The 72,089-nt window shown below is 35.4% G+C and overlaps 1 protein-coding gene and 2 long non-coding RNA genes across 3 annotated transcripts in view; 2 read left to right on the top strand and 1 right to left on the bottom strand.

Moving 5' to 3' along the window:
- Window positions 1-21,351: 21,351 nt before the first annotated feature.
- LOC145661969 (uncharacterized) lies at window positions 21,352-25,843 on the top strand. The gene is made up of 3 exons (XR_014126920.1): window positions 21,352-21,452; window positions 23,781-23,796; window positions 25,697-25,843. It is a non-coding gene; the product is annotated as an uncharacterized LOC145661969 (long non-coding RNA).
- A 10,996-nt stretch (window positions 25,844-36,839) lies between these two features.
- On the bottom strand, window positions 36,840-40,319 carry LOC145661968 (uncharacterized). The gene is made up of 3 exons (XR_014126919.1): window positions 40,182-40,319; window positions 37,784-37,799; window positions 36,840-36,985 (listed from the first exon to the last, which is right to left on the bottom strand). It is a non-coding gene; the product is annotated as an uncharacterized LOC145661968 (long non-coding RNA).
- A 27,378-nt stretch (window positions 40,320-67,697) lies between these two features.
- Window positions 67,698-72,089, top strand: part of LOC145661439 (methyl farnesoate epoxidase-like) — an 85,702-nt gene continuing 81,310 nt past the window's right edge. The window contains exon 1 of the mRNA XM_081726746.1: window positions 67,698-67,820. Coding sequence (XP_081582872.1) covers window positions 67,698-67,820 — 123 coding nt within the window. The remainder of the gene's footprint in view (window positions 67,821-72,089) is intronic.

Genomic DNA, 72,089 nt, shown 5'->3' with positions numbered 1-72,089 from the left:
AACCTGTTCGTTTATCCTACACCTACTCGAGGTTTTTTCAACACAAAAACAATTTTCAAAGGTTTCATTTGCCAATAAACAAATAGCGTGAATGGTTTCTCAACATGTATGACTGCTGCATAGCACAAGAAATTGACTAATTTATCACTTTTTGAGTTGCAATTACTTTTCTTTTGTGATAATTTTCGCTGTGCACCAATTTTACGGTATTCAGAGTGAACACTAAATTGCTTTTTTCTTTTCACTAGGTTTTTCCATCTACCTGTATGTTTGATCTTTGTTATGACGTCACGATCAGCTGATAGCACATCACTGACAACAGTTAGTGACTGATATTTAATTTTACTATTACGTTCACTTTCAAATCGCTTGTGCGTAAAAGATTTATTCACCCAATTACCACATTCTTCCTGAAAAGGTTCGTGATGTTTGTTTGTAGGTGATGAGTGGTCAGCACCTGACCTATTTACTACGCCATGGATCGCTAAGTTAATAGTGTGATTCAATTTTAAACTTCGGTCACTTGTCTGAGCATTGATGCGACTGTTACATTTATTTCTGGAAGAACTTTTACGAACATACTTGGAAAATTTTGAAAAACAATACAGCATACGTTTAACTCTTTTTAGTTTCCGTCTGACTTTATGTACTTTCTTTTTATTTTGCCGGTGCTTTTTGCCACATTGAACCTGTAAACTATATTTTCTTGCCCTTTGACAAACAACATTTCGTAATTTACTAAAATATTCTTGACAGGTTTTCAATTTCTTTTTCCACGTTATTGAGTTATGTTCATTACCATTAGGCCTACCTGGCGTAAAGCCGTTTGTACTATCTTCTAAATACACAACTTGAGTGCAAGTAACGATACAAAAGACGACATAATTCGTTTGTTCTATCTGTATATTTGTAACTTTCAACTCACAGCTTAAAAAAGTACTCTTCACTTGACAAATCTTTACAACCCTAACAGACACAAAAAATAAACAAGTTTTGTGAAACGGAACGCATTCTAATTTACTGGTTAGCAAGGTGCCATAGAGGCGATTTTCCTCTAATAAACATACACTACAAGATTGCGTGGGCAGGCCGCTTTTGCCTTCATCCTCAACACAATTTATTACAACTCTAGTAAACCTTTCTGTAGTGAAGCACGCATCGCATCCATGAATGCATTTTTTTGTTCCTTTACAAAACAAACAAATGACAGCTGGGACAGCTGATCGCTCGCTCACACACGGAGCTACGCTAGACGTGATCGACTTGATTGGTAGGGTTTGCAAGACAGCTGGGTTGTTATTCTTTTTTCTTCCTGTTTCTTTTCTTTCTGAAACGCTATTCGACAGAGACAAAACAAATTCTTTGGCTTGGCCTAACTCAATGTTAACGTGATTGACAACAGGAATGATTTGCTTTTCTACCTTTAATTCACTCTCAGACATTTCTTCAACCTGTTCAAATTCAGTGTCAAGAAATTCAATATTAGCTTGATTTACTACAATAGGTGGTGACTGAGACCTAACACATGGCAAAATAGTACAAGTTTCAACACACTCATTTTTCACTGTTCGTGCGTATGCTTTCTGAGCTACAGGGGCAAAGTCCCACAAAATACCTTCAAACTCACGTTCAACAAATTCTAAATTACTTTCAGCAAGTTCTGTTTTTAATGGTACTATTTTTCTTTGACAATTTTCGTAATTTTGAGTATTTTCTAACTCATTAACCTTTACAAAAGGATGCGCAAAAGTTGCAGTTTCGAGAGGATCAGCAAACCTAACCCGTTTTGGTGGTACAACTTGACAATTTATTTTCTGATTATCGCTGGAATCCCTGTTACAACTGACATTGTATTGCTTTGAATATCTTTTGTATATTCTTTCAGCTAACCTTTCTTTTGCAGTACGTACAATGTCTGAATTTTCATAGTAAACTTTCAATTTACCTTTAATGTCTGACAAGGAAATAAATTCTGATTCAAAAACACATTCATCTTTGACCTTTCAATAGAAATCAGATTTGCGTATTTCATGCATTTTGGCAACAATTTTATCTTCAATTTCAGCCCTATATTCTATGTTCCTTTCCAAAAGAGATTTTGCAATTTCCTGTTTAGCTCTTTTACGAATTTCACAAACTTCCTGTTCTACCTTTAAGGCATTTTCGACTTCTAACAATGTAAAAGGTTCTTTTCTATATCTGAACTGACTTTCTACTATTAAATACTCTGTTTCTTTCCATATTTTTCGCATTTCATGCAAGACAGGAATTATTTCTCTATTTACGGACATGTTGATTAATTTACTAATGCCAGAACAACAAAATTAAATAGCACTAATAAGGCACTACAATTTACCTTAATCGAGAAAATACAATTAACGTCGCTTTTATGCGGTTTTACCGAACGTTCCTGTGCTATCGGGCGCCATTTATGACAGTATTGGGTTCGAACCTTAAACGTCCCTGGTCGGAAGGCCATATTATAACAGTATCAGGGTTCGATCCAGGTACGTCTCACATAAGGATCAACCATATACTAGAGTATTGAATTCAATTCTACTCACTCCCTTTCGGGATAAACCCTTTCGTTACTGTACGGAGTTTGTGTCCTACGGTTCCAAAGTGGGCTTGCACTTTTCATGGTCTGGGTTCGATTCTTTACCGTTCGAATGTCTTCTTTAGCATTCACTATCGGGTTGCATCGACCATTACTACTGACCATATAGCCGTCGGACAACAGGTTCAGAGTTCGGTCAGAACGTTACGGGGAACCGGCACAAAGTTAACTCTAATTGTATTCTTTAGCGCTGATGCAATTTATTAATGTATGAATTATTAAGTTGCATAGGCGCTACTCACTCGCGCTGTAAAGAAAAATGAATTAAGTTGTTCCTTAAAATTAACACATATAAATTTAGATTATGATTATTATTTTCAAAGGATACTCAACTTTTGGATTTTTGCTTTTAATTCACAACACTAAAACTTTACGAACAAATATTACATAACCAGTGGCACTTCGCTTTTAATAACCAATAATTTAGACCCATTTAATACGAAAGACGCGGATGTCGCGGTAGACACGAATTATTCGTTATATTTCGTCACATGGTTGATTATTACTTTCACTAGCACTGTGCACTTGCTTTGACACTAAAAGGTGGATTGCATTGGATATTCTGGGGTGATGTCCTGTAGATAGCGGGTTGCTCTCCTTGCATCTTCCTTTGATGAATAGGTGGTTTTGCTTCTTAGCTACACCATGTCGCTACAATGATTATTATAGTTACTTACAAGCGAATGTTTTGGAATTGTCAATTATCTTTACTATCACGACATTGATTTCAAAATTATGTTTTACACTAACGAAAATTAAACGTTAATTCAAATTGTTTCTTCTTTTAGTTGCGCGCACCATACTCAACGTGGTTGCTTCTTCGTAAGTGTAAGTCAGACTACTGCACCTTTTTTTCTTTCCGTCCCCTCCTGTTGCTAGGCAAAAGAATCGGCTTGCTACGCAGTTTGGTGATGTCAAGAGCTAAAAATAGCCATGACAGCCCATAGACAGGAATGTTTTGAGACGACGTTTGTCCATTGTGCTGAATTTTAGGTCCTTATATGGGAAGGAGAGAGGAACTCTTGCGATCTCCGTCGCAGACAAAATGTACATACATATATGAACATTCGTTTGTTGGCTGAGAGAAAAATTCTTGGAAGCACTATTATGCAAGGTTCATTTAAAAAGTTAAAAATTTCTTCTTAAAAATTGACTGAGCCAAACCGTATAGTTACACTGTTCATTCTACTATAGGAAACAACAAGCAATTTTTTTTGAAACATTTAGTTCCAGTGTTATACGTTAAGCACAAAGACTAGAGCCATTTCTAAAAGATCTGAAACACTCTTCTAGTTTGCTGTTTGGGTGGTTGCCCCACACTATCTTGATGAAGCACAGCTGAAACTGTTGCTTCAACTTGTTGAATTTCATGAATAAGCTTCCAAATAGTTGCGTGGGACATTTCTACTAGATGATGAAACTTCTAGTTCCACAATTCACAAATATTAATTATCCTAGAATTGCTGCTAAAGGTAGCCTGGTGAACGTTCCAATTGTCTGGGGGATATAGACGGGGCACATTACGCAAACAAATATTCCCAGACCGAGCTTTAACAGGGCGATACGTGTTTGACACGTAAGTGCTATCAAAATAGTCCAGAAGTTCCAGCTCTTCCTACGAAGTCACTTGTATTAATCGATGCACATCTGCTATTGGAAGAAATGCAAATCTGTTTATTTTCTCGCAAAATAGACGAAAATTTTCATTGCTTTTGTACCGTTCTAAGAGTCCAAGCTCTTGGACCTTCCTCCATGTTGACTGAGTCAGGTGAAAAAAGTAACGCTATAAACGAGTTGAATCTCCAAAAGTTGCATTTACAGCCAGCATTTACGCTATATCAAAATCCATTACCATAGTTACAGATCCGGATATTCACTAAATTCACTGCACTGATGCACCACCGCACGAAACAGTTCTTCATATGAATTTTGTGTCTTGGTCTACATTAGGGCGTAAACCTAGTAAAGGAAGTCTCACCTCAAATAACATACACTTTTTTTGGCGCCATTGAAAAGTTGGCGTTCACCATCCATGTTTCACTTTTTAATAGCTTCATAAGGCTATATTTGAAGAAAACATCCGGAAATATTTATACGTTTTTCTTCCTTTATAGAAATTTGGTCTCCACATATATCCAATAACAATTTGCCAATGTTTACTCAGAGTTAAAATATATAATTCTTTTAATAGCTTCTAAAAAAAAGCCACTCTTTTCAAATGACTCTGTTAACTTGGAAGGTCCAAGAGTTTGGGCTCAGAGAACGGTACTAGAACGATGAAAATTTTCGTCTATTCTGCGGGAAAATAAACAGATTGGCGTATCTTCCCATATTTGTTTATTATTTTCTGTTCTGAAATTTTGATATTCGCGAAATTTAATATTTCTAAATAGTGAATAATGAACCCATTAGTGCCCCATGGTGCCTCTGCTTTTAACATTTGCTCAAGCAGACATTATTTTCTTCTACTGGTGTTTGTTCTTGCTTCGAGTAACAGAAACTTCAATTTTGCAGAGTTCAACACCAACTGAATTTTTTCTAAGTTTTATTAAAATAACGTAAGCTGTTTGATCGTTTGCTTTGTCTCTATTTAGTTCAACAAAGGTGAAGAAATAACCGTGACAAAATTTCCTATATGACAATATTTCTGTGAAAGAATTACTGGAAACTTTTATCTCTTGTCTCAAATACAATATCTAAAATAGTAACTCTTTATTTAATAATAATAATATATTTTGATTATGCTGCATAGTTTTGGCAGTTGAAGATTAAAGAAAACAATTTCAAAAACTTTTTCGAGTTCATTCATTGTACTTGTATTATGTTCTAAAAGACACTGGTGATGAAATTATCGTGACATTATTTTCGGTGACGAAACTACCTATATGGTAATATTTTGGTGACAAAATTACCGTGACGAATTTTCCGGTGACAAAATTACTGTCGCCCGGTGTTAGCATGTGGGGTCAGGTTAAATTCAGTTCTACTCTGGTTTTCGTTTATTGCCAGTTTATCACTGTTTATTTTCATGTTTTCTTTAAATGTAGTATTTAGTAATTTACTGTATTAAAAAAATGTTTTAAACTTAATGACTTTTTTCTTCGTTCTTGCTGTCGGGTATGTGACATGAGGGTAAAATCCACCCGAACTTGAGGGTTTCCACATATACATACAAATCAATTGAGTAGTAGTAAGGGCGAACTCAACATCGGATAATTTTCTTTAAATTCGAGTGATAAATTTCTAAACCTAATACCTTTATCAGATTTCCAAGAGAAGGTTTTCGAATTTTCTTCCTATCCCCCAAAATAAAGGAAGTTCACTGATAGATGAAAATAAAAAAGACAAACGCGATTTTATCGAAAATGACTAACGATTCTTCTCGTACATCAATATTTCATTACCACTTTTACTATTTGGCATAAGTTATTTCTGCGGTAAAAATACAAAAAGGTTAGTTTACTCTTGCCTATGAGTTTTTTCGAGATATTTTCTCAAACACGAGTCAGTTAATTTTGATCGTAATTGATAAATAAATGGTTTATTAATAACCGGACAATATGACGTAACTAATTTTCCCTGAAAAGATCCACAACGGGTAGTTTACTCTTGAGGGAGAATTCTTTTCGAATATCTGAAAAACGCCTTATGTGATAGTTCATATTTCATAAATAAATGTTTAATTAATAGCCTGCAATATGGAAACATCCACACGAAGCAATCTTGAAGATGAGTTTCTACTATGTTCAATATGTAATGTCTATGAAAAATATACACTATTAAGTAGCAGATTGCGTCAATTATGTCAATTCTCCTAATAATGATGCATATACTACTTACAAACATGGTAAAACGATTGAGTTGTTCGTGAAATAAATTATTTAAATGACAAGTATTGAGTGTTACATAATATTTTATGGCAATATACCTTAAGTTGACATTTATCTAGGAAGGTTTGATAGTACTCCCAACACTGAGATTGAGAAATGCTTTAATAAGTTAATATAAATTTGTGAGTGTATTTCCTGTAAATGGGTGTAATTTTCAATTCTGGTCTTAGTTATGATCTCTTTTGGGCTTACATCTATTGTACTTTTCAGGTAAGTGTTCGTAAACATATCCCCATCATGATGAGATATAATACAATGTTGAAAAATATTCAACATGGCTGGCACCTCGAATTAAACCAGAACTTTTACGGCTGGGAAGCAACCATACAGAAAAAAAAAACTGTACAACGATTTGCTATTATACTTAGTATATAAGCATTAATGATGAAATAGGATTATTATTAGATTTAAATATTTGCACAAACTGAGGTTTGGAACAACATACGAAGAAAGAAACATTATATATCGTGGTTTATTGAATTTTTTTTACGAGTAATATCAAGATCGCGTGAAAAAATAGTTACTTTCTGAACCTATTTCGCTATAAATTCTTGTAAAGTTGAGAAAGTATTTAAAATAACAAGCAGCACATTGTCAAAATAGCAAGAATCGTCATCGAATTTCGATATTCAAACTCAATTATTTGCTCCGTGTTATCAGGGAAATATCGGATAGTATCTTGTTCAAGGTCAGGATTACTACTATTTAAACTTACAGATACAGCACTAGGCCATTTTACTCTGAAACATTTTAACAATTTGAGGTCAAGATGGTACAAGACAACAGCGACATTACAAAAATAGCTTATTTATAGATGATCTGAAATTATACTCACTTGAAAAAACGTCTACAGTTTCTAGTAACTGATTATAGGTACTGATCTAATTTTGTTTAGAAGAGACCTTTGGATAATATTAACTCTCACAGCTCGAGTATAAAAGAGATTACTAGACCGTGTTGTTCTCGCGGGTACGCGAAAATTGATCTGACTTAACAACTGTTCATATGATATGTGGCCATTTATAATTATTTGGAAAAATATTAGGTCAGAAATTTTGTTTCTCACTAGGGGAGGTTTGATATTGAGGGATTTTAAAACATTATTTTTTGGAAGTGTTCGGAGGTGAGGTACTCGGTAGGATACAATGGCTAAAAAGAAATTAATTACGGAATTTAATTTTTTAAATGAGTAGGGCAGGCCATAGACCAGATAGAAGAACAATACCCAATAGTGGGAGCAACATATGATTTATAGATAATTTTCAAGTCGGCAAGAATTGGTCAAATGCTATTGACAGTCATGCTTTTTTTTAAAATATCACAACAGAGGGCCACAGCGGCTCAGTGCTAAAGCACTTATCTCTGGTGCGTGGGGTCCCTGGTTCAATCTCCGTGCAAATGAGTTTGTGTGGGCAACATCATGTCCGTGGGTTTTTTTCAGGATACTCTCGTTTCCTCCCAAATTTCATTCCACCAATTCTCTCATCATCATTCACTTGCCTTAATTATTGTATTCTTTAGTCTAAATGGCATAATTGTGGGAAGTTAAACTCAAAGATTTCATTTCAGTATCACAACATGGGTAACTCTGAAGGTGTGACTTCATTTTTATATGCGCCTTTACCTGTGTGAAAAAAAACTAATGTCAAAATATTAAATTAAATCTTAAATTCCTAGTCGAAAGGCATGAGGTTCGATAAGTTTAGCGAGATAGGCCATTTTACTACTAGGCCATTTTAAATACCAATGAGAAGTAGAACCCGAACTGCATGAGCTCCCGCCTAGAATCGAACAGGGCGTCCCGCACAGAGGACGGGTACGCTGACTATATAGCCACGAAGGAGCTCTCATAATTTGCGAATTCAGATTAGGAAGTATTGGATTTAAATACCTTTTTCTCTGTGCACTCAAAATTAATTATGAATTTTAATCAGGAAATAATGTATCGTTTTGTGCAATAGGAAATATTAGTTTAGCCGAAAGCGTATTTTGTATGGAAAGACTGAAACTAGATTGGAATGATGATTTCTGGTGAGTCTACCAGCAAACCTCAGCAACGATTCGCGAGGACAACACAAGAACAGGTTTTCTCTTCTGAAAACAATAAGACCAGACCAGGGAGAAAGCCGTGGAAAGGGCAAGAGGCCACCTGCTGCTCGAAAACCCTTTCATCGGAGCCGTTTTTACGCGCCGTATTTACGCTCGAAGTTAAAAGCAGCCAGACTTTTCCAGCGTATAAAAATTCGGTACGTAAACGTACGCCAAGCCCCATACACTAACGTATTGACAGCTGCTAACAAGACTAGCGCAAGAAATTTTATGGCTACGGCGGAAAAATACGTCAGTGTATGGCTCGTATAACACCGGCCATACACTGACGTATTTTTCAGTCGTAGCCATAAAATTTCATGCGCTAGTCTTGTTAGCAGCTGTCAATACGTTAGTGTATGGGACCTGGCGTACGTTTACGTACCGAATTTTTATACGCTTGAAAAGTCTGGCTGCTTTTAACTTCGAGCGTAAATACGGCGCGTAAAAACGGCTCAGATGAAAGGGTTTTCGAGCAGCAGGTGGTCTCTTGCCCTTTCCACGGCCTTCTCCCTGGTCTGGTCTTATTGTTTTCAGAAGAGAAAACCTGTTCTTGTGTTGTCCTCGCGAATCGTTGCTGAGGTTTGCTGGTAGACTCACCAGAAATCTTCATTCCAATCTAGTTTCAGTCTTTCTATACAATACATGATTTCGGCTAAATTAATATTTTCTATTGCACAAAACGAGACATTATTTCCTAATTAAAATTCATAATTAATTTTCAGTACATAGAGGAAAAGGTATTTAAATCCAATACTTTCTAATTAGAATTCGCAAATGATGAGAGCTCCTCCGTGGCTATATCGTCAGCGTAAGCTTCTCCGGCGCAGGACATCCTGTTCGATTCTCTACAGAAGCTCACGCAGTTTGGATCTCAGTTCTCATATAGCCTCGCTGTCTGAGAGGTCGCTAAATTCAAACCCAATCCAATCGAACATGATGTCTTTCGACTACGAATTTAACATTAAATTTAATATTTGACAATTAGTCCCCCCCACACACACAGAGAGGTGAAGATGGTTATAAAAATGAACTCACACCTTTAGAGTTGCTCATATTCTGATATTAAAAAAGAAGTATAACGTGACTTTTAATAGCATGTGACCAATTCCCGCCAAACTAAAAATGTCATGCTATTTAGAAAAGAGAGAGAAAGCAAGAGAAGGGAAAGAAGGTTAGGGCAACCAACAGTAGAGTACGCAGGAATTTATTTCGGGAGCGGTCCAAACTCAATTTGAGGGTATTTTATATTAAAATTCCTAAAATTGTCCCTAAAATTAGGCTAAATTTACACAAAAGTCGATTTTTTTTGGGGGGGGCGGACCCCCAGGACCCACCCCCTGCGTACGTTCCTGGCAATCAACATAAAATGTTACTTCCAGACATACTTTCTCGTTCACTTGGTTCTCTCCGGTCGAATATGAGTAAAAATGTCCCCAGTAGCAAAGATAAATTACATTTCACTCTTATGAAGAACACTCCTTCACCAAACAATGTTCAAATTCAGCTTTCTGGTATTTTGTTTTGTCCCACGCTACCCGTACAATATTTTTAAAAGAAATCACTACCAGCATAGAGGCTACAGGTACCTACTAGGTATATTTAAGAATAAAAAGTAATAATCCTGACCTTCAACAAGATATTATCTCGATATCTGCCTGATAAAACAGCAAAAAATTGCGTTTGACTATCGAAATTCGGTGAAAATTTTTTGCTATTTCGACCACCTGCTGCTTGTTATTTTAAGTACTTTCTCAATTTTACAAGAACTTGTAACAAAATAGGTTCAGAAAGTCACTATTTTTTTTTTTCCCGTGATCTTAACATTACTCGTGAAAAAGAAAATGTGAGAAACCGCAATACATGGCCTAATGTTTCTTTCTTTGTGAATTATTTCAAACCTCAGATTGTACATATAGTTAAATTTAATAGACCTAATAATCCTATTTCACCATTAATGCTCACATACTAAGTCTAAATAGCACAATCATTGTACTGCTCGCTTTAGTGTGCTTGCTTTTCAGCCTAAAAGTTCTAGTTCAATCCAGGGTACCAGCTATGTTGAATATTTTTCAACATGTTATTATATCTCGTCATGATGGGGACTGTACCAACACTTATTTGAAAAGCTTAAGTAGACTCAAAACAGAACATACCTAACACCAAAATTGAAATGACACCCATTTGCAGGAAACAGGATTACACTCATAATAGTTCATGTTAACTTGTAGTATGCCATTAAAGCATTTCTCAACCTTTGTGGTGTGGTTACTATCAATTCTTCCCAGATAAACGTTAACTTAAGGTCTATTACCACAAAATATTAAATAACAATGAATATCTGACACTTAAATAATTTTTTTCACGAACAACTCAATCATTTTACTGGGCTCCTCTGTGGCTAAACGGTTAGCTTGCGTGTCTTTGGTGTGGGAGATCCAGGTTCGCTTCCCGGTGGGAGCTCATGTGGTTCGGATTCCATGTTAATCAGTAGGTCTCGTCTCATATAGCCTCGCTGCTGAAAGGGACGTTAAATCCAAAATCAACTCAACTTAATCGTTTTATTATGTTTATAAGTAGCATGTCCATCAATGTCAGGAGAATTTATATAATAATTGACACAACTTCTTACTTAATAGTGTTATTTTAGTGTCATTTTTACTAATAGAGCTTCGAAATTAATTGATATTTAATTGTTTTCAGTTTCGTATAACATACAAGTTTGTTTACGTTTTTCTTTTTACTTTCTGCTTAATTCCTTATAATTACGCTTTCTTACAGTGAAATATGTCTTATTCAATGAATACAAGAACTATGAGTATTAAAAACATACAATTCGACGGATCTTTATACTGAGAAAAGTGAAAATTTAAAATAAAACAAATATGTTTATTTTCTGAACCAGTAAATGGAAACTCTTCCGACATAGATTGCTTCAAATCATTGGTTCATAAGTTGTGAAACAAATGTAATAATAATAATAATAATAATAATAATAATAATAATAATAATAATAATAATAATAATAATAATAATAATAATAATAATAATAATAATAATAATAATAATAATAATAATAATAATAATAAAAATTTAAACGAACGAATGGATTTGGTTCAAAGTGTCTTTAATGAGTTAACAGTTTAAACTTCGTTTGAAAAAGAAATCTGAACTAAGATTGGGTAGCTCAGTTAATTTTAATAAGCAGTTGGATGTTTGTACCAACATGTAGTGAAATTTAAACAATCCAGTCGTTCAGAATAGTTTAACTTTGTTTGAAAATAACCTAATCTGAGTTGAATTGGAGAATAGAATGTTGTGAATAGCTAATGTTTGGACCGAATTTGACTAAGTTCGAAATTAAATAAATTAAGGTCTATATTGTGGTAAAGCTTCGTGATAATATGCCAAATATCATAGCTACGCCAAATTCACGAAACAGCTATAATCATTTGTAACAACTCCACATTTTATTATTTGCAGTTTCTTATGTTCCCATATAACATACACGTGCAAACCTTTTTTTTAAAAAGATAAATTTAATATTTAGTATACTAAATAACTATAATAATTTTAATCAAGCGTTAAATTTATCTTACTTTCCGTAATCAATTGTAGTTGCGCAAAAACACAGATCTATTCGCTTGCAATGGAAAGTACCAGTGACGGCAATTGGGTATGAACACTAAAAAGGGGACAAAACACTACTAATAGTAAGGGGCATGTAATTAGGTTATAGTGTAAAGCCAAAAAAGTGGGGGCAGCAATTACCTTCACACCCCTAATCACCGATGGACAGCACATTTGTTAATAATATTCCTAATTTAAGTGAATTTTAAGACTTTGTTGAGGAATAATTTTAGTAGTATTTAATTAGATCTATACGCTTTTATTTGAATCACTTCACTTCAGATTTACAGTTAGTTTCATTATATTTTCATTAACTGTTAATCATCCAACGATACGTTCAAACGTAGAATATTCACTAATAGTCATTACATTGGCCAACAACTTAAATTAATTTGTTTACAATTAACTAAATTATTTTAAAAAAACACCAAATTTGTTATATTTAATTTGAACACGTGGTTTGGTCCAGTCATTTGAATCAATCATTTTTTAATTTAAAAGTTGATTTACATCGATCAAAAGTGTCTGCTTACTGTGTCAAAAGCTTTTCAGTAGACCTTACATTGAATGCTGTAAATTTCTTATATCTTATACACTAACATGAGAGGCGGACATAGGGCGTATTGTGAAATTATACACTGAGAAAAATGTATGTGGCGTACGTAAAAACGTAGGTTACATGTGTAAATCATGTAGTTAACGTACAGCAAATGTATAACTGAAAAAAGTACATTTTATACATACTTTCCGCATACATGTTTCGAATAAACGCACTTTCTGCACGAACGAAAGAACTGTATATAGGTGGTCAGGATCTCACATACAGATATACGCATGTAACATACAACTGGCGTATGTAACATACGTAGGCCTATACGTATGTGATATATGGAAGACTGTTAGATGTCATACATCCTCCAACGGCATGATGTAACATCTAAGCGGGGAAAGTCTGTAGCATATGGATAGCGTATGCTCCGTGCAGGTTTCTGTAGTAAACATAATGATTCCGTATAAGTGTACAATATACCGCTGTCCGGATAACGGACTTTTTTCAGTATATTAATTAATAAGAATTTGCGTCCGGTGAAGGAGAATATTAGAAGTTCGAAAAATTATATATATATATATATATATATATATATATATATATATATATATATATATATATATATATATATATATATATATATATTACAATAATGAGGAATATCACAGTCGAATCGATAAGTGTCAGTAAACAATACAATTTTTAGAAGGTGGATGAAAAACAGAGCCGTAGCTAGAGATTTCGGCGCCCCTACACTCACCTTATCAAGCTTCCTTTATTTATTTATTTATTTATTTATTTACAAATAAGAGAAACAGCTGTTCTTGTTATGATACGTTGAATTTTTATCATGCTGCTTGCACAGACTACTGCAACAACTGAAAGTGATCATTCTCTATTCTTTTACAATTAAAAGCTGTTTTCAAGAGGCTTATTTTGGACTTTTTGTTAAACTTACAAAACTGCCTTTCCTGTACACAAATCCACTTTGAGAAAAGTTATAAAAATTTACAACTTTTTACGTTTCATACTATATATAAGAAATGAAATTTTAATACGTTAGAAACTATGTGATTTAAAAATGTTCGAAATGGGTAACAGCATCAATTTCCAGTAATAATTGTAAACTTTTGTAATTTTATTCTGTATGTGACCATAAAGATGATTTTAATTTTGATCGTTTTACGGTCAAAAATATTTGTGAAATGTAACGGAAACTCTGAAGAGACAGTATTTGCGAATTTCTTAATATCGATCGATGGAGGTAAAGAATATGTTTAATGTTCGTACTTGAAATCCAAAATGTAGTTTGGCTACTACGTACACTATGTGATCAAAAGTATCTGGACACCCAAAAAACATACGTTTTTTATATTAGGTACATTGTGCTGCCACCTACTGCCAGGTACTCATTATCAGCGACCTCAGTAGTCATTAGACATCGTGAGAAAGGAGAATGGAGCGCTCCGCGGAACTCACGGGCTTCGAACGTGGTCAGGTGATTGGGTGTCACTTGTGTCAAAAGTCGGTACGCGAGATTTCCACACTCCTAAACATCCCTAGGTCCATTGTGTCAGATGTGATAGTGAAGTAGAAACGTGAAGGGACACGTACAGCACAAAAGCGTACAGGCCGACCTCGTCTGTTGACTGACAGAGACCGTCGACTGTTGAAGAGAGTCGTAAAGTGTAATAGACATACATCTATCCAGACCATCACACAGGAATTCCAAACTGCATCAGGATCCACTCCAAGTACTATGACAGTTAGGCGTGAGGTGAGAAAACTTGGATTTCATGGTCGAGTGGCTGCTCATAAGCCACACATCACGCAGGTAAATGCCTCGCTTGGTGTAAGGAGCGTAAACATTGGACGATTGAACAGTGGAAAAACGTTGTGTGGAGTGACGAATCACGGTACACAATGTGGCCATCCGATTGCAGGGTGTAGGTACGGCGAATGCCCGGTAAACGTCATCTGTCAGCACGTGTAGTGCCAACAGTAAAATTCGGAGGTGATGATGTTATTCTGTGGTCGTGTTTTTCTTGGAGGGGGCTTGCACCTCTTGTTGTTTTGCGTGGCACTCTCACAGCGCAGGCCTACATTGATGTTTTAAGCACCTTCTTGCTTCCCACTGTTGAGGAGCAATTCGGGGATGGCGATTGCATCTTTCAACACGATCGAGCACCTGTTCATACTGCATGGCCTGTGGCGGAGTTGTTACACAACCACAACATCCCTGTGATGGACTGGCCTGCACAGAGTCCTGACTTGAATCCTATAGAACACCTTGGGATGTTTTGGAACGCCGACTTCGTTCCAGGCCTCACCAACCTACATCGATACCTCTCCTCAGTTCAGCACTCCGTGAAGAATGGGCTGCCATTCCCCAAGAAACCTTCCAGCACTGATTGAAAATATGCCTGCAAGGGTGGAAGCTGTTATCAAGGCTAAGGGTGGGCCAACACCATATTGAATTCCAGCAGTACCGATGGAGGACGCCACGAACTTCTAAGTCATTTTCAGCCGGGTGTCCGGATACTTTTGATCACATAGTGTATGTTTAAAATTATAGTACTTACTTAATTTCTTAATGACTGAAAATTCTGAATTTAAGGTTACTTTTATTAATAAAAATATTAAAATACACACACACACGTATCTAGTTGTGTGATATATATATAATGTGTGTGTGTGTATTTTGTATGTATGTAGATAAATAAAAAAAATATCACACAACTAGATACGTAAGCACAAAAAAGAATCCTGGCGATACAAGTAGTTAATGGAGAAATGATCCCAATAAATTTCTTTAAATTGGAAGCATTTCATATGTCAATGAAATAATAATAATAATAATAAAAAACACTGGTAGCGATCAGTCTTTGAAAAAGACGAAATTCGTGGAGTAAAGTTCTGACCCATTAAGCCCCTATTCTACAACTGTTTCAAATTCAAAAACATTATTATTCCCCTTGTTTACCTTCATTTTTAATATTCCCGCGCAAACAACAACTTGTGTGTCTCTTCACTCCTTTCATTTTTCATACCTTTATTCTCACCGTCATGATTAAAACGATTCGTTAGAAAAACGTGATTAACTAACCAAACTCATCATCAAAATGCCGAATACGTACGTATTTAAGACTGTGACCGTTTCTGATTTTGAAAACGCTCTTGCCTACACTGTAAGTCATTACTTGGCAGCATGTATGTCACATCGTCATTAAGAAATCATATATAATAGCTTTTTTTTTTTTTTAAGTAATAAGTAAAAACTTGTTCTAACTCTTATTGAAACATTTGGATTGCGGGCGTAGCGAGCAAGAAAATTTTTAACAAATCTATTTTCATTTCCAATACTTCCCTTTCTTCTTGCTTCTTCGGCACCCTCTTGCTATCAGCGCCCGGGGCAACCGCCGCGCTGGCCCCCCAACTTAGCTACGACTCTGATGAGAACTATTCTAAATATAAAGCAATCTATTCTACAGTTGCTAAATGGATAAGGGATAACACAAGCACTTATATATTTAAAAATTAGTTGTATTTAAGGTAAAGTATTTTTTATCTTAAAAAGATATTTTAACTTCCAAAAACTTCTTATTATGAGCAAATGTACTATCCAATGTAATGTAGCATGGTGCATTAATATCGTCACCGTTAGAACAAATGCTATGCTTCAAAGATCGTGAAAGAAAACAGGAGAGTGAATTAGTTGCCACCTTTCATATTAGTAAAGTACAACAATACAATTGATATTGTTTTCATTTGGTTATGTTGTACCTCAGATCAAGTGTTAATTCGTTTTCTAAATATTAAATTTTAATTATTCTAGATATATTCTTTGTAACTTTTAAATAGCTTGTCAAGTCACACTTCGAAATTAAAACTTGGTTTGTTTGTACTTGGAGACGGTTGACTTTCCTTCTTTTTGTTGACCCTTTCATTAAGGACTAGATTCTACAAGAGTAGCAGATGTGCTGAGCATATATTACCCAATAGCAGTGCGCGAATTAGGTTGTGTATATTTGAAGGTGGATAAAATTGTTCCTAACAGGAGATAGTTGATTGCTTTGTGAGGGACCAATGTTTCAATTTGTTGCTTTTGGAAGGGATTAAAACAAAATAGAAGGAAATTCCGCTCCGGGATTCGCACCCTGCCCTAAAGGCATGAGTGGCACAAGCTGGATGGTAGGCCCTGGTTCCATGAGATATGTTACGCCACAGAGGGCAGATTTATTTATTTATTTATTTATTCGAGAAATCTAACAAATTTAGTGAGAAAATTTATTAAATTGAATTACTGCTTTCGCAAAATCATGGATTTAGCTTTTGTTTTTCTTTCGTTCTTTCTTTTTTTTAAAATCTGTCTGATTTAACTTTGTTAAAACATTCTATGGGAATTTTCACATTCCGATACTATGAAAAGAAATAAAAAATACTCCTACATTGAATATCACTTGCTAGTCCAAATGTTTCTATTGTTTTGTTCTTTCTTTTTATTCGTTTCCTTAATAGCATAATGTTTATAGGATCTGCATTTAAAACATAGATCTGTCCTGTTCAAACAACTTAAGCAAACTGGAAAACGACCGCGTGCTGAAACAACAGGCAAAAGGAAGAGCGAAAACTGACCGCTTCTTTTTCTTCTTCTTTTACGCGCCTATTTTTACGCTAAGTGTATGGGCCAACTTACGGACCGAAATTTACGACATCATTTTACGGACCGAAAATGCGCGCTGAAAATACGCTAGTGTATGCTGGCCTTAAGATGCACCGTTCCTGCGTTATCGCGTTCCAAAATGTGGGATGTCACGAGATGGCGCCAGTATAGAGGCGCAGCTGCGAGATTGCCTCTTAACGCCTCAACGGTATTTGTATAAAGTATGAAGCTATCAACAGATATATCTCCGTTTCGTATTAAACTCGTTGTTGCGAATCTGGAGCACGTACAGTAGAATGTTTGTTGTTCACACATGGCCACCATTGTTTGGTACTTCTCTTACGGCCATAACTATGAGTTTGTTGTGCCCGGTCATCTATAGTCCAACGTTTCTCTTCGCTTGAAAAAGCTTCAGATAATGAAGATGTTTCAGATCGAGTTCCATAAACAAAAGTGCCACGTCGGTCTCAACCTCGATGCTGGCGCCATCTCGTGGCACCCCACACTTTTGGAACGCGATATCTCAGGAACGGTGCATCTAACCACTCTGGTTCCTTCACTGTCGTGTTCTACGCATCGGAAGCTATCGATTGCAGTCACGTTCGGGCAAATTCATGGGGAGACGAAATTGAGGCTAAACCTGGATGCACTCTTTACTAAAAGATCAATCATGTTCCTAGCTATATCTATTGTCCCTAAAAGTACTATGACCCAACTGGAATAGATAAAATTAAAACATGTCCTAACAAACATCCTAAAATCAATAATACTAGACATGTCTTAGATAGTCAGGAAGTTCCTTGGACGAGGAGAACATTTAACATAATCTGCACTTGATGGAGACGGTCGTCAGATTATCAAGCTGAAACCGGTTTAAACCGAGATACAATAATAATAATAATAATAATAATAATAATAATAATAATAATAATAATAATAATAATAATAATAATAATAATAAAGAGAAAATGTTAGCAATTTGATTGAAACTGTTAATTATAGCAATATTTGATTGTTTCATATTTTCCTCAGTATTTTCAACTTTATCTAATTCTTTAGACAAGTTTAGTTTAGACAAGTTTTTAAACTAAAATAAAACATAAGAAATATTCAAGGAAACTTCTCATTCACATGTTTTGAACTAACGATCTAAAAATATAAAACAAAAGACTCTTGAATAGTAAATGAATGAAATTGAATACTCCATTTATTAAAGCGAAGAGTAATCAGGTTTGCTTCAAAAAGACTTGGTTCAAACATCTACATATTAAATGATAATTTACGGTTATCAAATTGTATTTGAAACACTTAATTGCTTTACTAGAATATCAAACTGAGTCTTTAAAAAAGGTTATTGTGGAATATGAGTAACATCTACACTCATAAAGTAATAGAAAATATTAATGTTTTATTTTCATAATTCTAATAGGAACATAATTTTGTAATAGCAGACTGGATGAAGCAGAATTTGTGGTTGGAAATATTTACTTCTTGCGGTCTGCAGCAACAGCTCCGCTAACTGCAGCTTGGGCGTCTCAAAGAAATAAATTGATATTTTAAATAAAAGATTACAAGTTTTGAGTATTACTTTTATTGAATTAGATATGATTTTCATTGTCCGCATATTGGTGGAAGTCACCAAAATTGCTCATGCAACACTTCTACAATATTCGATAAATTAAACCCATGCTTAAATGTAATCAAGGAAAGGAGCTAATCATGTAGTACATACTATGAAATGTTTTTCACGCATTGCAATCTTGTTTTATCAAGTAAATGAATCTTTAAAGCTGTGTAACTAGCCAGACAGTTGGTTTAAAATACTTGCTATTTGATTATATTCGAATACTAAGAAACAGAGGAATAAATCGAACGAAATTTCTAGGACTTACTTTTTACATGAATATTTAGAAATCCTTACATTTAATAGAACTTCAAATTGAGTAACCTTAAAATTAGTATGACTTGCAAGTCTGCAAACAGACTTCTAAAGTCATAGCATTGAGTCAAACAGACATTGGACATATATATATGGGAGAGGGGATATTTGTATATAGAAAGGTAAAACTCAAAATTTCCAATAAAAGACACAATTTAGAGTTTAAATAATTGGGCCATAATCTACGTACGTTTTTATAGCACAACCTGTTAAAAGAATAAAGAATAAAGGATAAAGATTAAAGAATAAAGAACCTGTTAAATCATGGAAATTCAGGAAACGAATTTAAAATAAAAATGGCAGAATTGGAAACTAGTAAAAAGCACAGGGTATTTGGGTTTTTCACGGGGCTATTTGAGTATTTCACCGTATCAACATCGTAAGAAAGAATGGCCAAAGCGTGTATTAACTCCTGGACAGAAGAATGTTGTTTATTCCTGACTGGTGAGCCCTAATAAGATAATTCTACCTCCTCTTCACATAAAGTTGGGGCTCTTCAAAAACTTTGATACGCCAATGGACAAAAGTAATGCAGGATTTTGATACCTCAAGGAAAAATGTACTAGGGTTAATGACGCTAAAATCAAGGAACGGATTTTTGTAGGCCCCCAAATAAGATGTTTGATTCGTGACCAAAAATTTGAGGATCTCTTAACTCCGGTTGAGAAAGCAGCTTGGTGTTCATTTAAATGTTTAACAGAGAATTTTTAGGAAACCAGAAAACCCAAATCACTTTGAAATTGTGAGTGTATTTCCTGCAATCATTCAAAGAAATGGGTTGCAACATGTCTCTTAAAGTTAACTTTCTAGACTCCCACCTGGATTTCTTTCCTGAAAACCTTGGTGCTGTTAGTGATAAGCATGGGGAACGTTTTCATCAAGACATTTTGCTCCATGGAGAAGAGGTACCAGGACAGTGGAGTTCACAAATGCTAGCTGATTACTGTTGGACACACAAAAGATATGTTCCAGAAGCCAAACACAGAAGAAAGTCGACAACTAAAACATTTTAGTTAAGGTAAGTAAGTGTGCATTTATTAAGAAGATACCACTCACTTATTTTGTATTATTTATTAAGTAGGCATAAAATTATCTTTTAGTGTAGTTTCTGTTTCTGGAAAACTATATACAAACAGCAAATTATATAAAAAAATCTTATAAACTACTTTTTGGAGGGAATTTCCCCCAAAATCCCTCTAAAAATTCCCTCATAGAAAAAATGGTGACACGGTGTATACATATTTGAAAATGTTTTATTTCAAATCCAATAAGGTATAAACCGTCTTACATTGTAATTTCCGTGGAAGTTATATGTGGTTTTATCTGCACTAATGAATATGGTAAAATGAACAGTATACATAGCATATTTTTATATAAATATGTTTGTTTCTCTAGAAAGAATAATGCGATTCTTATGAAACTTAGAGGGCTTACTAAGTATAACTCAAGCTAACATACAATATAATTTGTGTGTTTATATACCTAAGGGTACCCGAGCTACAGGTATGAAAATGGTAAAAAAAAAAAAAAAGAAAAAAGCAAATTTAAGGGCAAATTTCCCGAAAATCCCTCTGTCACGGGAAAACTGTGAGTGATAAAGAAAAACTGATTCGAATTCTACGTGAAGAGTTCTATTAGAATCAGGTATTTTCTTCCGTGTGCGAGAGAAAAAGATTTTTTTTTTTTTTTTTTTTTTTGTTGACTAGTGTAATCAGTATTGCAAGCCGTACATTGTATCTTATTGACAATATGTGGCCAATAATAAGAATGTAATATGGTGAGACTTTTAATAGTGTTTTGCACTGTGGTGTATTTTTATGAATTAATAGACTCGTGAAAATGTGTTTCAATTGTTCGTCTTTGTGTTGCAGTTAACGTTTATACGGAAATAATTAGAAAAATTGCTAAACTGCATTTTTATTATGTTTTTTCCGATCTACTATTTAAGCGAGGTACTACGACTGAATGTCGCCATTGTACTTCTGTCATCATCGCAGTTATAGCTACCATTAACAACTAAAAAACTTTCCAAGATGAAGTACTTTGTACTCGCTGTTATGATGATTGTTTGCTCCGTGAGTATTTAATTCACTTCCAGTTCTTAAGCTTTTAGTAAAGAACAACTTAAAGCTGCTTTGAGAAAATATGTATAGTTTGAAAATACCTAGATTATGATAGGAAATATGCAAACATATAATACAACAAATTCTCGGGTGGATATGTAAGGAGAGGTATCTTCGAAATAGTGAAAATATTTTAAAATAAAATACTTTTCGGCACCGTTGTATATAGAGCGTTATTTCATATCATGAATGGTTGCGAAGGATCCTGACATTGTATATGGAGGTAATTCGAAAGATCGTGAGTTTAATGTTCAAAAAGTTATGTCCCTTCAAATCGTGTTTTTGCTTTTTCTTTATTTTACACATCCATTCACGTATTAGTTACTGAAGTAGCTGCAGTTGTGTTAAGAAAACGAAGACAAAATTGTGACCCAGTTTTCTTCAAGTAACAGTACTGAAACATTAAGTGAAAAATTTGTATATTTACGACGTCTGTTGGAAAAGTATCCAACCACGATCTTGGGAAACTAATACAATTCCCTGGCGTTATCTTAATCATAATATCGTTCACACTCTTGCTTCCATTCAATGAATTAAAGTCTGTGACAAACATCTTGGCATTTCATCTAAACGAATAAAAGACCAGCTCTGACGCGACGTTGCCGAGTAGTAAAGAAGAGTGTGGCTAAGCAAACGAACTACAGCGCGATCAGGTGGCAGGGGATAAACGTGGACGTGTACAAAGTAAACGTGGTAATATCGTTGGCCTCTCATTTGCTAGCAGCATTTAAAGGGAACTTGGAGCGCTGCCTTCAAATGCCAAGATGTTTGTCACGTCGTTTAGTTAGCATTTGTACTAATGGAAATAGATCTCGAGAGTAGTACGAGAACAGTCGTCAAATTGCACGAGATCTCCTCTCGGCTGTGAACGCGTGCTTCTTCTTGCCATCTTTTGATTTTTGAAAATAGGCTTACAAGGCTCTACCCGGAGAGTAGAAAGCTAGACGAAACATAGAAATCTTGTGCCATGTTGGAACGGATAACCACATGAGTTGGATGAATGGAATCATCATCGGAGATTTGAAGTCCATAGATCTTGACAAACAGAGTCACAGAAACTGTCTTAGGGACTGAAAAAATGTCTAAAGAGAAGTCTTTCGTTATCTATAGGTCCTTCCGATACGTATTCATGTTGCAAATTGTCTCAGCAAATCTAAGAACATTCGGTGCTTCTCTAAGCACCTGGTGATCAACTACGCGAGCTTTGTAAGGCCTTAGAGAAGTCAGATGTATCCACGTAATGTATCGTAACTTCGTTCTCGCGTCTTACCAGTACATCCATGTCATTACCATTTTAACCGCTCCGTGACCACAGACAATATAAACACACAATATAATCACTCTTCTAGAACAGAAGATGAAAATGAAAGAAATGCCACCTGGAGTCTAAATATATCACAGACGCCTCCTTCATGTCACAAAATTTGATAAACCTACGCCATGTAATTTTCTCAAAAACAAAGAAAGTCGAATAGTTTTTCGACAGACGTTGTATCCATTCAATGAAAATTTCTACTTGATCAAAAATAAGACACTAATACCAATTTGTTAAAGTAATTAAGCTTTTGGATACTGTAATTTTCACGAGAGAAGTCAGGATTTCTTGTAAGGGATCTCTTTATGGCACGTTCAATGGACAAAGGAATCAAGTCTACTTTCTAAGTCTATCCGGACATATCCCTCTTTTAAGATCTTTATCTAAAGTTCCTTTGAGACCTTAACAAGGTTCATGTCTAAATTACTCTTTTAATGTAGAAAACTGTATAAACTTTTTCAACACTTAACCATACCACACAAACGTTATGTCTCTCATTCTCGCAACTTTGATAATGTAGCGGAAGTCCCTTGTCCTTCAAATGCCCCATATAGTGTTGAATTTAGTTACGGACAAGATTTCTGAACCAGGTCTGTACACCTAAGGAAAGTATCTGGACTCCACTTACACTTTTTTAATAATGTCTGGGTTTGGATTTTAGCTATAATATTATTATAAGAAAAATTCTAATCAAGGGGGATTCGATTTGTTGCTTTCCGATTTCTTCTTCTTCAGAACAACGAATCATGAACTCCAATGTTAATTATTCTGTCTTCCCAATAGATAAAATTTACAATTGCCAATGATTTGTCTGATCTGTATTACCACAAATGTCCAAAATAAATATTATAATATTATTAATTTACAAAGGCTTTATTGTACATTTGTATTTCAATTCATATATTAACGACGTATATTTTAAGAAAGAATATCGTAATAATTTTTTTTTATTTTTACTTTTTCAGATCAGCGCCCTAGCTGGTAAGTTTAAAAATTATTTCATTTTTCAATAAGAATACTACTTCTGATGTAAGTTCATGGCCATAGTTCATACTGATATGTTTTCAGAAGAAAATGTTCTAGGTAATTTTTGTTAGTCATACAAGTCTCGCTGTTTCTACTGTAACAATACTTGTTTATTAACAACACAATTCAATCTTTCTTAAAGTAAAGTAAACTACAAAATTAATTTTATATATATATATCTTAGAACACAGTGCATTCAACTAATTAAGTTAATGCATACATATGAGATCTTATATGTTTATGTATTCCTTATAAGACTCTAAAATTCTTTCTCTTTTTCTTCGTACAAGATTATTGCTATAGAATTAAGTATACTGATGTTTGTGAAAATTAAAATACTCGGAAGCAATAGAGTAATTCTTTCAAATCCCTAGATGTACTTCAGAAAGCTTCGTAAGCCATATTTTAGCAGAATAATACCAATGCGACTAATATTATTCAAACTTTATTTTGGGAACGAATGGTACCGCTGCCAGCTGGCCTGTACAGCTGTCTATGCTGTAACCTATCAAACACAATGGAATATTATTTGTTAACTCATAGATCGCCAGAGAAAGCTAATTAGATTAATTAAAATATGTTTAAATGAATTCCAAAGTAAAGTCCGGGTAGGAAAATTTTGGTCCACGAGCTTTCACGTCGAAAATGGCCTGAAAAAAGGAGATGCGTTGTCGCCATTATTATTTAACTTTTTTCTGGAATACGCTATAAGGAAAATCAAAGATAGAAACCAGGGACTAGGGTTGAACGGTATTTACCAGGTTATGGCATATGCTGATGATGTAAATTTAATAGGGGATGATAGGAGAACAATAGAAATAAATGCAGAGGTCTTATTAAACGCTTGCAGGGACATGCGTTTAGAAGTAAATGCAGAGAAAACTAAATACATGGAAGTGCGTCGGGACCGTAATACAGCAAATTATAGATACTTTAAAATATTAAATAATACTTTTGATAAGTGAATAGTTTCAAATATCTAGAATCAATATTAACAGAGGAAAATCATATTCACGGAGAAATTAAATGTCGACTAAAAGCAGGGAATTCGAGTTATTATTCTGTTAAAAATCTCTTGTTGTCGCGAATTCTGTCGAGGAATTTGAAGCTTAAAATATACAAAACGATAATCATGCCTGTTGTTCTGTATGGTTGCGAAACACGGTACTTACATTGACTGTAAGGGAAGAACATAGACTGAAAGTATTTGAGAACAAGATCCTGAGACGAATATTTGGACCCGAGAGAAACGGGACTGGGGAATGGCGGAAACTTCATAACGAGAAACTACATAATTTATACGGCTTATCAAACATTGTTAGGGTCATCAAGTTTAGGAAGCTTAGGTGGGCGGGTCATGTAGCTAGAATGGAAGAAAGTAGAAACGCTTTCAAAGTCTTGACTGGAAGACCAATCAGAAAACGACCATTAGGAAGACCTAGCCGCAGATAGAAGGACAATATTAAGATGGATCTCGCAGAGATTTGAGTACAAAGTAGAAACTGGATGCAATTAGCTAAGGATAGAAGTTAGTGGAGAGTTTTCGTGAACGCGGCATATATATAAACAACGTATTTTAAAACAACTGTCCGGATAGCCACACAGCTTTGGAGATAGTCATGTATTCATTTACTTGATAAGAGAAGATTGAAACGTTTGAAAAACCATTCATTGATTACATTAACTTTTACCATGAATTCATGGATTTAATCTATCGCATGTTGAAGTAGTGTTCCATGAGCAATTTTGGTAACTTTCACGAACTTGCGAACATTTATAAACATTTCTAATTCTTAAAAGTAATCCTGAAAACTTCGAAATCTTTTATTTAAAATATCAATTTATTTCTTTACAGATGCCCAAGTCGCAGTTGGCGGAGCTGTTGCAGCTGCAGGCCGCAAGAAGTAAAAATTTTCGACCACCAACGCTGCTTCATCCAGTCAGCTTTTTCAAAATATGTTCCTATTAGAATTATAAAAATAAAGCACTAATATTTTTATTACTTTGAGTGTAGATGTTACTCATATTCCACAATAAGTTTTCTTCAAAGACTCAGTTTAATATTCTAGTAAAGCAATTAAGTATTTCAAATTCGTGATATTTATGAATCGTCACTTAATGCGTGGATATTTTTATAGTCTTATTAAAACAAACATCACCACCCCTTCCTATGATAAATAGAATATTTAATCACTTTCATTCCCCATTCAAAAGCCTATTATTCTATTTGTTTTAGATCGTTAGTTTAAGATATATGAATGAGAAGATGCCCTTGAATATCTCTTACGTTTTGTTTTAGTTCAGAAACTTCTAAATTGAGGATACGGTGAAAAAATATGAAATCTTTGAGTTTTACGTCCCACGATTTTACCGGCAAGGCTAAAGTGGACTGTGGTGATGAGAAATGAATGAAATGGTGTAACGAAGAAAGTAGAAGGAAACGGAAGAAGCCCGAGCAAACCCACGCACACGGTGTTTGTCCACCACAAAGTTCACTTGGTGGGGCTGGGATCGAACCCGGGATCCCAAGCACCATAGGTGAACGCTCTACCACTGAGCTACTGCGGCTCTTGGGGATACGGTGGTGAAGAGCAGTCCTCTATACGCTAGGATTGTCACTTCGATCTTATTCAAACTTTTTACTTAATTTCTTTCTGTGTGAGAACTATTTTGTTGCTTTTCGGAAATTAGATTGCCTGCATTCAATGCTGACCATATTCGAGCTCCAGAGAAATATCTCCTTGAAACTTCATAAGTCGATTCCTTATAATAATTGAAAAATATTAAAAAGTTCCAGAACTATGCATCGAAAGTGCCTTCTTTTAGAGCTATTCGCTAACGAAGACCAAAAGATATTTTTTTTATTAATTATGGTTTTAAAACACTATTATTGGCTCAAGAAATTTTATCCATGTTTCAGAATCCTCTGATATATAGTATATGAGAATAATTATAGCTAGAAAGGAAATTGTGATATTCGAAAAATATAATTCAAACATGTAATCAATATCAAATAATGTTTGCAAGAATAGTCGCAAACAGTAAGTGCAAATTTTCATTTGCACACAGCATCTCTTACGTGAAAACCTTAACAAACTTCAGCACTATTTTGCTGACTCTAAGGAGAGTTTTTGTTAGTGAATGGAATCGAACTTCCATCTTAGCGTAGACACTAACGTGTTTCTGTTCATTGGTGAAAAGCACCAGATATCGAAGTTTGTCTCATATTGATACTGTACAAAATTTTAACAAGGACAGAGGATGATTATATTTGTAGGAATAACTTTGAAAGAAGCTTCTGTGTACTGTCAGATCAGCTTCATTAAGATTGATCAGTTATGTGAGTTTCATAGTGTAATGAGCAGCTCTAGGACACTGAAACGTGATTGTCAATCATAGTCAGTTAAGCATCCTTAAGTGGACCACAGTTTCTGATTGATTGCTCGCGATTGCTGTGCATGTGAAGTGTTATTGGCTTGTATGATATAAGAAACAGTTCAATGCGGTGTTCATTGAAATGATAGTGCAAAGCAAAATCATAAATTTCACGAGACTAAGAAACCACAGGTACAAGGTATAAGTATGTAAGAGAAGAGTGTTGTCTGTAGTTGAAACAAAGTGTTTACAAATAGATGGCATTTGAGGAACGCAAGTACAATTGGAACAGGTGAAAACTTACATTATGAATTTTGCATTTCCATGTCTCTAGTATTTACAAAGATACATTTATCTGCGTTTGGCAAGTTGTCTGGGATATATCTACACAATAAAGTACTTTTAATAGTATAGGTAGTCGAACAACTTATAAATGTAAAAAAGAATTAATTGAAATATGTTGGAAAATACCAGTGGTAAAACTAACAGATTTTAAAAAATATAGATATTTCTGAATTCTTCGTGATACTTTAGGAAATATCATTTTCTTCAACCTTTCCCAATAGTGTAACTTACATTTTTTACTTGGATTCAAAATGGTTGCAAAGTTTTAAAAATGTGGCTTTATTTTACCTTGGGCAATAGATATATATTACCCTCTCAGGTCACTAGCTTTTATGAACCTATCCTTATCTAACAATATGACAAGCCATTTTAAAGCAATTATTAATTACACAAACCTGCCAAGTTGACGTTTTAGAAAAAAATATGAGAAGTTTTCGCTGAGTTGTATGCGATTTGGTGTGCTGATTTCGAAAATGACATCCATTTTTGTTCATCACGTTAGGACGTTCTTTTCGTAAAATCGATATAGATATATTTTGGTAAAATCTAATTTGAAAAGGAATTCTCAGGAATAATGTGCACGTAGTATCTGGCAGCAGTGGGTTTTATCCATTAAAATCTGTGGAAAATAATTGGTTCTTGGTTAGACACATTGATTTGCCAGCAATGATAGGTTAAAGTATTGAAAAGCACTATTGTCAGATCGCACGAGCCGCCTCCGTTTGAGACAAAAACAAAACGCTCCCTTGAGTTTAAACTCTTAACATCAAATTATAGTGCACTTTCTAAAGGAAAATCGTCTACATATAAGGCTCCGTTTTGAGGCAACTACAAATAGCCTACATTCATCTTTACCGTAGGCTCATCAATCAAGAAATATCAGAACAATAGACCAGGTCCTCCACTTCTTCAAAGTACTTAACAAATTTCTTCTCTCGATGCTTATACGAAGTAAACGAGGCTCCTTTGGCCAATAAGTTTTTCTTTTAAACTGGAGTCCAACAACTCAACTGTCTCTTTCCAAAGGCCCATACTCCTAGTCAGATCATTAAGTTCAAACTCAGAGAAGGGTTGAGGTGGATCGCCTCCAGAGGGATTATATTCGGTATCGGAGCCTTGAACTTCTGGATGTTCCAAGTCTGAAGACTCTGAAGAGATGACTAGCAATTCACTTAAAGCCACTGGGACATCAGAATGGGGCGTATTGCCGAATAAATATTCTCACAATAAAAGACTAGCTTTCTATTTTTACACTTATACCCATGGACATGGCAGGAACAAAAGTAACCATCATCAGAGTTGGTTTTGCGGCTCCTTCCATATCATTGAAATCCCAAGTCGTAGAGCAGTCTTCTTTGGTTTGAGCCATAAGCGTAGATCATTGATACACTGCACACAAACTCTATGAGGAGCCCATGATTTGTTCTAGTATCCGAGTTGCATGCCAGAATAAGCAAGATACAGTTCTCTTACATAGGCTGCAATTCTTCTCATGCGATTTTTAAGAACACTATACTTGCCGCATATGTAACAAAAGTCATCTGGCAAATTTTCACACCGTCTCGAACACGAAGCCATGTTTCACGAAATGCACAGAGAAAAGCAACAGTTACTACTGCTTTTCTGATGAAGTTTCCACTTGTCACTGGATCAGCGTACCCACGACATTACACACGAATGAAGCATTGATACAAACATAAATCTTTCCATGTCTTGTATTTTACTACGAACATGGTACGTACAGATCCTCTTGGTTAGAGAGATAAACTAAGTCATTCATGAGGACAACTCTTTTATATCTTTCCTGATGACTCCAGAACAGTCGGGAGAATTCAGTCTTCCGAAGGATAACACGTTCAGGATCTATCCAGATAAAGCTCGAGCAAATAGAAGGTGACTGCTGCTCGCTTCGCGTTCCTGCGAAGTCTGTGAACCAAGGTCAGGATCTGCAATCAGGCTTCGCGTGACGCTATTATTAGATACAGATTGCGATGGGAAGTAAGGGAGGCGAAGAGGAGGTATCACAGAGAGTTTTACCGCGATAGAATGATGATCAGGCAGGGAGAGAAAATATCTAACCTGAAAAATACGTTTTACGGTAAATGTTCATACAAATCCAAGTAAAATTAAATATTTCAAGAAAATGTGACATAATAGACATTTTTCATTATTTTTATTTAAATCAGCAACAAAAAATACATTACGTTCAGCTATACCTTATCTTTTGCTGTTTTCATCGCAGGCCTGTGCTATTCGTATAGAAATCTTGACTTGATTATAGGCAAAGAGTCTCAAAACGATATCCCATTAGTGAAAGTCTACTTTTGTTTTGTGAGATCTCAAATAGAATATGCGACTCTGTCTTGGTCACCAAAAATACGAAGCACGATCATATGATTGAAAGAATAGAATCCAAATTCTTGAAAGTACTTACTTACGAAAAAAAGAGCATGTATTCAAAATACGAGTCATATTCAGAAATAGTACAAAACATAAATAGGCCTATGCATACTTTCAAAACAGCTAAGAATACGTACCGGTCTTTTATTTTTACACAAATTACTAGGGGTAAAATTGACTGTCTCGACCGGTTAAATTGCTTTACCCGTCAGGTAAATCCCGCGTAGGAAATAACAGTACATTTTCCTGCCAAAAGTCAATAACAAATATCCTCACTAAGTCTCCTATATGAAGGTTGAATGCTTCGTACAATATAATTAAAATCTCTGGTGTAGACGTTTTTAGAATATCAAAGCGAGTATATAAGAATTAACTTAAAAATATATGTGATAACGAAGATGTAAAAACGTATAATCTTGATCAAAGATATAACTGTGGGTAAATGTATTTGAAAAGGAGCAACACTGTGATTGGGCCTACGGCATGTTGTGTTGAATAAATAAAAAAAGTTCATTTTGTTCTAATGGTGATTTCTTTTGTTGATTTAATAATATATATATATATATATTGCATAATCCTTACATTTGGTTTTAATTGTTTGTCTTGTGTGTCCAATATTTGTCAGGTACATTCACATGAGATCTGGTAAATACTTAGGATATCTAATTTTTCCTAATCTTTCATGGACCATAATATTTGTTTGATCTTTATAAATAGTCAATACTCCATATCTCTTCAAAAAATGGTTTATTTTGTTAGATGTATTGTGAATAAAGGGTTATAAGTTCTAATTTTTGTTTCTCTTCCAAACTCTGTCCAAATTTTGCCTCTTTTACATTTTAGGTTTTCTGTTATTGCTTTGTTTATAGATTTTTCTTTGTAATCATTTCCTATAAAAGCACATGTTATTGATTATTTTTTCTAGAGGATTATCTTTACCGTACCGAATATTACTGTCACCCTGTGTAACAATGTTCAGAGTATCACATTTTTCTGGGGTGAATGGTGATATGAACCTAGTCTTAAGTAACGATTATTAGTAGATTCTCTGTATACACGGTGACTCAACTATCTCACGATTTTCTTGCTAAGTAAAAAAATTACATTTTCTCTATATTCTTGATTTCCATTGTTAATGTTAGGATGTATACTATTTATGTGATTTTGAAATTTGAAATATATATTCTAACCATGTGACCAAGACGCATACGTATCATTTACATACTGAAACAAACTTTCGGTATTAGTTTAGCTATTTCTTATGCTTTGTCCTCTCAAGACTCCATTTAGAAATTTACAAGGACTGGTGATAATAATAATCCCATAACTACGCCATTTACTATTAGAAATATTATTACACAGGACTGTAGAAAGCATCTGGTAAAGATATCTTCAAGAAGAAATAATTCATCTCAGTTGCGTTTTTATAGACAATTGCTCCAAAGAAAAAGAGTACAAATAATGCAATAACAAAAGAGGCAAAATTCAGACAGACCTTTGGAAGAAACAAATTAGCACTTATACAGTTCATACGTAATATCTCTAATAAAGCAAGTCTTTGACTAGTATCGAATATCGTCAGTTTATAAAGATCAAGTAAGTACTATATTCAGTGTGAGATCAGGAAAAAATTGACACCCCAGGTTTTTGTTCGATCTTATTATAATATATCCTAAAGTACATTGGAAAACAGGGTGGAGAATTATTACCAGATGTATGCGATTAAATCAATCCGAGAATGCAACATTAGCATAACATACATTAGAAGATTAACATAAAAAGTTGTTTGCAAATGCGTCGTTTATACGCAGATGCACTCACAGATATGAGAGATTACTAAAAAAAAGAAAAGAAATAAAATCAAGCGATAGAACATTGAGTAGAGGGTATGGTTCGGAATTGTCTGATATTGGGAAGTTTTTTATAATAATAATAATAATAGCAAAGTTTACTAATGCTAACAAACTTAAAGCCATGGACATATTTGCAGTACTCATTATTATATATTCATTTGGCTTAATTAAATGTACTGCGACAAATTTACTGAATTTAGCATTAATGATCATGACTTTAATGACAGAGTTCAGAATGAAATAAAAACAATGCAATATTGTGATTGACACTTCCTATAGACGAAGGTGGCATTACTATTATGTATATAACAGAACTCCACAAAGGACATATTAAAAACTCCCCGCAATACTTGACCAACAGGCAATAAATTCATCATCTAATACATGTATTATTTGATGGAGACAAAAATGTTGCACTGCTTCATCTAAACGTGGTAGAGATCATCACAAATTATGAATCAGATTAATAAAATCATAACAAATGGAAATCAAAAAAACTCCACGGAATCGTTAAGAATCAATTACAGGACAGAGAAACAAACAAACGACAATGAACAGCCTGGCTCAATAAAGTTGGTCTTTTTTTTTATATATATATAGAAACAATAGGATTTATAATCACCACCCATGATCGAGTGATACCAAACCAAAACTATTGTAAATTTATATTGAAAGAAGAAAAACTGGATGAAAAAAGAGGAAAATGCAGAGGGACCTCACAAACAATTGAACACATCACACGTCCATAAAGTCCATAGACACTATGGACTATATGAAAAAAAATCAACAATGTTACGGAATCGTTCAATAGTTTTCGGCACGGAACATAGAATTAAACACCGTTACCAAGGCATACTATATATAAATACCACCCAAGCCGTCCATAGAAACAATAAATACAAACTCTACTGGAATCGAGAGATCAGAACTGAAGTAATTGTACCTGCAAACAAACCATGGACATCTCTACACTAAAATGGACCAAGATGTACCTCTTATAGACAAAGAAGTGTCATTGACTCATAACATAAGATTTACTATGAAAATAAGTAAATATACAGTTTATTTTAGTTACAGCTACTGTCCATAAAGGTTTTGTGATGCAACTGAAACAAATAAATGCAAAACACCACCTAACAAACCTACAAAAAACAGCAACACTAGTCATCTGTCATGATCAGGATGTTCTTTGGAGGAGAAGAAGTCTTCTAATAACGCTCTCTTGCCAGAGACGGCCATCAGATTATTAAGGTGAAACCGGTTTAAACCGAATTAACGAAAAATAATAATAATAATAATAATAATAATAATAATAATAATAATAATAATAATAATAATAACAATAATAATAATAAGGCTATATTATATTTGAAGGAAATTGTAAATTAAAACAATAATACAATTTATAATATAATATTGTAATATATGGTATTATTTATAAACATAATTGGCAAGTATTATAAAACAAATTTACAAAAATTTTTTGAGCAGAACAAATAATTTGTAATATATTATTTGTTTTAATATTGTAATATATTAAAACAATAATATAATATTGTTTTAATTTACAATAATCGATTGCTTCATGTTGATAAATAAAATTATGAAATGCAACAATTAGAATTTTTCCACAATCATTGTACAAGAAATCTCAAGTTAGATGAACGCTGATAATGAAACGTGCCAGCAACCTGGCTGAAAAAGACTAGATTCTTTTCCGAAACAGTAGGATTTATGATGGTCATTTAGGACCGAGTAACACCAACCAGAAATTATTGTAAATACGAGCGCGTAAAACACGGTAGGAATACTAACTATTGAGCTTCTTTAATTGAAAATAATCATTTTTATAAGGAACATGATCAACTTTTTCTCTCTGCCCACAAAAATATTGAGACGGTTTTGGTTGAGGAATATTAAGTATGATGTAGTTTTTTTTTTTTTTAATATACTGTTTCGCTGAAAAGAAAAACTTAATTGATAAACTCAACTTTTAAGAAGAGGAAAGATATGAGGATTACTTATATATAGTATTCTTACAATCTTCTAAATAAATTATCATGCAGTATGTTACGTCGCTTGCACATTTTCAACTAAAGAGTTAACTTCAACTGAATATACAGTGTTTCAAAACAACACGGACAATGTTTGAGAGGTGATTCCTGACACCAAGATAACACAAAAAGTATAGACCAACCTGGGTGCACAAATGCTTTCTTTCGGAGTTATAGGTTCCCAAAAATATGAAAAAATTGAAATTTAAAGATCCATAGTTCCAATACTATGGGACTGATTATAGTCGGGTCAAGAATTCACTTAGAAACTAGTATGTGCCCTATCCAAATATCCATGTTTCAATATCCTGCAATACTTCCGCAACAATTTTTATAGAGATAGTTGGTGAGTATTTCAAATCATATGCCCGTAGCCAAACTCTCTCTATAAAAATTGTTGCATTAGTACTGCAGGATTCTGAAACATGTATTTTTTGGTTAACACATCTTAGTTTCTAAGCGAAATCCTGATCCGACTACGGTAGGTCCGATAATATTGGAGCTATGGACCTTTAAATTTAATTTTTTTCATGTTTTCGGCAGTCTATAACTTTGAAAGGAAGCATTTGTGCTCCCAGCTTAGTTTATACTTTATGTCTTATCTTGGCGTCAGGAATCACCTCCCAAACGTTGTCGGTGTTCGTTTGAAACACCCTGTATAATCAGTGCTGTCCACAGTTGGGTTTTAGGGCGCAGGTTGCGCCGGTGAGCGTGTCTGAGGTGACATAATTACTAATTTAATATACAAACTGGAAAATTACCATTTTAGGGACGGAATGGGTACATTTGGTGGTAGAATTGTAAATTTTGAGGGAAATAAGTTACTTTAAAATAAGATCAAAGACATATCTATAGGTTAAACGATAATTTATGAGTTTCACGTTTTATTTGAATCACTTAATAGATTACTAATTACTAATTAAACTCTCGAATATCAAACTGATTCTATCAATAAAGATTACTGTTGATTTTGGATAACATCTACACTGAACAATAATAGAAAATTTGAATGTTTTATTTTCATAATTCTAACTGGAACATAATGCTATAATAACTGATTGAATAGTAATATTGAAGCGGTTTGGTCTTCTCTTGCATATAGTTGATTAAAACCGTTAGTTTCCGTTGATTCGTTAGTTGATTCGTTAGTTTTCACATGGATGCTGGGGACAAATACAGTTATTTAGTATTCTAACTCACAAAATAATTGCAAATCATATTGTTAGATAGTAAGGACAGATTTTTAACCTGAGAGAGTAACATATAGTTCAAGGTAAGATAATACCATAGATTCTTAGGCATTTTGAACCGAAGTACAAAATTTAAATTTCACTGTTGAGAAAGGTTGGAAGCAAAATGATATGCTAAATCCTAGTGAATAATTAGGACCCTTCTAATAAACTAGCTGAATATTACTTTTCCCTTTATTCTTATAGCTCTTAACGAAAGTGTTTAACATGGTGCAGGAGAAGTATTAGCAAGGATGGAGAAATATCAATATTTATGAAAACTATTTCTTTCATCACTTTATTTATTAACACATTTCAATAAATTCTCCTTTACATGCACAAATGTTTCGACTACCTATCGTATTCAAAATACTTTATTGTGAAAAAGTATCGCAGAAAACTTGTTAGCTGTTATATAACATAGAAAAATGTATGTTTGGAATTAGTATAGGTATGAAAATACAAAGTTAATATTGTAAATTTAGAGCCGCTCCTATTCTACTTACGTTCTTCTATGTCTTCTATTTGTAAACTTTTTTTAATTATTGACAATACTGATCTCTAAGAAGCTTATCTTCTACTGTGTTTTATTGTTTTCATGAAAATATCGTTTCTCATTGCATTAACATTTTAATAAACACAGCATTGAACTATTTCTTCTATCACACAACTCAGTTACACTCCATCTGTACGTAATCGCGATCAACCAACAGGAAAGCGGTAGCTCACTTAACGATGCTTAACTAAATATGATTGACAATTCTGTTTTAATTTTCTAGAGTTGCTTATTATATTATAAAACGCACATCGCTGATCAATCTTAATGGAACTGGTTTGATTTTGTATAGAGGAGGGCACTTCTAAAGCGACTGCTACAAATTTAATCATGCTATGTGTATGTATAAATTATGTACAGTATCAATATGGAACAAATTTCGGTATCTAGTACTTTCAACAATCAACAGAAACACGTTGATGACGAGACTAAGATGGAAGCTCGATTCCAATCATTAGGAAAAAGTTTTTCTTATAGTCAGAAAAACGTTCTTTACTTGGTTAAGGAATAATTTGATATTTAAAAATTGGCACTTTGTGTTTCCGATTCGATTTGTAAACATTGTTTAGTATTGAGTTTTGCATTGAATTAGAATTTTTTGAATACCACAAATGGCAAATCGAATAAAATAATTTTCTTAGTCATCTTACAGCACTAAAAGAAGACTATTTAGATTTATATTTATCGAAGCTTGTTAATGTTCTTTTAATATAAGAAATTGACTTATGAAGTTTCAAGGAGATAATTCTCAGGAGCTTGAATATGGTCAGTATCGGATATAGGCAATCTAATTTTGGAAAAGTAACAAAATATTTCTCACACAGAAAGAAATTAAGTAAAAAGTTAGAATGAGGGCAAAGTGGCTATCCTAGCGTATAAAGGGTGTTTTTTACAAGTGAATCACCATATCATCAATTTAAAAGTTTATAAACTAAAACAAACCGTAAGAGATATTAAAGGGGACCTTCTCATTCACATGTCTTGAACCAATGATCTTAAAAATAGAACAAAATATTTTTGAATGGCCAATGAATGTGATTGAATACTCGAGTTATCAAAGCGAGCAGTGGCTGGGTTTACTTCAACAATACTATAATTTAGAAACATCCATACACTAAATAATGATTCATGAATGTCTATGAAGAAAGGTTATTATGAATATAAGTAACATCTAACACTCACAAAGTAATAGAAAATATTAGTGCTTTATTTCCATAATTCTGACAGGAACATAATTTTGTAACAGCTGGCTGGATGAAGCGTTTTTTATGGTTGGAAATGTTTACTTCTTGCCGGCTGCAACAGCAGTTCCAGAAGCTACGGCTTGGGCATCTGGAAGAAATAAATTGATATTTGCAATAAAAAAAATTATGAAAGCTTTGGAAATTACTTTTATTGAAACAGAAATGCCTCTATGTATCCATATATTCGCCTAAGTCACCATAATTGATCATGCAATATCAATATACAATAGGTACAATAGATCAATATACAATAGATTAATATACAATAGATAAAATCTGTGAGTTCATTGTAAAAGCAAATGTAATCAATGAAAGAAGCCAATCATATAGCATATACACTATATACTTTGAAACGTTTTTTTCTGAAATTTCAACTCGTTCTTATCAAGTAAATGAATACACTACTGTTTCTAAAGTTGTAAGACTAGCTGCTCTATGTCCCGCATGATACAACATCCGGGAATTTGAAAGCATAGATCTCATTGCTTCTAGATATTTTGATTTTCACTAGCATCAGTATGTTCTTTTCTATTGCAATAATCTTCTACAAAGGAAAGCACAAGCAATTTCAGATTTTTTAAAAAAGAAATACATAAACATATATGAACTCATATGTACGCAGAAGACTTAATTACTTGTATGCATTATATCCTAATACATGTAGAATTAATTTTGTATTTTACTTTAATTTATAAAAAAAAAGATTAAATGTTGCCAGTAGGAACTATAATTACAGAAGAAATAGTGAGAGCATATTGTACTCAGGTATTTTGAAAAAAAATAATAATATTTACTCCCGAAAACATAATAATATCTACTATGGCCAGGAACTTAATTTGAAGTTCGTAGTAATTTTTTAAAAATAAAATAATTTTTAAATACTTACTAGCAACGGCGCTGATCTGCAAAAAATTAAAAATAAAAATTATATTATTAGGATATTCTTCCTTAACATATATCGAGTTAATATATGAATTAAAACAAAATTTACTGTAAAATTTTTTTTGTAAATTAATAACACTACAAGATTTATGTTGGACATTGCGCAGATCTGTCAAACCATTGACAATTTTAAATGTACTCTGCTGGTCTAAGACGGAATAATTAACAAAGGAGTTCATGATTCGTTGTTCTGAAGGAGAAGAAATATTACAGCATCAAATTGAACCCCACTGTATTCTGATTGCTCCTATAATATTATTTTAATTAAAATCTACACTCAGAGACTATAACAACATAAGAATGATATGTAAGTAGAGTTCAGGTACTTTTCTAGGTGTAAGAGTCTGGTTCAGAAAAACTTTTTGGTAACTAGAGTCAACACTATATGGTGCACTGAGAGTAGAAGGGATTATTACAATTGCATAATCAAAGTTGTGAGAAAGCGAGAGATAATATTTGTACGGTATTAAATACACACTAATTATTTGCTGAGCAAAACTATATATTTTCATTAAAAATTAAACGTGTGTTACAGTTTCACCAACTAACTCTTTGGCTTCATCAGACACTATGAGGTATAGGATAACTGTACAATTTTATACACATACTACAGCTGAGAGGAAAATATTACAGTTAATACTGTATGCTTAAGTGTTTAGAAAGTTTACAGAATTTTTACATTACTGAACACGAATCTTTTAAGGTCTGAAAAGAATTTCAGGTAAAGATCTTAAAGGTGAAATATGTGTGGAATCACTTAAAACAGTAGCATTGATTCTCTTGTGCACAGAATGCTCCATATAAAGTATTCTTTCAAGAAATCCTAACTAGTCATTTGTCTTTGAAAATCACAGTATCGATAAATTTAATTAATTTAACAAGTTCGTATCAATATTTTTTCTTCAAGCAATGATTTTTCTTGACGATATATGACGCCTGTCTAAAAATAATCTGACCTTTGTTTCTGAGAAAACTACACGGTGTAGATGGTCGAAATTTTGTTTCATGAAAGAGGGGTCGTCCATGATGCCTTTAGCCTGCAGATGGCATTAACTTCATTTATATTTTCTGTTGTAGAATTGTGATTATATTGAGTTATCTTCAGTACTCACAGAGCGGGGAAAATGCTAAAGACATGGATGTACGGATAGGAAGCGAGAACGAACTTACAATTGACTTCGTGGATACATTCAAGCTCGCTAAGGTCTGGCAAAGGTCGCGAAGACCGTCAGTTGGTTAGAAAAACCGAACCAACGTTGACTGTGTTCTCGATTGCCAATGTAATGTGTAATATGACTACGTACAGATAGAAAGAACTTCTCTCCAGACATTTTCCGTCATCTACGTGACGCTCTTTACTCGAAATGACTAGATCTATGGACTTGAAAGCCTCGAATACTGCACCAGGATAATGAATTCATTCATGCAGCTCGTGTGGTTTCTTTCAACCATACCACAAGAGTTCGATGTTTCGTCAAGCTTCCTACTCTCTGGATCTACATCGTGAGATTTATATATTTTTTTCCCCAAAAAACATAAGGTATCAGAAAGGTACTTGCTTTGAAACCCGAGACGAGATCTAGTGTAACGCGAAGGCGTTTCTCGCAGTACTTTCAGATGTGAGGTCTGTCTCCAGGAGTAGAAAGACTACCAAACTCTGTGTGTGGAAGCAAGAGAGAACTAGTTTGAAGGACGAGCAATACCTCAAGCGAGTGTAATAGTTTTCGGGGACCATAGTCGGATAGCTTTCCGACAGACCTCGTAAATATATATATATATATATATATATATATATATATATATATATATATATATATATATATATATATATATATATATATATATATATATATATAAATCCCATTTGAAGTTTCAGTACAGTTACTTAAAGAAAAATGGGTTACAAGTTTGTTTCCGTTTTCTCAAGACAACTAAAGCTAGTTTACTTCAGTGACTAATACCAAGGTGGACGTGTAAAGTGAGGTAAATCCAAAAATATGATTTGAAGGGACAGAACTCTTTCCACACCAACTCATGAATTACCTCGAGATAGGATAGTCATGTTGTGTTCTCTTGCAACCATTCATGATAACGCTCTACATACTGGTGCTGAAAAATATGGACTTTCTTCACAGCTATACAATTGAGTAAAACAATATTTTCATAACTTCGAAGATACTTGTCTTTACATACCAACCCAGGAATTTCTTCTATTAGATGCTTGCACACAGTCTGTCTTAATCTACGTAACTATCTTACAATTAGTATTGTTTTTTTTTTCAAAGCAGGTATAGGGTCTTCTCTATTAAAATCTTAAAACCGAATGAATAAGAAATACTCACGGAGCAAACAACCATCATGACAGCAAGTAGAAAGTACTTCATCTTGGGAAGGTTTTAGGTGTTAACGTTGGCTGTAACTACGATGACGACAGAAGTGCAATGATGACAAACAGTCGTAGTGTCTTCCTTAAATAGTAGATCGGGATCATAAAAGAACAGCTAACAATTTCCTTAATCATTTGCGCATAATAATTTCAGACTAAAAGAATTGTAACATAACTTCACAATGGCTATTAATTCATAAAAGAATGCACCATAATGCAGAAGGTATCACACTCACTTTATTGGTCACACATTGTCAATAACCTTTCAAGTACGATTTGTAATACTGATTATATTTCTATCCTAAGTTAAGGCAATTGTAATTTATGTAAATCATTTCAATTTATATACCGAATCAATTGTAGTCTTTCAGTTTCCATAATTGTTAAACTCTGGGCGACAAATGACACATTAATACACCCAGTTCTAATGCAAATTATTTGGAACAAGGTAAACGAATAAGAAAATTAACAATACAAAGGCTACTACTCTAGATTGTAGTTACAATTCATGTGTTTATTCTTTTTTGTTCAATTATGAATTAACAATCTGAACAAACAAAGTTGGTCAACTTGTTGTATTGCCCGGCTACGTTAGTTTGTAAACACTTTCAATGAATGAATGTTTAACATTCCGAAGAGAAAAAAGCCGTATCATTTACAGAAAAACAGTTGAGAATGCCCCGAAAACATTGCCAGAACGAACTTAGAAAGAATGGAGAGATGGAGCAGGAAGAATAAATGTGATTGTTAGTACATGTAAAAGTATATCTTTTTATCCGCACCATCTTCTGTTTTTTCGCAAAAATTAGCAAAATATTATCTCTCTGTGACTTATGGTTCCCGATATATGGCTCCTTAAATTTCCTGAAATTCGAACTTTTTGGCCAATATCTGGGGAACGGCGGCCTGTTATCCACTGGCCACCAGTTAATATCGATACCAAAGTGTTTATCATCCTCTTAGATATTGATCAAAACCAATATGATTTCTCTATGACTTACGGTTCCCGAGATATGACTCCTTAAATCTCCCGAACTCGGAACTAATTTTTTTTTACCAATATCTCGGGAATAGTAAGTTATAGAGAGATGATATTGGTGTTAATCAATACCTAAGAAAATGATAAATATTTTGGTAGCGATATTAACTGGTAGCCACTGGCCAAACCAGTGGCCAGTTGGACAGTGGTCATCGGTCAAAATGTTTACCATCCTCTTAGGTATTGATTAACACCAATATTATCTCACTATAACTTATGGTTCCTGAGATATGGCTACTTAAATCTCGGGAAATCGGGCATTTTTGGCCAATATCTCGGGAACGGTAAGCGCTTTCTCAGATCGTTTTTGATATTCTATCGAGTGGAGGGCTCAAAATTGAGAAGAAAAAAAAATTCAAATAGCAGAGAGAAAGATACACACACACAGACATGGAGAATTCAGTAACAAACCTTTTAAGTTCGTTGAAAATTTGTTATTGGCAATGTTGCAACTTGAGGGGGCCAACTGTCCACCCATTTAAGATGTCCGACGTTTAAGGAGGGCCCACTTAATGATAAAACTTTTCTTACTCCATATGATATGATACGGATATAAATGTGTGAATGAAGTATGGAATAGATTACCACATCCCAAAAATATACTTTTAAACAAAGGAAAAAGTGATATGTGTCCCTTCAGAAGATTTTCTACTTTTAGGGCCCCTAGAATTAACATATATATTTGTAAATATTCTAGGTTTGTGTCAAATATAGTACCCTCAATTTAATTTGTGAAGACTGGGAAATGCCTATCATATAACGTTTAAAAAAATGAAAAATCGTTTAAAATGAAGCTGCTGCACCATCATGTGAACAAAGTATGTTTCCGTAAGATGAAGCATAAAAGCCGCCTGAGCCATACTTCAGTAAAACGCCAAGTAGAGCCCATAGAAGATAATAGCAATATTTATTAAGTTTTTAAATTCTAGAGGTGGATGGAAAGGACCCATTTCCAAAAGAACTGAAAGCAATTGAAAGCGCTGCTGCTACCCTATTATCTGTACAAAATACTGTATATTTCTCTCAGATGAAGTATGAAAGTAATCTAGGCCCTACTTCAGTAAAACGCCAAGTGGGGCCCCTAAAAGTAACAAAAATGTTTTTTAACGTTTTATATTCTAATGGTGAACGGAAAGTTATGGAAAATATGAATCGATGGATGCAAAGTGAATGAATAGGTCTCATTTCCAAAGAACTAAAAATAATTGAAAGTGATGATATATTATTAAGAACATAACAAAACTGAATTGAAAGATAAATTAATAACATGACAAAACTTAAGAAAGTCTAATTAGAAAGTTAAATGCCACTCTTACTGTTTTATGGCTTATTATTGGCAGGTCGTGATATTTTCCCCCAAAATGTTACAAACAAGAAATATGTGATTATTTTACAAAAATATAGCAATATATATATATCTGGAGGCTTTTATAATAATTTCGTTTTGGCGCCCCCTGACCGTGGTGCCCCGGGCAGTCGCCCGGATTTTCCGATCTTTGGTCCGCCCATGTAATAGACTGCGCACTTTCATAACAGACAAATTACTTTTATCAAATATGATTCCTTCATGTAAATTCTCATAATATCCCTAAGCATCTATCAAATGGTGAAATTACTAACAAGTTTGCCAGCCATCTCTCCGTCAATAACTTGTAATACGTGTAAATTGGTATATGATTTCTGCTGATAGTTCCATTTATATTACACTTTTGCATTCAGTTAAATGTTAGAGATGGGCACGAGCGAGTTCGAGTGAGTTTTGTTTCCAACCCGACTAGACTCGAAACAGACATCTTTCAGCTCCACTAAAGAACTCGGCTCAAAACGTTTCCTCCAACTCGACTCGAATTCGTGTCGCGTTTCCAGTCGAGTCGAGCGAAAATGAGCCAAATGCTATGTGTAGTTTCAAGTACTCTCTTTAAGTTTCCTACATAGACACTATCATCAATGATACTACTACTACTACATCAATTTATTATTATTATTATTATTATTATTATTATTATTATTATTATTATTATTATTATTATTATTATTATTATTATTATTATTATTATTATTATAAGACCGTTTATAAACAAGAAAGATAGACAGTTTTTATCTGAATACTAATACCATGGTGGAAAGACTACAAGGTGGTTGCATGCGCATGTCGCCTGAAGCGCTGTCGTGGCTGTGACGTCATCTAGTTTGCAAGAGACAACGGGAAACGGCGCGGCTTTAAGTAACAAGTGGAAATTCTTTGTTACTTTGTTCTTTTAAATGATACCCGAGAATGCCTAATTGTGCAGTGTACGGCTGTAGTAATTATTACAGAAAAACTAAGGGAACTAATATAAAATACTTTAGATTTCCTCAAAAAGAGGGCGAATGTCTCCAGAAATGGATTTTAGCTCGCAGGCGACAGGACAAAATAAACCAAAAATATAGTAAGTTTTACATAAAAGTAATAAATAAATGCAATGGCAAATGAAATTATAAAAATCGATTTATTTACGTACTTTCTTTTTAGTATTAATAGTATGTAATAATAGTATATAGGCCTAGGGTTACAGTAGCTTGTGTTGATTCTGCATACAAAAATCCAACAGTATGATTTAAAAAGACGAACTTTGAGGTAAGACCCGGATTCGAAATCATGAGGGAGGGGAACCGACAGAGGTGATCATTTCTATCATCATTTCCTTATACATAAGCTATTGAGACAAAATTTTCCCCACAGAGACAGGCATGTAACTCGAGAAGGGAGGCACGATGATCTAGGAGGCTTACCTCCCTCGAGTTACGCATATGGAGAGCATTGAACACGTTACAGTAGTTTAGGTCCCATTTCATTCTGGAGGTCTGCATTCCCTGTAGCCTCGATGCTAAAACGGGACATTGAACTTCAAATTAACTAACGAATGGAAGGTTCGTAATAACGATCAACGGTTACAAAGATATATAACAATATATTTGATCAAGAGAATAAAATATCCACCTACCATATCAGGGCGACATTGTCGGGACATTTTTACACTCAAATTTTGAAATTTTTGTTCATTTTAATCATAACTTTGGATAATTACATATACATATTTAGGGCCCCCTCCAGAATTATAAAATTAAGAATGACTGCAGTAAATTTAAAAATATGGTAGATTCTCAACCAATCAAGGAAGCACGGTGGCTCAGTGGCAGAAGGCTCACCTCTGGTGCAAGGGATACTGCCCGCTTCTCGGTCAAGTGAGTTTCTGGTGGACAACATCGTGAGTTTCTCGGGGTACTCTCGTATTCTCATTCCACCAAATTCCACATAATCATTCACTTGCATTTATCTTTTGTCTTCTTTAGTCCACGGGACAGAAAAGAGAAAACTTATCAAGGAAATTTAAAAAATTGTGTAATTTTATGGTTTATGTGTTTTCTAGTCTAGCTGTAACACCCCTACATCGTCTTCACTTACGCCTAGTACTTTGTTTCTTGCTTGAAATAGTCAAGTTGCAATTTTTTTGTTTGAGGTGCTTTGTATATACATATTTATTTCTATATATTTTAGAACACAATAGTATATGTAACGTTTTATTTCGTACAAATGTTTAATAACACAGTTTGTTATGGCGTAAATTTTGACACTAATATTCAGAGAACTGTCAGTTTCACCAAACCTTTTGTTCAAATACAAATTCTATAAATAAGCGATCAGCGGTTTCAATAAGATGATTTTTATATAAATCAAAAATAAAAACGATGTTTAAAATATTAAATACGTGCGTTCCTGCTCAATAAAGTTTTTAACCTTCCCTGAGATTCTGACGAAACTTACGTGGGAGCAGTCTTAAAAAAAAAATAAATAAATAAAACTGTCCAAGCATAACGAAAATATACGTACGTGCATTTCTGTTTATGAAAACCATGAATTCTCCCTTGAGATATTCTCAAAATTTATATGGGGTCATCAGTAAAGAATTATCTTTCAAGCAAAATAATAATAATAGTAAATCAAAACCGATCAATGTGTTACGAAAATATACTTGAACATACATAAATATATAATAATAAAATGCATTAACAACACACTGTGTTATAGATTATTCAGGCCTATACATACTCGAGCAGGGATGTTATAAATAGAGGATCTGCCCATATGTATCTTCATTCTATTAAATCGGTGAAGACAGAAAGCAACCGAGCATCGGCACGTCTGATTGGCTACTCTCGTTTCTACCATCGTCTGATTAGCTACTTTCATTTCCGCCATGATTGTTGGCTCAAAACATTGCGATCCTATTGGACGAAGTGGGCAGAGTAGGGGTGGCGAAACTGTGAGGCATGGCTTCAAGATTTTGTTGTAAGGATAGATCCTCTATTTTATAAGATCCTTGTACTCGAATGTATTACTTCAGATATTTAAAAAAGAAAAGAAAAGAAAGAAAGAAAGAAAAGAAAAGAAAGAAAAAGAAAATGTAGTGAGTAATATTGGCTTGTTCAAGCTTCAAAGTTGTTTAATATGAACTGATATTGCTGTTTCTTTTGCTATTGTAAATATCTTCCTCTGAATTCACTTAGCTTAAGCATTGATTACATTACGTTTATATAATTATTCTTTGTACTAAAATATTTACTTTGTTTAAGATCACTATAAATAGAAGAGGAGTTTGCGTGTAAGATACCAGCGAGCAAGCGCTTGTTAAAAGTTCATCTGACTCTCGCTGGCCACGTCTGCGACCGAGATGACGTCATGCGCCAGAGCGACAAGAATGTAGCACTGCATTGCATCCACCTTGTAGTCTTTCCACCATGACTAATACTAGATGACAGCAGATCTCGGTAGCCGTCAAGGATAGAAGGCAAGGACATCGTTCATGAGGTTCCGGGTTTATATCCCGAAGGAACATCAGACCCGTTGGCAGATGGGGGCAGGTGGTGAACTCTCTCTCAAGGTTAATTGACCCCTTGAAACTGTGAATTGTGATAACCAGTGTTTCAGAATTTAATTAAAACATGAATTTGCAGTAGAATGCAATAGAATAAAATATGCTGATTACATTATGTCATATAGCCAAAACAAGTCAAATCCTGTATATAATTTTAAGAATTAAGAGAGGAGAATATGAAGGATTAAGGATCATACGCAAATTCAATATCCACAGCGCTGTTGTCATTATCAAGGGCGAGGGACAGGCATGTAGCCAAGAGGGGCGGAGGTCCGCCCTCCCTTGGATACCAGACATGAAAAATTTAAGGAAGGATGAAACAAAGAGAAACGAGAAAAAGAAGAATCATCGTTAAAAATAAAAAGCTACAGCAAACTTTTGATTAATGTTTCTTATGAGGAGATTTGTATTACTTGCAATACATGGTGGTGAATGAACGGGATATCCTGGAAAAGTCAGGGAATTTGAAATGTCTAGAATTTGCAGGGAATTCTCAGAATTTCTGCTACTAGTTGGGGAAATTTCAAGCTTTCGAAAGCATAGTGCCGTTCTGTAACAATGTGGACATTTTTTATCATAATTTTTCATCGCTTCTCTGCAGTATCAAACATGTTATTTCAGAAACAGTTTTTTACTGCTCCTTTAACCTCTCATTTGGAATAGACAGTAGTTGACGGAGTAATAAAAACAAAAAGATATGTGAAAAGAAAGTTCTGTTAACATTTGATTTAACACAGAAAGAAACGCAGATATTGTAAACTATTTTGCAAGACATTATTGGATATGTACTTTTTAATAATAGTGGATATGTACTTTTCATAGCAGTTGAGGTCATAATGAAAGGAAAATCGTTATAATTGAATAAACAAAAAGGGAACGTAAATATTGTAAAATCTTTTTCAATAGTGTTTTTTGGTATTTTACTCGAGATTTCTTCATAGTTTGTTTTAAAGTACTTACTAATATATCCTGATTTTATTGTCCTAATAAACTAATATATGTTGCAAGTAAAATAGTTTAGAATGATCGAGCCCGCGGTGTGATGACCACAGTATTTCATATCACAGAACCCCCCCCCCCTTCCCTTTACGAAATCCTGGCTACATGCCTGCGAGGGGAAGGTACAAAACGGAATTGAACTAGATTTAACCACAACAAACTGGCACCTTGGCTTATGCCGTTAGGAAGAGATGGGGGAAATTGGAACACTCTCTTACAACCTGCGATGCCCCAACAGAGGGATAAGCATATCTTCATCTTTTTGTTGATTGCCATTCGAAAAAAAAAAAAAACTCATGAAAAGCAAACACTACAATGAAGTATTATGACAGATACGAATAGAACCACTATTTCGGGGTAAAATTTGGGAATCTTAAATGAAAGACACTTCTAGTGGCCTTTAGTGTTATAAACAAGCATTTTTCATATTATTCAAGATATCTCCCGCCTCAGTCCTGAAAAGGACTATAAGTGTATGGCTATTCAATGCGTTCGATAAGCGTTTTTATGGCTCATGCGTATGCTGGGAATACGCTGACCATGTATTTAAATGTGGATGGCTAATCACAATGTGCTGCAAACACGAAACCAATAAAAACGCGCAGAATACGTCGGCTCGAGCGTATTTGGTGCGTTTCGGAACAATAGACAGCCTACTGAATTCAGAATCAGTAAAGGATGTCTAAAGGAAGAAAAAAGGAAAGACGTGTTGCCAGGCAAGGATTTTTAGCAAGAAACAGGTGCTTGGAAGATGCTTTGTGCAAAGTATTGGAACTCTGCTATTATAAAGTATGTGCGTGAATAACAAAAGAAAATTTACAAAAATACAAGGGAATTCCGTAAAATTAGGTAATCACAGAAAAAAAATACATGTCACAATAGGGTTATTTCTTGTGATTTCGCGTGAATGAGAATAAGGGTGTGCCAGTAAGACCTGGAAACCCTGACTGGCTCACAGTATGATTTATCTGTGGCGAAAGTAAAATTACTGAGTAGCCTCCTAGGTCGCGTACGCAGCGGGGATAACGCATCCTCGAATAGTCATAGTCTAAATGTCCGAAGTCGTATTTTTCAAGATGCCGACAGTACCGACTATTCAAAGAAAAAGAAAATGGAGAAAGATTGCTAAATATTGCAAAGATTGCTGACTTGTCATAAATATGTCAGAGTATGTTTAGGGTGGATGTGTTATGCGGAAAAGACGAACAGATGAATTCGATATATCAGCTCTGTGCTCGAACAATCGTTCGTCCTCTTGATTTAGAAACGGAATATTTGTTCCTCTCTCCTTTTCACCCATAGGCTCTGAAATGAATTCTTTTTTTAGTTTGTCTCTACATAATGTCATTGTTGTCAATGATACAAATAATAATAATAATACTAGAACATGTATAAACATATCCGAATACTAAAAAAAAAATTCTTTTTTTGTTTACTAGTTGACTGCCACCCTTGGTCGTCGAGAAGTCTTCAGGAGGCAAGGACATCCTTCACTAGGTTTCGGGTTTGAGTTTCGGAGGAGCAAGTATTCGGGCTAGAGCCAAATATTGTAAAAAAAAATAATAATAATAATAATAATAATAATAAAAATTTAAAAAAAGAAAAAAGAAAAAAAGAAAAAACAAGGTACAAACATGCTATAAACTGCTTGGATAGGGTTTACAGATGTCAACGGCTTGGGTGGCTCGGCTGACAGCCACTTCACTACCGAGGCGAACCGAATGAGCCGAGCCAACAGCTCACTCAATCGAGCCAGCCCGAACTCTCGGCTCCGTTGAGAAGATTGTTCATCTATACCGAGCCGGCTCAAGCTATCGGCTCAATTCAAGATAGTCGAACCGAGCCAGCTCGGGCCGATGGCTCGCTTGCGCCGAGTCAACCATGTCTGTGGTTTCTCCCAATCGAGGCGGCTCAAGTCATCTACTCAATTGAGCCAAGACGATGGCTCATCCCAACCGAACCGGGTCGAGCTGTTCACTCAATTGAACCGAGCCGAGTCAAATGACATCACTACCCGGGTTGGACTTCTGCTTGAGCTCAAAAATTCGACCGTGTAGGTCTCAGTCTTGATGGTAAAACTACAGTATATATAGTTATATTGGTGCTCACGAATTTGAGACTGTCTCGTTATAAAAATATATTTTTTGTCTCGTTATCGAGACGAAACAAGATGCGAGCAGTGTCTCCTAGAGGCCTGCACGGGCCGAATTTTTCGGCCCGAGCCCAATCCAGCAAGAATGTACGTAGACCCGGCCCAGCCCGGCCCGGGCCCGATAAATTTTCGAAGTTTCATTTTGTAACATTTTTCACGGGCACACTTCTTCAACGTTTGCCTTTATTCTAATTATCGTTTAACGAATGTCAATAATTATTAAAGAATTGCAATTAATCGGCCCCAGCCCGGTCCGACCTGAAGATAAATCAGTGTCGGCCCGCCCAAGCCCGGCCCGGCCCAAAGAAATAATAGAGTCGGCCCGCCCAAGCCCGGCCCGCGGGCTGGGCCGGGCTTCGGGCCTCGGGCCAGGCCCGGCCCGTGCAGGTCTCTAGTGTCTCCTCTCCTGAGCATAAAGCGAATAAATCACTTTAGCCCTGGTTCGTTAATTTATCTTTAACTCACCAAGTTATAACATTAAACATATCTACTAATGATTACTGACCATAAACTTATCCCCTTTTGTCCTTTTAAATCATACGAATCGTGTACGGATGTCATCGGTTTATTCTTCTATTTATACGTACATTATACATCAACAACCATTCCTTTTGTATATCGTGTCGATAATAATGTTTACCATGACAACATGTCAATAATAATGTTTTCTCTTTTAACTATATATATATATGTTTGATTATTGCGCCTCTGATCATATATCAATAAAATAGGTACAGATTGTCAATACCATTAACAATATACCGTTGTAAGCAACACTAAAAATTTTCCACATTACTGCTTACATTTCTCATAGCTTTCGCTTTCATGTCTAACCAGACCATGATATCAAATCGAGTTGAAACGAGCTGAACGAGCTAGCCATTTATCAAACTCGAGACTCGAAACTCGACCTCAAAAGCATTGACCGGCTCGGAACACAACTCGAGAAAATAACCTTTGACTCGTACCCATCCCTCTTAAAATTCTTTTGCCTGCCCTTAACAAGTACTCAATAGAGGTACTAAAAGTGGCTTTTATTAAATAACTTGATAGGCAAGTCAGTTTATAATAATAATAATAATAATAATAATAATAATAATAATAATAATAATAATAATAATAATAATAATAATAATAATAATAATAATAATAATAATAATAATAATAATAATAATAAAACATTGGGAATTCTTGCACACTTCTGAAAATAAATCATGTTTGGATCTACATATAAGAATGATTTTTATTAATTAAAGGTTGCGAGAGAAGGCGATGTACTAAGGTAGTCCCAAATATAAGATGATCTATTTTTGTTTTGATATATAAGAAAGGTTTTTAATAATATTTACATGACTTTAAACCTTGTCTAGTCTATTTTTCTACATAATCGTCATTTCGGTCAATGCATTTTTTGTAGGCGCTTTAGCACTGTTGCTATGCCCATGTCATACTAGCTCGCATTCATATGTTTGACAAAACGCGGAATCTCATCTTGTTCTTCGTTGTCGTTGGTGATACACGTTCTTTCAACGTAGGAACCAGATGATAATCCCTGCTTTGCTCAACATTCGCGACTATTCTCCACTCCTTTTTTTTTTTTTTTTTTTTCGTCATGGATTTCAGTACGACCAGCTATAAACTCTCTACATTACTTGCAATTGTTTCTGACATCCATGTACGACTCGCCATATGTTTCTGTCAATTAGTGGTGAATTTCGACCGCATTAATTCCTTCTGCGTTCAAAAATCGAATCACTACGCGATCTTCTCCCTTGGCATCCATGGTAGCGCCAAGATGGAACTCCATTACTAACGGCTGCCAAGCCAAGACCAGTGTTCGTAACTTTCCGTAAGAAAATTTCCCTCGATTGTCACAAGATTTTCCCATTCCTTAACTAATTTTCCCTAGTTTATTAATTTAGGATTTAGATTTCTGGGCTTTCGGCATCTAAGGCCGTTAAGCCCGGCACGTTTGAGGGATGACGTCCCTCGGCGATCAAACTATCCGGAAGAAAGGGTTGGGGAAGGAAGGAAGCGGCCTGGGACCTATAAATTAGGTACCCTCCCGACATTTGCCTGGTGTGCATGAGGAAAACACACAAAATCCTCATTCAGGGTGGCTGACCTAAAAAGCGTTTCACACATTATCGACCGGGTGCCCCGAGCAGAAATCGAACCTGGAACCACTCGCACCGAAGATGAGAGCGTTAGCAACTACGGTACGCGGGGCCACCCCTAGTTTGTTGAATAACCAATTCCTATGGCAGAAACTATGTGATAAGATTAACTTAGCTATGTTAAAGGAAGTGTGAAGCATATTTGTTTTATTCATTTGATTTTTTGCCTCTATTTTTTTTCTTTTTCATTCACTTCTTTTTAAATACACACAAATACACAGAGCAAATAATAGGCGCAAATTATGCTACTTTGAACACACACACACACAGAAACTATTGCCACTGCATTGGTTTAGTTCTGAAGAACAAAGACAAATTTAAGCATTTATATTGGTTAATCAGTCAGCGCGATAGTTTATCTCGACTTTTCACGTCTTATCGAAAAATTCCCTTTTCCCGTTTTCGTTAAATTTACCTACGAAATTTCCCTAGATTAAGGAAATTTCCCTCAAACTAACGAACACTGCCCAAGACTGAGCGTTTCGGCGAGGTGCGCACAGGGTTGCTTGGGAATGGGAAAACAACAAACAACAGTGTTGCCAACAGTCTTCTTGACAAGGTACATTCGAGAAGTGTCCCCTGGGGATTTGTGTAAAATTGATCCAAAAGTAAAGTTCTCAGCGGCCTAATGTGTATTGTGCTAATTTTAGCGGCCCATACAGGTAATTTGCATGTTTATTGTCCTTCATCGGGAATTCAATCCTACACTACTATAACGCTCGGACACAAAATTGCTTTTCGTTTCTTTAGATGTAACTAGACCTGAATGTGGTCATATACAAAAGAAAAAAATAAATAAATAAATAAAAATAAATAAATAAATAAATAAATAAATAAATAATAGTAACAATAAAATGTAGCAAGTACTGCTTCTCCGACACATGGTACCCACTCCGGCCGCCATCTTAGACCCGTCATATTGGATTCAGCTTTCGTTTTTTTTTTTTTTTTTTTTTTTTTTAATGGGAATAGGTGCAAGTGATACATCAAATTCATGTACAATTTTCTCGGAAATTCATTGGTGTAGTGAGTTTTCCTGTAGCTTATTCCATTTGCAAGGTATTGCATATTAAATGTCAGGCACTTTATGAATATTGAACCAAATAGAAAGTTGTGCAAGTCCCAGTGTGTATATGTAATCCATAGCGAGTAGAAGAGACTCGCTATGTGTAATTTTTTACGTGATTTATCGTTGACGAAATATTCTCTGAACGTAGGGGAGATTGCCCCAGTGCCTGACACTTCACCATTTTCCATTGTTTTTCATAATCCCCTCAGTGAATAAAAACAAAACTTACAGTAAACATAAAGGATAAAATGAAAAATAACATACTCTAAAATGAAGTTCAAGTCTGCTTTATTTTCTGAGTTATTTATGAACTTCCAAAAGTGTCTTTAATTATGATAACAAAAAAACTGTTCCCAGTACCGGACACATAGTTCTTTGTGTAACAGCAGTAAGATAAACTTACCGAGTTCAGTTAGTTAAGGAATATATTCTCAGTCATGGTTTGCAGTGTTTACATACAAAATAATTCACAGTATCGCTATCAACACATGCAATGTAAGCCCAACCACGACAAATGCAACATTGGACCCAGTCCTCTTCAAATGCCTCCCCACAAATAAAGCATGTAGTCTCCTTGGATTTGTTCTCTCCATCTCCATATTTGTTTTCTTCATTTTTGTCCTTTCTAATGTCATTTCGAAACTGAATTTTTCTTCTAGGAAAGTTCTGTCTTGTATTCTTCCCATGAAGTCTTGCTAGTCTTCTTTTCCCTCCTTCTGTTCCAGACGTTTCTTATAGGGCGTTGGTGTCAAAATTTCACTTTCTTCTGCTCTTCTCTTCCGTACAGCAATCTTCCTCTGCATATTAGTAGCTACAGGGGACATTGTTCTATGGCATTTTGGAAGGCTTGTGACATTAAAGGAACAGCTGGATTGAAGTCCTGATGAGTAGAAGGTGCTAAAGGGTTCACGTTTGATGCAGTTGGTTGATTATCTATCACTAATTCTGGCTTTTTCTGACACTGTTTGTTTTCAACCCAATTTTAATCCCATTTTCCTTTCTTACCTTCTACAATTCTGGTAGTGCAGCCTGAAACCAAACACTGGCTTCCGTATACTTGGTATCACTTCGTGCTGTCCGGTGCACATGTGCTGTCCGATATTGGAACCATATCCAACATACGAAAAATAATGCACCTCTTAAAACCTGGCGAACTGTTCATTTAAATAATATTGTTATTCTACTGTCTACACATACATAATCTTTGCTAACAACAAGAAGCTTGTTTAACTTATCTCAATTAACCACAGAGAATAATCCAAAATTAATATTCTAACACACCAGTAGCGCAACAAACACTTTACAGCTATTAACTACGTGGTGGTTTGAGCCAGTCTGAACACACCGTGTCAACTACGGTCTTTTGTCTCCTCTAATTGTAGGTGAGAATCAAATGGTGCTACCTGGCGTAGGAATGCCCCAACCTCTAATGTCCGGTACTGGGAACTGTCCGGCACTGGCGCAATCTCTCCTACATACATACAGATAAACAGACGGCAATACGAAAATGGTAGGCCTTCACCTAAATCTGGTCGTATCTAGATTTACATTGGGTACTTTGACTGTAACACAATACTTACTTGTTATAGTATAACATGAAGGGAATAACAATCACACATAAAAATGTAATAAGATCATGACACCAACGTTGTAAAGGGTCATCAAAACCGTAGGTGTAACTGATATTACTCTGCAATTTCTATTCACGAAGTGCCTGGAAGAATTAAACATGCAGTACCTTCCAAACGGTACAAGCTACAGTAAAATTCACTAGACCAGTAAATTTCCGAGAAAATTGTACATTAATTTGAAGTATCACTTGCACCTATTCCCATTTGAAAAGCTGAAGGTTTAATTCAATATTGCGTATCTAAGATGGTAGCTGGGGTGGGTAACATGTGTCAGAGAAGCAGTACTTGATCCAATTTGTTTTGCATATGCTCATATTTATGTCCAGTTGTATCAAAAGAAATTAAAAGCAATTTTGTGTCTGAGAGTTTTAGTAGTGTATGATTGAAGGCCCATCAATATGCAGATTACTTGTATGGACCACAAAAATTAGTACAATACACATTGGGCCAAGGAGAACTTTGCATTTGAATCAATTTTACACGAATCCCAAAGGGACAGAGCCCTTTGGACATCTTATTTTTGGGTTTACCTTCATATTAACACTGAAGAAGAGAACAGAATAAAGATAAACATTATCTAAATCGCGGAGGAGGGCAAATAAGAAAACATGTAGCAATCACGTTGTAGGCCATGGAGGGATGAGCACCATTGGTGTAATGTATAATTGAAGTGTTTCTTTGTGCTTTTGTAGTTCCATCAAGGAATTGAAATAACGACAGAAACTATCCCGTTATGCATCTTAACTTAAGAATAATATGGAATAAGTTTTAGTATAGATTGTTCTACATTTGTGAGTTATGAAATCACTTTAACGTCTTTATTTTCTTAAATATTCTAACATTTTTTTTAAATGTTCAACAATAAAAGTAAAAACAACTTATTGTTAAATTTTGGAAGCATTAAAATGCCTGCTATGAAACGATTAAATAATGGTTTCAAAATCATTAAAAAGTGAATGAAATCTTTGAATTCTACGCAAATAATAAAAATAACTATGACATATTAAAAGTAGTGTTATTAAGACTCACAATAGAGTGTTTAAAAAGTATTGTTTACTAAAATCCATTGTATTGAATTTTTGATAATATTTTCTTTGTTTGGTGTTATTAGTGTTTAGAACAATTAGACCGGTGAGGGAGAAAATGAACTTGTGGGACTCATAAAGCTCGCAAGAGTCAAAATATGCATATTATTGATTAAACTTTGCTTATTGTCCATTTCAATGTGCTACTACTGTTAACCTGAATGCATTTTTGCACTTGGTGTCCCAATAAGAATGCTGGATTTATATGACCAAAACTCACATTTTAGTATCTATATATTAAAATGCTAGATTTATATGTTTATGGCCAAGAAAAGTTTATATATTTGTGGACGTTTATATGTTTGTGGTTAATTCTTTTAACAATGATATCTCAAAAACAACAAGCAGATTTTACTGATGGGTTGCAAATTTTACGTAGATTGTTCAGTTCTAATTGAATATTTAATAAAACATGGCCGTTATTTCTTTATTACATTTTAGGAATACACTGAAAGTGTTGAATTTTTTTCAAAAAAGTAAAACATAATATCCTACAAGTTATACATTTCAACTCCACATGTTGTATAGAGGAGTTGTATATCTCTCAGGCGTTTGTTTCATCGCCAAATGATAATGAAAAACGAAGGATAACCATTTCTTCATCTAAGATGTATTGTTTGGAGTGTTTTGGCCAATGAACGTCATATATCATTGACATTATAATTAGCTGTGTGTGTAATGTATTTCCTTATTACAAACTGCATGCAAGAAGAAAGGAAACACTGATCATGCATGAATTATAAACTCCAACGGAAGTAGGCCCATATCTTGCAAATGGTGCGATATATTGAAAGAAATATCGAAAAAATCTTCGCTTTATGATACCCTTTTCGATTTTTATTAAAACGTCCTTCACTTGTGTCTTTAAAGAGACATGTACAAATGTGAGGAATGACAAGGAGATTCATGTTCATATGTGACTGTTGCGCTGTGTAGGGAGCGCAGGTTCAGCTAGTATCTATTCGAAAGCAATGCAATGCGTAGGCAAGCTAACTGAAAAGTGAAACCAAACTGATAAATATATAAATGAGCATTGTCACTTTTCAAATGACTGTGTCATGGACACAATGAGAGTTAAAATGTAAATGCGTTTGAATATTGTTAGAAAACACATACTTACCTCTAACTCCTAGTACTGTTTATAGGTTTCGTCAGATAATAATATGATCAGGTATAGTATACGTACCTAGGAGAAATACGTGATCATCCTATTTCAGTGATTGAGAGAGATTTCATCTTTTGAAAAATCCAACTCATATTTTTGTTGTTTTTACCTGTGCTTCTTATATACGGGTGATTCTTTGTTACCTCTTTCTTATTAGTCACTCACCTCCATACATATTACAGCGAAGCGCGACACTTCGGTGCTAGCAGCACGCTAAATACTACTAATTTCTAGAAGGCGAAGCGCAACACTTCGGTGCTAGCAGCACGCTAAATATTATTAACCTCTAGAAGGCGAAGCGTAATACTTCGGTGCTAGCAGCACGCTAAATACTACTAACCTCTAGAAGGCGGAGCGCAACACTTCGGTGCTAGCAGCACGCTAAATACTACTAACCTCTAGAAGGCGAAGCGCAACACTTCGGTGCTAGCAGCACGCTAAACACTACTAACCTCTAGAAGGTGAAACGCAACATTTCGGTGCTAGCAGCACACTAAATACTACTAACCTCTAGAAGGCGAAGCTCAACTCTTCGGTGCTAGCAGCACGCTAAATACTACTAACCTCTAGCACTTCAGTGTTAGCGGTACGCCAAAATATTACTAATTTCTAGAAGTCGAAGCGCAACACTTCGTGTTAGCGGCACATCAAAATATTAGTAACCTCTAGCAAGCATCGCGTGGTATTAGAATACTAGGTGATTTTTACGATGGCGGACTCTGGCATAAACACTGACATATCCATAACAGGTCAAAACAGGTTACCAAGCCTCATTCCTGATCCTTCCAGTTGTTCCACTAAGGCGGAAAAACGTAAAGAGCGGACTAAAGAATTAACTGAACGATCCAGAAGCGCATCACAAAGTTCTATTAGCTCTGCTGCTTCACGCTCTTCTATAAATCAAGGTGGCTACGCTACACGTTTGAAGCTTTCATCGCCAACTAAAAAGCAGCATACAACCTTAGATACAGACCAAGGCTCTCATGATATGGAAACTGACCCACCTGCAGATACTGATGAGGAAATTCAGCAAGAACTTACTTACGAAGGCCATACACTTCACAAAGTTCTGAGAATTCATAATACTATGGGCCACACATACATGGCTAAAATCTTAACAGCAGTGTCACAATCCACCACTGATACTCTCCTCACTACAGGGGTGTACATATACAACCGAAAGCATGGTGTCGAGCCGCCTCGTTCCTCAGCACCTTTGTCTCTTCGGTGGGAGAATTGTTAGACTTATAACCAACATACTACAGCAGCCTATCCTAATACCACCATCTCCAGCTATCGCTCAGGTGAACATTCAACCCGTACTTGTCCGAATCTCCAGCGTCCACTGAATTGTTCTACATGTGAAGAGCCACATCCGACATATAGTTATATGTGCAAAGAAAGCCTACACCTGCAGTCGATCATCCTGAATATGTTGTACCATTAAGCACTCACAATTATACCAATGATGTTCCTTCCTCACTCGACTCACCTATTACAGTGCGAAATCTTAAGAATATTCAGCCATTCCATCGTTCTCTCGTCTTAAAGCAGCGAAGGAAATTGTTCATGTCAACTTCTATTGTAATCTCCCAGGTCTTTCCAAATACCTGATACTAACATTATACTTCCTTAATATAGACATCACTTTCGCTACTATTTATTTCAGGCCCGAACATCCGCTACCTACTTCATTTGTTCAATATACGAGTATTTCTGACAATTTTAAACGTTTTATAATCATGCCTGATTTAAATATGCATAATGGACCAGACCTAGAAAGAACTAATTTTTATAACTTCCTCACAACGCAAACTGATGGTATCCTTAATTATCTACCAAAATCTACTAGGCCTATATAACAAACCATACCAGACATTATCACTTCAGCCAATCTAGTTTCACAAGAACATATTGATTCTCGACCCACTTGGTAGTGACCATGTTACAATTAAGCTTCAACTGAATGCAAATTCCAGACATTCATCTCATCATTTTCAATGCACCAGTCTCAGGTTTGACAAAGCCAGATGAGACCAGTATAGAGCTCACCTCACAACCGCTGTAGAATATTTGGAGCCTCCTATCACGAAAAACGAACTCTATCATCGCATAGACACCGTTACCACTACAAGTCAAGAAGCAAGTTCTCTCTTCACTCCCGTTACTGCATCGAAATCATATCAACCAGCGTTACCTCCGCAATACCTCACGAACATTACTTGCTCCCGACAGTTTTATAGAGATTAACAAAGGACAAGCAACCCTGAGTCACTCCGTCACCATCGAAAACTTCAGTCAACTGTCACGAACTACATTTGCGCTTATAAATACGCTGTTAGTTAAAACATGTAATTCTCTCTCTGGCGCTACTCTTTTCCCGCGTTATTTTGGAAGCGTTTCAATATCCCTTGCGGAAAGTTCACTAAAACACCATATCCATTATTACAAGGGGAATCTCCTACCCAAAATGATGTAGACAAGACCAACGCTTTCGACAATTGTCTTCAAAAAATCTTCACACACAATATTTCTGCACCTGCTCACCACCTGACAGCTAAAGTCAACACATCAGCTCCCATCTTGCAATCCAACGTTCTTCATATTCTTCCTTGTAACCAGCCTCTTACCGCACCAATCACAGATCAAGACCTCAGTTGTCAAACCAAACAAAACAGTGCACCAGGGTTTGATAGTATTACCTACCGAAACGAAAAAGAAAGTCCGTTCACTTTGCTTACCCTGTTAGCCGATATATTTACTTTCATACTACGTGCTGGCTATTTTTCTGTCACCTTTAAAACCTGTAAGACTTTGATGTTTCCAAAGCCACACAAACCACCCGGACATGTATCGTCCTACCGTCCGATACAATTAACATCCACATTTAGCAAAACCTTAGAGCGTATTTTAGTCCGACGTCTACATATCTATATCGAAAGTCGACAACTCCTACCGATATACCAAGCAGGATTTCGACCCTGCTATTCCATAAGCGATCAGCTACTTCGCTTATCCACTATGGTTACACAACACTATAACACCATCAAACCATCACACCTAGCTTTATTTGATCTTGAGAAAGCATTCGACAAGATATGGCATTTAGTATTTATCTATAAATTAATTCGCTTCCGCTTTCGAGCCACCTATATCCGTTTCATATACCATTTATCATATGTTTCTAGAAACAACTACCTATCACATCCTATTTTCCTTCTTTCAAGAGTACCTCTAGGGCGTGTTCCTTTACCACTGCTTTACCTACTTTCTGTTGCCGATATGCCTCCACTTCCAGATCGAGTACACCTCTTTCAATACACAGATGATACTGCTTTCCTTGCTTTAGGTACAACTATGCAATCCATCAATTCACTTCTTGAGACAACAATTAACAATTTCCTCCAGTGGTGTACTAAATGGCAACTAACAATCAATGCAACAGAAACCCCAGGCAATTGTTTTCATTCCACCAAATGAAACATCGAGAGCCCGTTTCATTCCCAACCACCTCTTACTTGATGTCAACGGCAATCAACCACAAGTAAGCTTTACGGTAACTACTTAAGTATTACATTTGATAAGCACCTCACCTGGAAGCCACATCTTAAAACAATAGATACCAAAGTATGCAATACGCTCAACCTATTAAAGAGACTAACTGGAAGATCATGGGGGCTAAAAACACACACAATACTAAATACACGCCCTACACTGACTTGTGGACAGGAACACTGCCTGGATAACGGCCACCAGCTCGTTTTATCCAAAATTTTTGGTGCTTGAAAGACACGCTTCCCGAATTGCTTTCCGAATCAAATTGCCTAGCCCAAAAGCGGACTTATCTCATTCACATTCCTTCTCTCCAGTATCACCTTGAGAAATTACGTTTAACACATACAGGGTGTTAATGAACTATACCGACAAACTATAAGAGGTGATTCCACACATCAAAATAAGAGAAAAGTTCATACGAACCTGTGGGGGAAACTGCATAGTTTCAGAGCTAGGACTGTCCAAAATGCGAAAAGAGAAAATTTCAAGTGGCTTTATATCGAATTCCAGAAACTGAATAGTTTTTCTTATCAGCGTAAAGGAAGTCATGTATATGCAGTCCAAAATTGCCCATTTCATTAATGTTCAATGGATGTAGAGAGTAGGGTGAAATTCCCAGACATGCCATCAACCGAATTTTGAGATATGCTCTGACTTTATGATTGGTCAAAGTAGGCAAACGATAAGACTTGAAAGCAGTGGACACGGAATTCTTTGGAATGTCGGAAGTGTTAAGGATTTCAGTAGTATGGTCTCTCGTACTCGGAAAAACGCATGCTGCGATATTTTCTCTCACGCTTATAAGTGAAGAAAACGTGAAATAGACCATGACGAAACACATCGCAGCACACGTTATTCTGAACACAAAAGAACATGAAGCTACCAGTTCCCAACACTTCCAACTTCCCTCCGAATATCGGGTGTCCATTGTTATGAAGGCTTACCTTTTCTCTACTGTGGACCCTCCTTGAAATCAGGGTATATTTCAAAACTTTATTGAGAGCATATATGAGAATTGCACCCTTTAAGGAATACCCTGTATACCTACTGAAAATTGACGAAATATGCACTTTTGGATTGTGTATGCGTGGCTTCCTTTACGCTCATAAGGACCACCATAAACAGTTTCTGGAATTCGAAATAGGGCCTGTTGAAATTTAGCTTTTCCCCGATTTTGGACAACCCTAGCTCTGACACTACGCACTTTTCGCCATAGGTGCATATGAACATGTTCTCTTATTTTGATGTAAGGAATCATCTCTTACAGTTTGTTGGTACAGTTCATTAACACCCTATATATGTAAACATTATGAAACATAGCACCCACTACTGATGTCTACTATGTACTATCTGGCACTCCATCCTTAATCATCTAGGTATTACTATACACACTTTTACTACTCTATCCACTGTACTGCTACACTCTAGCCCCTGACGCCTTCGATCTGGAAATGCTTGGAGATTTTCAAATACATAATCACCTTCTGCTCATATTTCCATCCTTTGCACAGTAAATTCAACTATCACTAACATGGGTTCATATTGTCTCCATCAAAGTCTAGAGTAGCCCCTAAGGGTACCTCATTTGTCTAACTAATTTTCCCAGTGCTTTAATGTGATGTGAATGAGCACATCGCCTCATCCTCCATCTTCATCATCGACGTTAAGGATCGCAAAGCTTCTTAAATCTTTGAAATTTATTATAGTAAAATTCAATAAACATTTTCCAGATTTGCTCTCAATGCCTCATTACTCCAGTCTATTAACTTGTCTTGAGTGTAGTACATAAGTAGTGGTAATGAGTAGTGACTTACGCAACGCCATACGGTTACATAGCCACTCATAGAAACACACACACAAACTATGTGCAGCGGACCCCGGATATACTGTAGGTTCGATTTATTTTATTACACAGAATCCAAATTTCGAAACCCAAGGACGATTGACTGTGCTATTTTTTTATAGATGAAAAACTTGAGCAATTTTGGACAGGGGGAGTACATGTAACACAGCTACACACACAAAAAAAAAAGTCTGTGCAGCGGAGCCCAAGATATGGATTCGATGTACAGTAGGACGTCGATAATTCGAACGTCAAAATTCCGAAACGTCAAAAATTCGAACTCGGTTCATAGAAGGTAGTGATAGTACACCAATTAAATTTTCTTAGTGTCAAGTCAGTGTTTTTACAAAAACTCATTCATATGTAATTGTTTATCATATATATTTTTATTTTTATTTTCCCTTAGGCCTATACAAGTTAAGTTTTAAGTGTGAGTTATAAGGACAGTGTATTTTAGTGTACGAGCAGGTTCTTCAGAAACATGTAAGTAGCCTTGCGTACGGTATTGTAATTACTGTATGTACTGTATAACCACTGTGTTGATAAAAGAGCATACCGTACAGTATATTTAAGCCTAAATGGCATTTTCTTGGTCATTTTCGAAAATCCGAACAATTTGAAAATCCGAACTACCTGTGGTCCCAATTAGTTCGGATTTTCGACTTCCTACTGTATTTTGTTACACAGAATCCAAATTTTAAAACCCCAGGGTGATCGACCATGTCGTTTTCTTATGGGCAAAAAGCTTGAGCGATTTTTGATAGGGAGGATACACGTAACACGAATATACAAAATAATAAAAGTTATGTGTAGCGAACTCTACGGTATGGATTCAATGTACACTCATGCCCAAAATTATTGTCGCATGTCTATAAATATGTTGTTGTAAGAATAAAATAAACAAACCAAATAAACTTTAGAGTATTATTACGTTTAAAATATTCAATAGTCGTTATAAACAATACTATAAAAAGTTTTGGTCTTGGCATAAATGGTAGAAAGAAGATATTTTAAAAACATTTTATAATAGAGCTTCCATATTTTCATCAAAAACTTACATAACAATTTTCATGCTTCGAAACAGGCGTATTAGTTTTAGAGAACTAATGAGCCTTCTTTTGATCTAGTAAATGTGAAATTTTTCATAGTAAAAGTTTTTTCATAGTAAGTACGTGTGTGATACAATATTTCTCCAAAATTTATATTTCCAACGTTACTAGTTCAGACTCAGCGCAGTAACTTAGATTTTTTCTGGGGGCAAGCATTAGTATTTGGGGCCCCTAGAAAAAGTTGAGCCTTACCGCAAAATTCGAAAGTAGGCCCCTTCCTTCCATCTTTCTCTTACTCTTTGTGGCTTCCTGAGTCTGTGGGCCCTCGCGCACGGTAAGATCTGCGGGGCCGTTAATTACACCCCTGAGCCCGTTCCATGCATGACAAATTAATTAAGGGGAGAATATTCACAAATCTCAAAGCCATACGTATAAATATTATTACTAGCGCCCCTAATAGTAGACATTTTTTACTGAAATGGGCCCACGACTCATTTTTGTTTTATTTACCGGTACCTTTTGGGTGCTATTTTGTTCATTTAATGTAGTGAACCTGTTTGATGCTTCATTTATACTTTCATGTTTGTATCGTACATGGAGTAAGAGAATTTTGTCTTAAACTGGGCCCTCTCGAACGGCGGAGAGTTTTCCCCAAAAAGTTACGGTCCTGTTCAGACTGGAAAATGATGGGACATTCAGTCAAGATTCTGTTATTTATACTATACAAAAATTAGGTTTTTATTATGTACTAGCTGAATTGCCCATTCGTCGCACGGGAAGAACAAGGTTTAATGAATATAAAACATAACATTTGAATAATTTAGATATAAATTCCATTAAAGTAAAATTTTCAAAAACATGTTGACTTGTTGAGAAGATCTCCCCAACTTCAGAAGGTCGTGATATACTCATTTATTGGTGTTTTTCAAAAGAGCCCACTCAACTTAAGGTGCATGAAATGATAAAAAGAAATAAAAACTCATTCAAGTGTAATTATAGTTAGAAATGCATTTCAAACGGTTCACTTGTTTTCTCAAATTGGTCATTTTATGAATACAAATTAGGATTGCCAACTGTCCAGTATTTTACCGGACAGTTCAGTTTTAGACCTTCATGTCCGGCGTCCGGTACGACGTCAAAAGCAGGGGTCAAATGTTCGGTAATTTTTCCTCCTACTAGTCCTATTCTACTAATGTTCTATTACGATTATTTTGAAGTGACGAAAGTAATCGTTTGCCGTTGAACATGGTTAAAGCAGAACTTAAAATTCGTTTTGATATCGACATGTCGTGTGTGGAATTTGCTCAAGAGTTGAAGGCAGAAAATTTACTGAGCTTATCAAAACTGCTAAAGGTCAACAAAAGTACATTTTCAAGAAGGTAGATAGCATAATGCCTCATTCTGCTACATCCTCCAACAAAATAACGTATCCAGATCTTAGTAGCCATTATGAGACATTACCAGCCCTAGCGACGCTGGTAAAACTTACCTTTCAAGTATATTTTGTGTGTTGCCATGATTATATTGTCAATTATATTTGCATTTCTGTTTTAAATATTACTCATTATTGATGGTAGACTACAAAATTTGCATGAGCGGCTCAACCGAAACTGGAAGAGTAAGTTTAATAAATATTTTAAAAGTAACTAATGCTATTAAATTCGAACTCCGAATCGTTCTATTTTATGTGAAATAACCATTTTCAGGTTGTACACATTTTTCACGAGAGATGATGTAACAATCATAGAAGTAGCTATACGTACTCCAGCAGGGTGTCCCGTATTTACATTTTCAGAAGTCGGCAAACTTAAGTCAAATCCTTGAATTAAAATATAGAAATTGTTTCCTCCCACTTAGCACAGAAAATTTTCGAAAACGCTGTTTAAAATATTCGTTTACTTTTAATGAGGAATTTATATACTGATTTTCTAGTCCGTAAATTCAAAGAGGTGTGGGTAGGGTTGCCATTTTTATAAATTAGAAAAGCGGGGGATTCTAAACCGTACCGTAAGTACTGATGTGAACTTGTGTATTACAAATACTGACCTGGGATCCTTCGGTCCTTTTTCATTTTTCATTTTATTTATTTATTTATTTATTTTGATGATTTCTTTATTAAGTGACACTTCGAAAAATGAAAAGAAATTTTTGAGTTTTACGTTCCACGATTATGCCGGTTAGGCTAAAGGAGACGATAATGATGAGAGATGAATGAAATGAAGAAAGTGGGAGGAAACGGGAGAAATCCGAGAAAACCCACACACACGGTGTTTGTCCACCACAAAGTTCACTTGGCGGGAGCAGGGTTTGAACTCGGGATCCCAAACACCAGAGGTGAACGCTCTATCACTGAGCCACCGCGGCCTCAAGTAACACTTCGAACGTGCCTTTCTAACGAAACTAAAGTACATGTACTTTTCTAACAACATCTACAAACGAATATTTATTCGTATAGAACCTCCAGTACATTATGTTAAAAACACATGAACTACACAAAGAAAAGCACTGTGCATTAGAGAAAATCTTTGATGATTAGCAAACGGCTCTACGCACGCGCAGGGGGCAAATAGCTCACAGCCTGAGCCTGAGCGCGAGTCCAAATTTAACTCAATCGTGATTGACATTGATACGGTTTACTTTGAATATAAGAACATTTTATCAACAAAGTCGTCTTAAATTGTTCTCTAATCCAGAAAAGCTGGTGTTTTTTCCTGATTAAGAGATGATTAAGTGGGGGACGAATATAGGACCTGAAAATCGGGTGGTACCCGCTAAAATCGAGTAATATGGCAACCCTAGTTGTGGGGTACTTTATCACAAACACTTTAACCTCCCTCCTTCCTCAGAATACACATTTTAATCAAAATAATATGAGAAAAACTTAGCTTGTTCCTAGTGCAAACTAAGTTCTAAAATTAATTTCAAACAGTTTATTCTCAAGAATCCCTTTGAATTTTATATATAACAACGAAAATTTGATTTTTAATCACAAATGTTCTTTTCGGGGTGTTTTAAATAAGATTCCTTAATGCAACACAATATATAGCATAGTAATTAATAGCAGATGTAGTTAAATAAATTCCTTCCCTAGTTTTCTGGCCACATATTGCTCCTTAGCCTGGTTGTCCAACTGGCCAATTGTTATATATGTTATCTGTACTACCTTTTCAGAAACACTAGTCAATAGTTCTACTGGAACAAACAAACAAACAAACAAATTTAGAATGTTCTCTCATATTAATTTCATCTGTGCTACTTTCACTTCCAAGATTCACTCAACGAGTTTAGCTCAAGGACCTGTGCCATGCAAAGCAATTGGGAGGGAGAAGAGATGTGGATCGCAAGCGGGGAAACGAACTTAAGACGCGGGAATTCCCTCGTCTAATTCAATATTACAACACAGAAAAGGGAAAAGAAGCTGAGAAGGAATTTTATTATTCATACAACACAGTTTGAACATGGTTCATAATAAATTAAGCATTACACGGATCGCTGTTGGCACTACCATATCTGTAATTGGAAATAACCATAAAATTCTTAGCAAGGAAAAGAACACTTTAATGCCTCTAAATATAAAAGAGAAATTACTTTCATCATTTTTTTAAAAAAAGTGTTGTTTGTTTGTTTAAGTTGAAAAAAAGTGAGACTGGTGAGGTGTTCAAATGTGTTGAAAGGTTTTTCAAAAACATTCAGAGATCATACGTTTGTTTACATGTATCAAAGGCATTGTTTTCCTCCTTCTTACTTCGTACTAAGGTAAAGGAACCTTAACATGCGTCTCACATAACTATGATGATTGTCTCCAACTAGAGGTCTGCAGGGCTCGGGCCGTAAATGTTTAAATATACAAATATATTTCTCGGGCCTTTTCGGGCCAAGCTTTGTAAATATACTATACAGCGATATATACATTTCACTGTTCTTTCTGGAGAACTTTCAAACACAACTACAAAATGAAACATCTAAAATTGCTGTAAATAAAAACACAATTTTGAGTTAATTATCAAGTTTCTGTAATTTGGGTTTATTTCGGTCTCATTTGATTATTGGGCCTAAATACTGAAACATATTTCGGAGTCGGGCCAGGCCTCATATTGTATATTCACGGGCCGGGCCGGGCCCGGGCTAAAAATTCTGGCCCGTGTAGACCTTTATCTCCAACACAGATACAATCTGGCTCAATTGGTTATTATAAACAAGCATTTACTATAGACATGCTACGAAAAGAATCATCCAACGATTCGCAGAGCACATGAAAGGTTAGTGGCTATAATAAAATGAAACCAAAAATATTTATATACCAAGGAAACTAGCACTCTAAAAATATTGTCTTTCAAAGCAGATTCCTTGTAGAGGGCGCGGTGGCTCAGTGGTAAAGCTTACCTGGTCCTGGTCCTGGTTCGATCTCATGCCAAATTTGTGATGGACAACGTCGTGTCCGTGGGTTTTCTCGGAGTACTTCTGTTTTCTCCCACATTTCATTCCACCAAGTCTTCCATCATTGTTTACTTGCCTACATCATCGTCTTCCTTAGCCTAAAGAGCATAAATATTGCATGTTAAACAGAAAAATTTCATTTCATTTTCATTTTTCTTAAACCAGAGTCCTTGTAGCTTAAATGTCATTTTTTTACACAGGGAGAATAGATTTGTTGGATGTATATACAAAGGGGCGTATTTACCAACACGTTCATGTAATTATGCCAAGTCTAGAATACAACTAGAAACCTGTAATAAATCTTGCAACTGATTACATCGTCTGTATTATACGAACTCAAATATTACTACACAACATGCCTGAAGCAGAAAATGGAATAACCAATATGCAAGGTGAAGATAATAAGATAAAATGTAAAAACGATAATCTCCAAAGTTTAAATGATGTTCGAAACGGAAAAGATTTAGTCCATAAGAAGGTAAACAAACTGTGTCACTGTACTGTGACTTAAAAGAAACTACACCGATATTACATGGAACATGTGGGACAAATGAAAACATCTCTTTCTTCTGCAGTCAGGCCTTCACAAACCCTGACGTATTTCACTGCACAATGTTTGGTATTGATTTTGTAGCCATGAAATCACGAATGCTTAAATTACACTTGCGAAACAAAGTGTTCCTAGACGGGCACGAAATAAGGCATACATTGCTGTAAACAATCGGCAATGATCTGAGTTAGCACGGTACTAAAATCGGATTCTTACTTCTATTAAAATAATAACGTCTTTCCATGGAACCTTCCCGAAGCAAACAACACTACGCGGCGCGGCGGTCTCAGCGCTGTCTCCCGGAGTATTCGTCAAATCGGACTTGCACAAGACCATGGCACATATTGGAGGTGCATTGTAGCGCATTCTTCCCAGCACTGAACACTTGGTGTATTTAGCTGCACTGCTGTATATACACTGCAGTTACCTTACGTATTAGAAAAAAACAATGTCTTTTTACAGTGCCTTCCTATCCTCTTATTATTTTTGCTCTATGAAGATCAATATTGAACCCGGAAGCGATAGTAAACTTCTTCCACCTCCGGGTTTAGTACAGAGATACAAATGGAGATGGTATACATTTTTGCTCCTTCCCCCTCGTTTGTAAATAATTAATTTTTAAGTGACCAATTCTGCGATTCCAAATGCAACATTGAATTCTCGAATTTTCAGTAATAATAATATTGAAATGAACTTTGAAGTTGTAAATGGTTAATTTCGGTTTGATTATTATTATTATTAATTTAACGTGCGACGATTATGCTCCAAGGCTTTGGGTAAAGATGAAAGTGGTGGTAATAAATTAAATGGTGAAATGAAGAAATTGGGAGGAAACGGAAGAACCCACGCACAAGGTGTTTGTCGACCACAAGTCCCATTTGGTGCTAGCTGGGATGGAACTGCGGCTTCATATACCACGGCTCTACCATTGAGAAGTTGCGCTACCTTCCCCAAATTAGGTTTAAATAGAGAATGGGAGTGTATTTGGTCTGATACCTGTCAATAGAGGAATGGATGGACAGATAGACCACATCGCCGTTCTATAAGACTTCCGATATTTCTGCATAGGATTAGTTTGAAAGTCTAAAAAGCACAGAGATAATCAAAAATGAAATATATTAAACATTCATCAGTTGCTACAAAGAATAAAGGAAACTCAAATCCAATCTTTCGGTATTTGAACAAAGATAGGAGTTATAGGAAATAATCTTGGAGGTCGAGTCCTAGAAGATTAGAAATGAGAAGAAAAGAAAGATTACTTAGAATCTGGATCGTACAATAAGATCAGGGACGTCATTTCAGACTTCGCTTGGGGGGCAGGGGCAAGAGCACCACCGACATAAGACTTTCATGTTTTGTACTAGTATATTAGTAGGCAATCTATTAAAGTGTATGTATTTCTCAAACTCTTGCGGGGGACAATTGCCCCCTCCTGCCCCCCTAAATGACACCGGTGAATAAGATCTCTCGAGATGTTGTGAGGAGAAGCGACGAAATTAAGGGAAGACGGAAGAAAGTGACAATCTCTCTATCAAACTTTGACATCCATGGATAGAAGAGATCGGAGTAAGCAAGAAATATATATTGCCGTGAGGAAACGTGGCACCAAATTGGTAACCCATGAGCCAGAAGCAGCAGTCAGGACCTGACATACCAGACCCGATGGCCTAAACAAACCTGTGATCCGAAAATGAGGAAACACCATACACGTAGAGAGTACGGTATGTATTGTATAAAATTTCTAATGCATTAAATGTAACAAACTAAGTTCTCTATTTTATTATAATCTCTTCTCATCAATTTTCTTTCTCTCTTGTTGGGGGATGCTCAGTGGCTAAGCAGTAGAGCATTCACTTCTTTCGCAAAGGGTTCTGGGTTTGATCCCAGCTCGCGCCTTGTGAGCTCTGTGATGGACAAACACTCTGTGCATGGATTTTCTCGTTTCCTCCAAGTTTCTTCATTTCATTCATTTCTCATCATCCCTGTCTCCTCTAACAAGCCGGCATAACCGTAAGACATAAAACTTAAAGATTTCATTTAATTTTTCTCTCTTGTCGAGCTGCTTCGTGGCTAAGCAGTTAGCGTACGCGCCTTTGGCGTGAGAGAGTTCATGTGGTTCAGATTCCACGTTAATCAGTAGGTCTCGTCTCATATAGCCCCTCTGCTGAACTGGGAGTTAAAATCAACTCTACTCTCTTGTCGAATCCCACTTAAGCTGTGGGTTCACGTCTCATACAAGCCTCGCTGCTGAAAGGGACGCTAAGCTCAAATCAAATCAAATCTTTCTCTCTTGTGTGTGCCTCTTTGTGTCAAAGCATTACACTGACAAATAAATATGACTTCACGATTCAGAGTATGAACATGTGAGAAGCCACGTGTTTCTCTTGGAAGAGATCGTCCAAATTTAATCGAACCAGCCTGTGAAACTTGTCGTGAGTTGTAGAGTACAAGAAATGCCACTGATATCAAAGAATATTTGCTAAATATTTTGTGTTTATTGTGCAAAGAGTATGTTCAAAAACCTCTAAATTAGTTTTCAGTATGAGAAGACGAATAAGCATGGAATTATGTTTGAAATAGTCAAGACACGGTACCGTATTTTCATTAAGAAATTTCACACCAGAAATCAAACGCATGACTATTTATGTTTGAGTAGTGAGCATTTTTAAGTTCAGTATACAGTTTAGATGATTCCGGGTTATCGGGCCTATTCGGGTTAAACGAGAAAAGACCCCTTTGGATCAGACAAAACTACGCAGACCTACCTGCGTAGCTTGGTGATCGATGACCCATTTGAATCAGACAAAATAGACTGACCTACCTCGGTAGCTCGGCAACCGGTGACCCAATTGGATCAGGCAAAATTAGGTTGTCTTACTTGCAGGGCCGGATCCAGGATTTCTTGAATGGGGTGCACCAATAACTACCACTACATTTGATTTAAATTTTTAAGTTTTTAAATGCCTTTAGGCGTTTGTTCAGTAAATCCTTTTCCTTCAACCTTCAGAAAATCGACTTAAACTATTGCTTTTGCAAAACTAAACTTTCTTTTAAGCCTCGAACGGACACATTACAGCAGAAAGTTTCGGAGAATGTTGCTTTTTCACTGCTAGGTTCTCATTTTAGATAGTGTATATTTACAGTGAAGGGAGCTGCATGTGCTCCGGTGCACCCCCTCCCTAAATCCGGCCCTGCTTACTTGGGTAGCCCACTTGAATCGAACACAAGTAAGCTGATCTACCTGTGTGCCTCGATGACCAATGACCTGTTTGAATCAGACAAAAGTAGCTTAACTTATCTGAGTAGCTCGGTGACCGGTGACCTATTTCAATCGGATAAAAGTATCTTACTAGCTCGGTGACAGGTGACCCATTTGAATTGGACACAAGTGGGCTGACCTACCTGGGCTCCGTGTCATAACTGCAACATTAACATAAGCTCCAGACCTTCTTTACATTACAAGGTTTCAAATTTAAATCCCTAACATTCAAGGCGAAAAAGTTAATGATTTACCGACGAGCAACCATCTTTAATTCCACCTAGGTGTGCATAGTAATCCAGCAACTATTTCAAAGAACCATAGCATAATTACAGAAAATTACGTACAATATTTAGAAAAGTTACATCTTTACATAACAAGGAAATCTAGTAATATTCTTCAAACGGATAACATTAAAATATCCTTCACGATGTAAACTATAAATAATTACTAATTGAACAGACGTAATACATGATCATTTCCCTATTGCAATACAGAGCTTTTTCCTTGTACAGAAGCAATGATTTGACACAGGATTCGCGTATTTCTCTTTTCTGCATAAAGAACAAACAAAGATAATGAAATAAATTGTTGAGTACGATAATTGCAATTGACAAAACTCTAACGTGAGTGGAGTGTGGGAAAGTTCTCAGACACGTGTTATATTGTAAGCTGGGTAGGGCTATGTGTAGAAAAAATATGTCTTCTCTATAAATAAGCAAAGTTCCTTTCGGAAGACATTATCTTTATACAACAGAACATATTCTTCACACAAGTCTGCTTAAGTTGAATAATGTAAGTTAAATACTTATATATTTTTATTATTTATTTTAAAATGTTAAGAAACTTCTATTTCTGCAAATATAGCAATGGCTAATATTTTCTTAGAAGGAAAGCGGTTAGTGCATATTGATAGCGTGAGGGAAAGTGGTTAGTGC

Source organism: Thermobia domestica, chromosome 10 (genome assembly GCF_964235325.1).
Source record: "Thermobia domestica chromosome 10, izTheDome1.hap1.1, whole genome shotgun sequence".
Classification (NCBI taxonomy): domain Eukaryota; kingdom Metazoa; phylum Arthropoda; class Insecta; order Zygentoma; family Lepismatidae; genus Thermobia; species Thermobia domestica.
The sequence above is the reverse complement of the archived record's forward strand: the minus strand, read 5'-3'. Positions and strand labels throughout refer to the sequence as shown.